This window comes from Pseudonaja textilis, chromosome 1, assembly GCF_049901715.1.
Source record: "Pseudonaja textilis isolate UNSWEBS1 chromosome 1, rPseTex1.2, whole genome shotgun sequence".
NCBI lineage: Eukaryota > Metazoa > Chordata > Lepidosauria > Squamata > Elapidae > Pseudonaja > Pseudonaja textilis.
In genome coordinates, this window is record NC_141990.1 from 81,450,303 (window position 1) to 81,522,391 (window position 72,089).

Sequence of the window (72,089 nt, forward strand, 5' to 3'; positions counted from 1 at the left end):
ATACTTGAACAGACTGACAATTTTTAAACATTTTGATGAGGTCAATGTGATGTAGAAAAGATCAGATTTTTCCACTACTCCAACAGAAATGTGGAAGCAAAGAGATCAAATTGAAGTTCTAGAAGGATATTATTTGGCAGGTTCATGATCGCCATTCTGGCCAGGAAGAAATTACTCATTGCTGATATGGCCTCTTCTTCCCTTTGGCACCACTTAATAGTTTCTGATGAGGAGACAGGGCTTATTATCCCTTGTGTCTTTCCTCACTGATGCATTTAAAACAGAAAAAGATGCAAAAGATTTCCTTACACCAAAATAACTGATTGATCTTTGGATGCCTGGATTCCACTGGGTTCTATATAAATGAAGAACCACTGAAACAGAATGGTTGAATTAAATATCTGGTAAAAGAAACAACTATTTATAAATTGTTGGCTAAATTTTATGTTGCATTTACAGTTGGCTGAATTTCATGATTTTTCGCTATATGGAAATTCTAAACAACATCTCAGTTGTCTCAAGACATTTCAGTTGTTTCTTCAGCATAAGACATTTTGGTTATCTTTTCAATGACTGAAGTTCCTTTCTGAGTTGTAATTGCTTCTGAGGTTAACTCCAGGTCCCCGATTATAGTATCACTAGTAATATCCTTTCTAATTTGTTGCACAAGTTTAGTAACCATTACTGTTTTGTCAATAATTCTAAGTCCAGAATTCTGCTCAGACTATTCCTCATTATCATTCACATGTTTAGTGGGCACAGCAGTTAGTATCCAAGATATAAATATTTCTTCAATACTTATAACATCGTTTTTCTCTTCCATCCTTGTTTTAGATTTTCTTCTTCGAGTTACTAATCTTTTAAAAGATTCCCATCTCAAAATTTCCTCTGTTTCAGATGGATTTCCTGTTTGCTCTGGTGAAGATACCATTGTCCTTTTCAACCACTTTTGTTTCTTTTTTTCTCTCTTTCTCACTTTTCATTTTTTCATCTCTGGCTCAGAAAGAAACTTCTGACCCATCTTTTTCTGGTGTCTGTTTTTCTTTTTCTAATTCTTTTTCAAAAATTATTCCTTCTGTTGTCACTCCTTTCTCATTTATTATTCCTGTTTTTATTTCTCACATTGCACTTCCTTAGGTTTTCTGAAGCTTGTCCTTTTTCTAAACTCAGCCCAACTTTGAGTTAAAAACTTTCTTAGAAGTGATGCAGCTTCAGCGGTTGATGGGCTTACTGGAGAGTTTGGAGAGTAACATGGAGAATCCCATTGTTTTTAGTTTCTGCCTCTTTGTTTTCTGGTTCAACTGGATTTTCTGTTACTTTCTCGGAAGAGGTTTTTCCTTTCATCTCCTCAGCCTGGGTTTTCTCTACAGAGGCAGCAATTTCACTTTGTGTGGCTTTTCCCATTGTCTCTGTCTTGAATTGTTTATAGTCTCCAGTTACATCACTTGACACTTCTATGACCTCTGGCTTTATAGCCAATAGCTGAATAGGTTCAGCTTTATCTGTTTATCCATTTTAACTGTAAATTGGAATCCAACTAATTTAAAAACCTTTTTAAATCCAACATCATTTGATGGAGATACACTAGGTTGATCTTCTTTTTCTTCTGATTCCAGCTATTTATTAGCATCTTCTGGGTCTTTCTGTATCTCATCTTCATTTGACTTTAATTCTTAGTCATTAATTCTTTAATTTCGTTTAATTCTTTAGTCATTTAATTCTGATAGGCTGGTCTTGATATTTTCAGGAGATTCCTCTTCCAGAATTAAATTTGCTGCTTTTGCTTCACCAACTGTAAAAAATATTCAATTATGATAAAAATTTAGCAGTGCCATTATAGTTAGTTAGTTAATTAATTAATTAACTGCACTTAATTACATTGGGGAAATTCAACCATCCCTTATTTTGTTAACCTATAAATTTCCTGGACGTAGGTTCCAATCATGTTGCAACTGTCTGTTGCAAATGTACTAAAGTTAATGAGTATAAATTGATTTCAGTCTCACTTCATTTTTTAAATTATAAATTTTGTATTTATTATAGGAAAAACAGCAATAAGAAAATTTCAATCCATATTTGTTTTATTTGCTTATTGTTTTCTTGAATGCTTATTACCTCATAATTTCCTTAGCTAAGTTTCATCCTTTCTAAAGAAATAAAGTTCATATTACATTTTAAGACACATAGTGCTCAGAACTAAGCTAGAAAGAGTTTTATAGTACAAAATTGTCTTTGTTTTAAAAAGATTTTGAGAAGAATCAGCTTCTTAACTGATTATATGTTTTAGGAGAAAAGGCAGAGTGTCAGTAACAGAACCTAAAACAAAAACACAGATAGTTAGAAATATATATACCGATATGTGTAAAATACAGATAGTTAGAATAGATAGATAGATAGATAGATAGATAGATAGAGTGTGTGTGGTGTGTGTGTGTGTGTGTGTGTGAAGTGTAAATAAAAATGATTTGAAAAGTATATTGGAAATATAATTAAACTATATCTTATTTCTCAAGTTTTGACATAGCAATTTTTCATCATTCCAAATTTGAAGAAGAATATGCCTACTGGTTGTAACTGGTTGCATGGGGGGTAGATATAGGAACTAACAGTATTTTGACTTTTAAAGAATGGGCTTTCTTATGTTCCAAACCCCACTCTGTCAATGATGACATCAACTGACCTTCTAATGATGCAGTAGTATTCCACAGCAGTTGAAAAACAGTTAAAAGACTCAGACAAAGCAAGTCACCTGCAGTCTAGCAATGGCGTAGGATGCAAGACCCCGTTGAAAAGTCTCAGAAAAACAGTAAAGAAATGCTATCAAAAGATGGTAGAAGACCTGGGATCTGTTGTCTCTGCTGTTCTTGTAAATATTGGTAAATATTGTAATAGAAGATTAAGATGTTTTATGTTCATTCCTGAATATTTCTATATGGGTTGAGCTTCAGTGGAAAAGTTTGATAGCAAACTGCTTCCTATTCAGACTGCACTTTGGGGACATTTTTCAATTCAGAAACAAAATGAAATAATTCGTAAAAATGGATCAGGAGACCTGGTACGATGATTATGTTTATATCCCACCTTTAATTTGTCCAAATTATGACAGTATACATAAAGTTCCTGCCTTCTATTTTCCCCAGAACAACTGTCCTGTGATTGAACTAAAAGACTGAGTAGTCCAAAGTCTTCCAACCAACTTTCATGATCTTCAAACTGACTATTTATTAATACATTTTTTTTTAATCACTACCAGTAATGAGGAAAATATTTATTTTGTCAAATGCATCACTCTTATCATTGGGAAAAAATAATGATGCATTTTCCTTTTTTACTAATTCTAATGGAATAAATAACATCACTTCCACAATTATCATGGTGTGGGGCCAACATTGTGGATATGCTGGGGAAAAAAGGAAACTTTGCATCTTACAAATGCTCTGTTATATTTGTTTTTGCCCCACTTAGCATCACTAGTAGAACATCAAATCTGAAAAATAATCCATAGATATTACCCAGTAATGGGCCTTCTTGTCTGCCAAAGGAATGGTACTTATGGTCAGTTTCTGGCAAGGATATAGTTCTTTAATATTTATAAAAATATACTTCCTTTTTAAAATCACAAAAATATCACTTTTAAACATGTTTATCAAAGTCATATTTTATATTTAAAGTGGTTTCATTTTACAGGTAGTTAAGATAAAATTTGCTTTATATATTTGCTTTTATATTTATTGTTAAGTAGACTGTCATGAGAAAAAAGATTAAATTAATTCACTATTGGAACACACAATCCCATGATTCTTACTTGGTTGTGTAAACAATTGTAAGTTAACCTGATCTTTGAAGTAAGATAAAGAACCCATTTTTTATGTTATTTGGAAAATTAAGAAAAAACGTATTTATCTTGATATAAGTGAAGTTTGAGAGCTTTCTTTGTTAATTTCTTTTCTCTTTCTGTTGATTTTTATAACAAAGAATCTTACAAATTACACCATAGAATTTAGAATGGTGTATAAATTTGTCCTTTGGTTTAAAGTTAAGAGATTGTTCTGTCTTTAAAAATTAATTTATTAAATTTTATCTTAGGGGAATCACTCGACATATATCCACATATTCACTGCAGATCAGTAAATCAGGTCCTATTGATATCATTAGATGCAATTTAGAACTACAGCTTTATCTTCCAAAAATATACTCTAAACTTTACACATCAAATAATGACAAGGACATATATAATTATTTCCCAAAACATGTATCCGATTTATTAATTAATTAAAACGTTGGAAATGTTTACAGTCCATCTCAAACTGCCCAAGGAGCTGCTGATACAGTTCTACAGAGGAATTATTGAGTCTGTCATTGGTACCGCTATAACTGTCTGGTTTGATTGTGTAACCCAACAGGACAGACACAGATTTCAGAGGATAATTAGGACTGCAGAAAAAACAATTACTACCACCCTGCCTTCAATTGAGGCACAAGTCAAAAAGAGGGCTGTGAAAATATTTACAGACCCCTCACATGCTAGACAAAACTATTTCAAATCCTTCCCTCAAAACGATGCTATAGAGCACTGCATACCAGAACAACTAGACATAAGGACAGTTTTTCCCCAAACACCATTCAACTCTGCTAAACAAATGATTTCCTCAACACTGTCCAAATTTTTACATAGTCTGCACTACTATTACTATTAATCTTCTCATCACTCCTTATCATCCATCCCCTCCCACTTGTAACTGTATGACTGTAACTTTGTCTCTTGTATCCTTATGATTTATATGGACTGTTTCCTAGTATGATTTGATTGCTTATTGTACCTTATGATTCTTTACTCTTGACGAATGTATCTTTTCTTTAATGTACACTGAGAGCATATTCATCTTCCAGATTCATCATAAGTAACATTTAATATACTTTAGCAACCAAGTAATCATCATAAATTTTTATCCAGTTCAAATTTAATTCTTGTGAAAACAAAATTATTTTAGCAAATTTAAATCTTTCAAAAATTCTATAATAATTAAACCAGTCACCAAATCCTTCACTTACTAATGGTTCTCTTGTCTTTATCTTGGATTCCTTTTTCAAGTGCCAATAAGTTCTAGCATATTATCCATTTACATCCCAATCACTTTTCTGTTCTATATAGTGCTTCATGAGGTTATAACCAAGGTGGTACTCACTCTTTCAGGTAATCTTCTTTTATATTTCTGCCATACATGCCCATCAATTGCTTAATATGATTTTTAAAATCAGGGTTAACTTTTACTTTGTACTACCACAAACAGGCATGCCACTCAAATCACAAATCGGAGCCTTCAATGTCTAACAATCTTGAGTTTTTTAAAGTTATCCAATCTTTCAACTATATCAAACAAGCATCATAACATAATTAAAATCCAGCAAACCTAGACCACATCTCTCTTTAGAATCCTGTAAGATTCTGTATTTGATTCTTGTTTTTTTATTTTGCGAAATGAATTTAGATATATATTTCTGCCACTGTTTAAAAGAAGAATTTTTAATCAGTATCAGTGTAGTCTGGAATAGAAATAACACTAGGCAATACATTTAATTACTGAAATTCTTCCATTAATGACAATTCTAGTTGTGTCTGTTTAAATCCGACTTGATCTCCTTCCATATTTTTAGTTTTTAATATAACTTAGAATTTTCATTTGTAAGAATCACCCCCAAATATTTTACCTATTTTAAACCTAAAGTCCCAGTTCAAATTATCAAACATTTTTTCTGCATTTGGAAAAAATAGTGCAACCTGTTTGTCGCTGGTTGTTGTAAATGTTCAGTTACATTCAAGATTACTCTTACATTGTCTTTTAGTTGTCTTTTACGTAAAAAAATGCTGGTCTTTATGTATGCAATCCTGTAAAACTTAAAAGTCTTTCGGCTAAGATAGATGTGAAACATTTGTAAATGTTATTAAGAAGAGAAATTGTTAACTCTGTAATTCTTCAGAGGTTAGGTCCAGTTCTTCTTTAGGTATTAAAGAGATTAACAACCTGGTTTAAAATTGCACCTGCTGCATTGCCTTAGCAATTGTTCACTGTTATGACTGACAAGGACACTGCAGAGCTTCCTCTACTATCTTCTCCACTCATCTCACCGGGTCCCCACAGGCCATTGACCTATTCCCAATCTGGCAACTCAGCCACGCAAGGGATCCTAAAGCCAGGCAGAAGTTACTAGTGCACAGAGGGCTGTTATAGCCAGGCCAGTGCTATGGGATAAAAGGCGATGCGAGGCTCACTTTCTTACAGAAGCCACCTCATGGCAACCATGTCCTATTCTGTAAGCAGGCACTATTCTCGCAAGCCTGTAGGAGGCTGTTTTTTTTAAAAAAAGAGGTTTTGTTTGTGGAGTTTAAAAGTGGCCCTCACCCACCAGAGGCTCACAAGAATAGTAACCTATTTGCAGAATAACGCAAGGTGGCCGTGAGGCAGCCTCTGTAAAAATAGCTGAGCCTCGCATCATTTAGGCCAGGTGCCTCTGTAAAAACACGAAGATAAATTGTGTGCTGCTTAGTCCTGGAGCTGGCTGAGGAATAGGCCAAATCTGTCAAGTCCCTTAGGTGGCTGGATGGAAAGCAGGCCGAGGCCTGCCAACTGCAACAGCTCCCCTCATACCAGCAGTTTCTGCTGCCTGGCTTTAGGCTTCCTTTAGTGGCTGGATGGGAAGCAGGCCAAGGCCTACCAACCAACAGCACACTGGTATTTTCTGCTGCCTTGGGAGCAGGCTAAGGCCTGCAGGGACCCTGAGAGGCAAGGAGAAAAACACAGGGCACTTCAAGAGGTGGCAGAGGTCTTGGGAAGCTTTAAATGGTTCTCTAAACCTCTTTGCTGGTGTATGTTGACATGAATAATGATGTGATTCTATGAGTACCTCCTTTAAAAAAAATATAAAATAAAAACTATTTCCCCAACTAAAGTTCTAAGGGCATCCAAAACCCTTCTGCTTAAGCATAGGTGGCAGTACTACAATTACATAGGAATTACTCACCCAAGAAATCACAACACAAGAGTGAATTATTTGAACTTTATTTAATCCGTGAAAATCTACCTTAAAAACAACATAGAAAATCAAAATATAATCCAATACAATCAATTAGAAGAAACTGCAAAAGCTTGGAGTTGAGGCACAAGCTAAAATTTGCAGCCTTGTCTGAAGTATTTTTGAGGCCAAAGCAACACGCTGTATCAAAGCACTATCTGTGAATGGAGACATGCTCCCTGCACCACAACAAATATTCTTTGGGTGCCTTATTTTTTGTTTTGAGACCATCAGTTGCAAGAAGAATGACTGGTTATATGATTTATGCTCTTGACATTGCTTAGAGAAAGGCCATAGTATCTTTTTATAAAAAAAAGTTCCCAAATTAAGCACTTGTTCCTCAGCTTGTACTCAGTAACTATTTACATTGTTATTACCATATTTTATTTAAATGTTTAACTTTACACAACTATTAACAATCTTAGAGCTATAAAGGGAGATATAAAGTCCAGGATTACATAGGTCATGCCACTGCTGTATTTTGTATTATTATTTCACTTGCTGCAGCTTTCACAATAATGGCTTTCCATAAACAGATTATAGTTTGTTTAAATAATTGGTTTCCCATTAGCTGTTAAAATGGTGCTATAAAATTAAAGTGACACCAAAACAAATCTTATTTTGAAGTGGGCTATACATAATAAACATTTCCTAATCAAGTGGGTCACATAAAGAAACTTGATCAGGCAAAAGGGAATTCCAGAAATAGAGGGGAAGGAGAGATCAGTCTTAAACTGGAATTTCAGCAGATCTATTGAAAAAGATACCACAACACAGGAATAAGAGCAGGTGAGTCACATTGCCGGTGCCTCTTCTTTTAGATGACTTAGAGGACCCTTGCTCCCTAAGAAAAATCCACACGTTTGTCTGAAGAAAAATGCTAAATAGTAAGTGACTTGTATATAGGGATTGTAGTTTTATATTTTATTTTTTATTGAAATTAAATAGAGCTATATTTCTTAATAATAAATACATTTGTGCAATTTATACTATCAACTTTCAAAAAAGAAATGTTCTAAGGAACTATAGGTTAACTTGTTCATTGGCTTTTCAAAGATAAAATTAACTTTATGAAATGCCACAAGGTTTTATTATTTAATAAAAGATCTAATGAAAGTGAGAAAGCTAGTGTCTTGCACACAGAACAAAACTTGTAGCTAGGGGAAATGATGTTATAATAAAGTACTGTATAGGCCAATTAATTTTGGGACACTTATTATTGAACATTTTAAATATAAGCAGCTAAATAGACTATCTAATTGAGAGAGCTACAAGCTCTCCTTGTTTCCATCTTCAAGTAAATTAACTTTTCTTAGCTATTCTATCACACTAAGGAATTATGGGACAACAATCCAGAGGTCTAGAAGTAAATACATTTGTGCAATCTATACTATCAACTTTCAGAAAAAATATTCTAAGGAGCCTATAGGTTAACTTATTCATTGGTTTTGAAAGATAAAATTAACTTTATGAAATACCACTCAACTGGAGTGAACACATTATTTCATTATGCTCTTCTATCATGCCTAAGAAAAAGCACATAACAGCATATACACGTTTTTATTGTTTAGTGTTCAAAAGAAAAGTATACACATTTTGGAATGAAGAAGCTACTTTTTGTTGGCATATACTTGAACAGACTGACAATTTTTAAACATTTTGATGAGGTCAATGTGATGTAGAAAAGATCAGACTTTTCCATTGCTCCAACAGAAATGTAGAAGCAAAGAGATCAAACTGAATTTCTGGAGGGATGTTGGCCAGGAAGAAACTACTCATTGCTTGTATGGCCTCTTCTTCCCTTTGGCACCACTTAATAGTTTCTGATGAGGAGACAGGGTTTATTATATCTTGTGTCTTCCCTCACTGATGCATTTAAAACTGAAAAAAGTGCAAAATATTTCCTTATACCAAAATGACTGACTGATCTTTGGGTACCTGGATTCTACTGGGTTTCGTATCAATGAAGATAATCACTGAAACAGAATGATTGAATTAAACATATGCTAAAATAAACAGCCATTTATAATTTAAAAAGAAATTGCTTATATCTTGATATCGACAAATCCAGTATACGACTTTTCTTTTAAAAAAATCAAAGATACCTTCTCACCATAGTCTAAGTGGATTTTTTTTTATACAAAAGGAGTAACATCTTTCACTATTAACTTGCACAAAACAGCCCAATGCAATGTCCATAATGCATGTACAGGATTGCATATTATTGTCATATTTGCCTTTTATAGCCAAGCTATTCTAGATATAATGTAGAATTAACTGTACGAAACACTTGCCGTTCAATATTTTAGCTGAAAAGTAGTATTATTAGCCAAAAGTTATCCTAAGTTATAAAATGTGTATAGTGACCACTAGATGGTGCAGTCATATCAATGATCTTTCTGTTTTATTCCACACTGTGCAGCTCTTAACCGTATGTATTTATAGGTTCCTGGATACATTTCAAATGAAATATAATACAGGTAGGACAATAAACCTGATGGGCCTTGGAAAAAGCTCATTTAGATAGATATGAAGACTATAAAATACAATTTAATTTGACTAGCTATACAGCTTGGTGACTAGAAGATCAAATTCTGAAAGAATATTTTAATGATTATTCAGTTACTGAGCATTTGAAGCCTGCCCATTTTGTGCGTACAACTTATTATGACCTCATATTATAAACTGAACAAAATTGAATTTATTTATTCCAGGCATCCTAAATCTTCTTATAATGCATTTATTTTGAATATGAATGCAAATACAAATGTAAGCCAAATCCTTAAATTATTTTAAAGAAATCACAGTGTATCTCACTGTTCATGAAGTATGAATTAGATTTACAATTTACTAACAGATCAAGAGAAGTTGTATTGTTTGGCAATAACCTGAAATCTATAGCAAATACATCATAAAACATTTATTCTCACATTCCTCCAAGCAAATGGGAAACCAATGTTAAGTTGGTTGGAGCCATCTACGGTTAGTGATAGGTCGTTCATACTACCTCTTGGTCCAAACAAGTGAAATAATTGTCTTTCAATCTTTTACATAGAAAGAAGAAGAAACATAAATAAACAAAAATTAAAATCCAGTTTGAGAAACATTGGTAGAAAGGGAATCTCAAAAGATGCCAACTTCCTTTCCAGATTAAGAGACTGACATCATTTCAACAGAAATACTTCTTGCCCCCATTCAACATCCCACCACAATCTCCTTATCAACAACAAAAATAAAGATAAAAGAATATTGTGAAAGTATTCACAATCAAAACTAAAGGAGGTGGCTCAAGCTCCTGATGGTAACTCAGGATTGTCAGATGACTTCCTCAGAAAAACATCTGAAAGCACGGACATGTTCTCACAGCTAAATCATTGGTCTTCAGCCAGTTTAAGCAGAATCCATCCTTTTCTGCTACCTTCTTTGGCTACTGGTCCCTCCAAATGTAAGAAGCAGTCTTCAACAGAACTGTTGGAACAATAACAAAAAAGAAATCAAGAATGCCTTACAATCAGAGCATCTTAACTAATAATTTACATCAATAGCAAATCACAATATATTAAAGATAAGGACATGAATAATTGTACTTTTGCCAATTACTGTCTAGCAGTACTGTTCAAAGCTACCAGATGCACATAAATTGGAGATGGACATCTTGGCCAAAGACAGACAACTTATGTATGACTATATGAAACTAGTTATTCCCCATTTTGCCCAGGTAACACCACTACTCAGAGAGTAGTGGTCTTCTGGATGCAGCTAAGAGTATTGGCTGTCAACATTAAAACCTTATATGGCTTGGAGAGGAAAGACGTTTGGAGACTTGAAAGTTTTATATTATGAGAAAATGTTTGTGATTGAATCAACATAGCATTTACTCAACGCAACAAGGTGAATGATTATAAACAATGTGTTATCGATTATTCTAATCTTTAATACGTACTTGGGAGTGTAAAACTTTTAGAGTTCATTGGGACTGAAGTGGCTAATTACCCTAAGTAACAATAACAACAAAGGAGCCTAAAAGCTTACAATTCTAAAAGATGAATACATATTTTTAAAACTCTCACAGCATATTCTACAATAAAGAAACAAGCTATTGTTTGTAAATAAAAGGCGCATCTGTTTCTCAATCATTCTTTTCCTCCTGTTCCTCTTCTACTGTTAGATGGGAGCAATTCATATATAATCCACTTCCATGTTTCTGCTTCAAGCATTCTTGTTACATATATGTCACGTTTGAAGAGAATGCTGTAATTGGGACTCTTGCCAGTAAGTCTGATAACCTAGTCCACGCATTCTGTAACTCTAAGAAAACTGTAATGTGAAAATCTCCAATGGCCAAAGCTTTGATAGGTGATGGTTGTCAATATCTAGACTGCAACCTGGAATGAAATGTATGTAACAGATATAAGAATATATATCACCAAGATTGTTGAATGTACAAAAGTAGTTCACAGATTGGCAATAATTGTATTATAATGAAAGAAAAAGGATTGAATTTGTGTAAATATAGTACAAAATTATGAATGTTAGGTGACACTAATGGATGAATGGAAATAAGGCAGGGAACTAAAGAAAATGCAATGGAGGCACCTGGAGATAAATACGATATTATTTGATGGGGAAAAGAGTCACAATTGCAGGTGCAGATGGTATTAAAATGGCATGGCTGCTGTAAAGAAAACACACTAGAAAAATAAAGCAGAGTTGTGGAAATCAGATAACTACAGCAAGTGAAAAACATCTAACACAATTTCTTAGTATGGAAGGCCTTGGAAGCAGTGGGGAAGCAGTGTTTTAATGGCCATGCAACACATTTGGGGAACAAGTTGGGGAAAACTATGCTGAAGTCCCCCCCCCCCCAACTAACTCTGTGGCAAATCTTATTTACTGAAATTAGAACAAGTCCCTCAAGCAGAAATCCAAAATACCATCTTAGGCATTTATTTCTTCCTCATTTCAAATAAATATTTTTAGCATAAATTATTTAGCTATTATGTATTGTTTTCAGAACCAGAAGTATATAAATATATTGCATATATTTTATCTTGTTGATAAAATCTGAAAAGATCTATTTATTTAAGCTACTACAGATGAATTATTTTAGTTAAATACTTACATAAAACCTCAGAATTTTCTGAGTTTTGTCTGAAGTTGAGGACTGTCATCAGATATGGGGTCTTCCTCTTTAGGCATCTCAGGAAATTCTGTTGATTGACTGTAATCTTCTTTTCTCTTCCTCTGAGACTGATGTTCTATTAACTTTTCTTGGTTTTCATCTATAAGCCCAACTTCTAAATCTTTTATTGTTGATTGTTCTGTTTCAAGAGATCCTACTGGATGATCTGCTGAGACAATATTTCCTAGCATGATGTTTTGAGTCTCTGTTGAAACAACTACATCCGCTTTTAATTGAGGCTTTGAATCGTATTTCTTACTTTCTGTTTCATTTAAAATCTCTTTCACAGTTTCAAGATCAGCGTCTGTCTTTCTGGAATTCCAGTTTTCTCTATCTTCAGAAACTATAGAATATGAAGGCATTTCTTTTGCTACTTCAATGGCGTCTTCTGTCTCTGCATTTACAGTTGCTGGCTGAATTTCATGATTTTTCTCTTCTGCCAGAGAAACTTGGTGATCAACTTGTAAAACTTCCTGAATTCCACATTCATTTAAATCCATTAGACACAGTTCACTCTTCTGCTTTAAAGGAGAAATAGCCTCTTCTGATTGTTGAAATTGAGCAACTGCACTAATTTTCTGCACAATTTTGTAACTCTGAGACTCTATTGTTTCAGTTTGAACATATTTTGGAAATTCAGTAGAGGTCAGGACTCCTTCTGAAGTCATCACCTTTTGCTCAGCTTCTTCCTGAGATGAAGATGTTAGAAGCTCCATTTCTGGAGGTGATTGAGATGTACTTGTTTGTGAATGTTCTCTGGTGCATCTTTCTGCTAATTCTTCTGCAAATTCACAAGAGGGTATTTCTTCTGAAGTCATCATCACCTTTTCCTCAGTTTCTACTTCTGATGAAGATTTTGGCATCTCCATTTCTGGAGGGGATCCAGATGTACTCATCTGGAATGCACCTTCTCTGGTGCATTTTTCTGCCGATTCTTCTGAAAATTCAGTACAGGGTATTCCTTCTGAAGTCATCACCACCTTTTCCTCAGTTTCCACTTCTGATGAAGATGTTGGCAGCTCCATTTCTGGAGGAGATCCAGATGTACCCATCTGGAATGCACATTCTCTGGTGCATCTTCCTTCTGATTCTTCTGGAAATTCAGTAGAGGAGATGCATTCTGAAATCATCACTTTTCCCTCAGTTTCTTCTTCGGAGGAATATTTTGGCAGCTCCATTTCTGGAGGAGATCCAGATGCACATGTCTGGAATGCATCTTCTCTGGTACATCTTCCTGCTGATTCTTCTGAAAATTCAGTAGAGGAGATGCATTCTGAAATCATCGACTTTTCCTCAGTTTCTTCTTCAGATAAAGATTTTGGCAGCTCCATTTCTGGAGGGGATCCAGATGCACCTATCTCTGTTGTGCATCTTCCTTCTGTTTCTGCTGGAAATTCAGTAGAGGGGATGCTTTCTGAAAGCATCACCTTTTCCTCAGTTTCTTCTGATGAAAATTTTGGCAGCTCCATTTCTGGAGCAGATCCAGATGCATCTGTCTGGAGTGGACCTTCTCTGGTACATTTCCCTGCTGATTCTTCTAGAACTAAATCTATTTTCTCTGGAAATGCCATTTTATCTGCATCAGGATACAGAACTGCAGCTTCACTTTTCTGCTTTGAAAGAGTCCTGGACTCTTGTTTAAACTGAGCAATTGCATTCTGGATTATTATCTGCACAAGTTTATAAGCCCGAGATTCTATTGTTTCAGGCAGAACATCTTTCTGAAATTCAGTAAAGGGAATTCTTTTTGAAGTCATCACCTCTTCCTCAGTTTCTTTATCAGCTGAAGATGTTAGCACCTCCATTTCTGAAGGGGATCCAGAGTTACTTGTTTGGAGCACACTTTCTCTGGTGCATCTTCCTGATGCTTCTTTTAGCATTGACTCTATTTTTTCTGAAAATGCCACTGGATCAGGATCAGGGTATATAACTACACTCTTCTGCTTTGAGATAGCCATGGACTCTTGTTGAAATTGAGCAACTGCCTTCTGGATTATTATCTGCACAATTTTGTAAGCCTGGGATTCTATTGCTTCAGACTGAACACTTTTTGGAAATTCGGTATAGGGGATTCTTTCTGAAGCCATCATCACTTTTTCCTCAGTTTCTTCATCAGCTGAAGATATTGGCAATTCCATTTCTGGAGGGGATCCGGGTACATTTGTCTGGAGTGCATCTTCCCTGGTGCATTTCCCTGATGATTCTTCTAGCGCTGAATCTATTTTCTCTGAAAACGTCCCTGCATCATGATCAGGATATAGAACTGCAATTTCACTCTTCTGCTTTGAAAGAGCCATGGACTCTTGTTGAACTTGAGCAACTGCATTCTGGATTATTTTCTGTGCAATTTTATAAGCCTGAGACTCTGTGGTTTCAGGTTGAACCTCTTCTGGAAATTCAGTAGAGGGGATTCCTTCTGAAATCATCACATTTTCCTCAGTTTCTTTATCAGCTGAAGATATTGGCAACTCCATTTTTGTTTGTAAACTAGATGAACCTATCTGGAGTACATCTTCCCTGGTGTGTCTTCCTGCTGATTCTTCTAGCCCTGAACCTATTTTCTCTGAAAATGCCACTTTATCAGGATCAGGATACAGAATGGCAGTTTCTCTTTTCTGTTTTGAAAGAGCCATGGAGTCATGTTGAAATTGGGCAACTGCATACTGGATTATTATCTGCACAATTTTGTAAGCCTGAGACTCTGTGGTTTCAGGCAGAACAACTTTTGGAAAGTCAGTAGATGTTGAGACTCCTTCTGAAGTCATCACCCTTTGCTCAGCTTCTTCCTGAGCTGAAGATGTTGGCAGATCCATTTCTGGAGGGGATCCATATGTACCCGTCTCGAATGCACCTTCTGTGGTGCATCTTCCTGCTGATTCTTCTGGAAATTCAGCAGAGGGTATTCCTTCTGAAGTCATCACCACCTTTTCCTCAATTTCTTCTTTTGATGAAGATTTTGGCAGCTCAATTTCTGGAGGCGATCCAGATGTACTCATCTGGAGAGCAGTATCTCTGGTGCATTTCTCTGGTGATTCTTCTAGCACTGAATCTATTTTTTCTGAAAATGCCACTCCATCAGGATACAGAACCGCAGTTTCACTCTTCTCCTTTGAAAGAGCCATTGGCTCTTGTTGAAATTGAACAACTGTACTCTCTTCCTGTGCACTTTTTAAACTCTGAGATTCAATTATTTCAGGCTGAGCATCTTTTGGAAATTCAGTAGAGGAGATTCCTTCTGAAGTTATCACTTTTTGCTCAGTTTCTTCAACAGGTGAAGATGTTGGCAACTCCATTTCTGGAGGGGATTGTGTCTGGATTATACCTTCCCTGGTCCATTTCCCTGGTGATTCTTCTAGCATTGAGTCTATTTTCTCTGAAAATGCCACTTCATCAGGATCAGGATACAGATCTGCAGTTTCACTCTTCTGCTTTGAAAGAACCATGGACTCTTGTTGAAATTGAGCAACTGCATTCTGGATTATTATCTGTGCAATTTTGAAAGCCTGAAGCTCTATTGTTTCAGGCTGAACATCTCTTGGAAAGTCAGTAGAGGAGATTCTTTCTGAAGTTATTACCTTTTCCTCAGTTTCTTCTTCCAATGAAGATGGTGGCAGCTCCATTTCTGAAGGGGATCCAGATGTACCCATCTGGGGTACACCTTCACTAGTGCATCTTCCTACTGATTCTTCTAGTATTGAATCTGTTTTCTCAGAAAATGCCACCTTATCATGATCAAGATACAAAACTGCAGTTTCACTCTTTAAAAGAGCCATGGATTCTTGTTGAAACTGAGTGGCTGCATTCTCAATTATTATTTGTGCAATTTTGTAAGCCTGAAACTCTATTGTTTCAGGCTGAACATTTCTTGGAAAGTCAGTAGAGGGAATTACTTCTGAAGTAATTACCTTGTGCTCAATTTCTTCATCAGATGAAGATTTTGGCAGCTCCATTTCTGGAGAAGATCCAGATGCACCCATTTGGAGTGCATCTCTGGTGCCTATTCCTGCTGATTCTTCTAGCATTGTATCTATTTTCTCTGAAAATGCCATTGTGTCCAGATCAGGACACAGAACTGCAATTTCACTCCTCTGCTTTAACTGAGCAACTGCCTTCTGGATTATTATCTGCACAATTTTGTAAGCCTGAGACATTGTTTCAGGCTGAAGCTCTTTTGGAAATTCAGTAGAGGGGATTCTTTCTGAAGCCATCATCACCTTTTCCTCAGTTTCTTCTTCAGATATTGGCAGCTCCATTTCTGGAGGGGATTCAGGTGCGCCTTCTCTGGTACATCTTCTTGCTGATTCTTCTAGCACTGAATTTATTTTCTCAGAAAATGCCTGTTTATCAGGATCAGGATACAGAATTGCAGTTTCACTGTTCTGCTTTGAAAGAACCATGGACCTTTGCGGAAATTGGGCAAGTGCATTTTGGATTATTATCTGCACAATTTTGTAAACCCGAGACTCAATTGTTTCATGTTGAACATCTTTTGGAAATTCAGTAGAGGGGATTCCTTCTGAAGTCATCAGCTTTTGCTCAGGTTCTTCTTTAGCTGACAATGGCTGAACGGTTACTTCTGTAAGACTCGCACTAATCCCCTTTTCATCAGGCAATTTAATTCTTTCAGCAACACTTTGCAACATATCCTGTGTTTGTTTATTTAATTCTTCCAGATCTTGCTCATTTTCCTCGATCTCTTGCACTGGTGTAGCTATTTCTGTAGTATCAGGAGACTCAGTTAGCCTTGAAACTGCCGAAATCATTTCAGTTGTCTCTTCAGCACAAGACATTTCAGTTGTTTCTTTAGCACAAGATATTTCAGTTGTCTCTTCAATGACTGAAGCTTCTTCCCTAGCTGTAACTGCTTCTGAGGTTAACTCCAGGTCCCCGATTATACTATCACCACTAATATCCTTTCTCATTTGTGGCTCAAGTTTAGTAACCACTACTGTTTCTTCAACAATTCCAGTTCCAGAAAGCTGCTCAGACTGTTCCTCATCATCATTCACATGTTCAGTGGACACAGTCACAGCAGCTGGTATCCAAGATGGTGATCTTTCTTCAATACTTATAATTGCTCTCTCACCTTCTAGCACTGAGACAGCAACGGCATGAACTAATCCTTCAATGACCTGCTGAGTTACTGATGTACTTTCTGACTTTTCTATATTTTGACTTGGAATTTCCTTATCCATATCATCTTGCTCTGATTTTTGAGCTTCAAATTTCTCTTGCTCAGCAGCATCGTACTCTGATAAAGGAACCACAGCTGGGACATCAAAGTCCTCCTCATTTGTTCCTGTCATTTCTTCTCCAGCTTCTAGAACAGGAGCATGCTCTGGTATTCCATCAGACTTTTTCTTCCTACGACCAGGCATTAATTTTTTAAATGAAACCCAGGATTCTTCTTTTCCGGTATCCCCATCTAAGGTGGCATGTTCTAAACTTGGAACTGTGGTGGGTTCATCATTTTTCTCTTCCATCCTTGTTTTCGATTTTCTTCTTGGAGTTACTAGTCTTTTAAAAGATTCCCATGTTGAAATTCCCTCTGTTTCAGATGGGCTTCCTGCTTGCTCTGGTGAAGAACTTCCTTGTCCTTGATCACTTTCATGTGAGTTAGTAAAGATGGTATCATGTACTGCTTCTTTATTTGGTGCACTCTCGTCTAATTTTTGTTCATCTTGAGCAAGTCTTTGTCCAGCTTCTTCATCAGAAGATGAAGATTTTCGGCTTCTTCTCTTTGATGAGCCTACACAGATTAAAGCTTCCCATGATACAGAAGTATCAACTTTTTTCTTGGGCTCATCTGCACTTTTTTCTATTTTTTGTTCCTCACCATTTTCTTTAGTATCTTCCTGTTCGTCATTAGGTCCACTTTCGGTTGTCTTATCAAGTTCTTCTTCTCTGTCACCTTCAGAAAGTCTCCTAACCCGTTTCTTTGGAGTCACCATTTTTTTAAAAGATGCCCAAGGTGTAACACTTTCTCTTTTCTTCTCTGCATCTAAAGGAAACCCTTCTTCAGCTTCAGGCATCTGTGCAGCATCCGGGGCCTTTTCTATAGATTCTGTTATTTCTTCAGGAGAAGAAGCAGAACTCTCTCCCCTTGGGTCATCTGGACTTTCTGCAGTATCAGACAACTGCTGTGCTTCTTCTGCTGCTTCCTCTGGTTTAGCTTCTTTCTTTCCTTTGCGTTTCTTTCTTGACATTTTCTTTAAGCCAGGACCCGTAAAAAGTTTCTTTAAAGGGCTGCCTTGCATCTTGGCTTTTTCTTGAGATGACAGCAATTCTGCCTCACTTGTTATTATGCCTTCTGGGAGTTTGCCTGCTGCAGCATCAAGACTGCTTGGATCGGTTTGGATGAAGTGTTCCTTCGCTATTTCAAGAACTGTTTCTGTGACTTTTAACTGTTCAACGGTGGGCTGTTCTTTCTGAAAGTCATCATTTGTTTCCACTAATTGTTCAAGAATTGGTTGTTCTTTTTTAGTTATTTGGGTTTTTTCTTCTGTCACAACAGCACTAACACCAATATCTATCTCTCTAGGTTTTTCATCAAAAACCTCTGTGGCCAGAGGAGCCCTTGGTTCTATTATTTCAAAAGGTTCCTCAGGCTTTTCTATTGCTACTGGAGACAGTGAATCCAATTGGTTTATTTCTTCTTCAAATACTTTATTTAAAAGTTCTGTTTTTGATTCATGCAATGAAACAACACTTTGCTCTATGCCCATTCGACTTTTTTGTACTCGTTCCAATTTTTCCTTGGACTCCAAGTCAGTCTCCCCTTCCAAGATTATATCCATTTCTTTTATATTTTCAGCCAGTTCTTCTGCTGGTGGTTGCTCCCTGGGAGTAGCAGCTTCTTTCAGGTCGGTTTCTGTTGGAACTTTGACCATTTTTATTTCTTCTGCCCTTTCTTTCTCGCCTTCCATTTTTTCATCACTGGCTTCAAAAGAAATGTCTTTATTTATATTTTCAGCCAGTTCTTCTGCTGATGGCTGCTCACTGGGAGTGCCACTTTCTTTCAGATCAGTTTCTGTTGGAACTTTGACCATTTTTATTTCTCCTTCCCTTTCTTTCTCACCTTCCATTTTTTCATCACTGGCTTCAAAAGAAATGTCTTTATTTATATTTTCAGCCAGTTCTTCTGCTGATGGCTGCTCCGTGGGAGTGCCAGTTTCTTTCAGATCAGTTTCTGCTGGAACTTTGACCATTTTTGTTTCTTCTTTTCTCTCTTTCTCACTTTCCATTTTTTTATCACTGGTTTGGAAAGAAACTTCTGACTCATCTTTTCCTGGTGTCTGTTTTTCTTTTTCTAATTCTTCTTCAACAATTATTACCTCTGTCACTTCTTTCTCCATTTCCTGTTCTTGTTTTTCTTTCTCAGATTGCACTTCTTCTTTAGATCTTCTGAAGCTCGTCCTTTTTCTAAACCCAGCCCAACTCTGAGTAAAAAACTTTCTTAGAGGTGATGCAGTTTCAGCAGTTGATGGGCTTACCGGAGACTCTGCAGATTTAATCCCATTGTTTTTAATTTCTGCCTCTTTGCTTTCTGCTTCAACAGGGCTTTCTGTTACTTTCTCAGATGAGGTTTCTCGTTCCATCTCCTCAACTTGAGTTTCTTCCTCAGTCTTGTCTACAGAGGCAGTGATTTCACTTTGTGTGGCTTCTGCCACTGTCTCTGTCTTGAATTGTTTATAGTCTTCAGCTACATCACGAGACCCTTCTGCGACCTCTGGCTTTACATCCAATAGCTGAACAGGTTCAGCTTTCTCTGTTTTATCCTTTTTAACTGTAAATTTGAATCCAACTAATTTAAAAACCTTTTTAAATCCAACATCATTTGATGGAGATACACTAGGCTGATCTTCTTTTTCTTCTGATTCCAGCTGTTTATTAGAATCTTCTGGGTCTTTCTGGGTCTCATCTTCATTTGACTTGTCATTTAATTCTGGTGGGCTGGTCTTGATATTTTCAGGAGATTCCTCTTCCAGAATTAAATTTGCCGCTTTTGCTTCACCAACTGTAAAAAAAATATACAAAGATGATAAAAATTTAGAAGTGGCATAACAGTTAATTAATTCATTACATAACATTAGAGAAGTGTAATCATACCTTATTTTGTTAACCTATAATTTTTCTGCATGTACATTTCCAATCAAATGTACTAAATTTCATGTATAAATTGATTTAAGTCTCACTTCGTTTTTGAAGTGATACATTTTGTATTTATAATAGAAAAAGACAGCAATAGACATTAATCTTAAGAAAAATTCAATCCAGATTTGTTTTGTTTGCTTATCATTTTTTTTCTTGAATGTTTATTACCTCATAATTTCTTTAGCAAAGTCTCATATTTTCTACAGAAATGAAGTTCAGTTTATGTTTTTAAGACACATAGTACTCGGAACTAAGCTAGAAAGAGTTTTGTAGTATAAAATTGTCTTTGTTTAAAAAAGATTTTGAGAAGAATCAGCTTCTTAACTGATTATATGTTTTAGGAGAAAAAGCAGTGTGTCAGTAATGGAATCCATAACATAAATATGGATATTTAGAAAAATGTAATATATATGTATGTATATGGGAAGTACAAATAAAAGAGATTTTGAAGAGTATATATTGGATATATGGATAAACTATCTTATTTCTCAAGTTTTGACATATTACTCTTATTCCAAATTTTAAGAATATAGTTTAATGATAACTTCCATGAATTTTAATGCAAGCTACGTGTTATGCTTATGCACTCTTCAAAAATGATTCAAAATAAGAGCTTCAGAACTTGTGCAAGTAAAGTCAACTCCTGATATAATTCCTAAAGGAATTAAAATGCTTCTTTTCAGGCTTATATGGAAAAAAGATGGTGTGCTTTAACAAACAGAGAGGTGACTGCAAGGGCTGAAGTACCGTACTTTTTCCAAATCATTTTCAAAGAATGCCCTGTCCTAGTGTATAGGAATGGGCTCTATTTTGTGTTTATAATGAAATTGTGAAGTTGTGCAGTGTCAGAAGCAAGCCAGTGGCATGGCTTATTTTTAACTCATTGTGTAATTGTCTGTAAGTGATCAAATTGTGATTTGGTATACAATTTTTGAACGCCTACTTATTGAACAGATTATTAGTATCCTGAAATGGTATGAATTTTTTGTGTACCATTCCAGTTATATTCCAAGTTTAGGGTTGCAGGGGCACAAATCCCATAATCCCTAACCATGGGCCAAACTCAGTAACAACTAAAATGCTATAAATGACTCTATTTTATTTTAATTTAGAAAATTAAACCTCTACAGGCCTTAACATTTGAATGAACAAACCTATGCAGCATTTTCTGGACTATTGTCAAAAAAACACATTCCTCTAAAATCAGTCACGCTGGATACCATGTGGAATTTTCGGACAAGTATATATCTGAAACATTTTCAAAATATTTCTGTAATTATACTTTTCAACTTGCATGATTAAAATATTGTTTATTGTGAAATCACCATAGTCTAATTTGCAGTATCATTCAGATTAAGCAGGAACATTTTAAATATATTAATTATAAGAAATTCAGTTTATTTTGATACACACACACACACACTAAAAGCATTCTAATGATTAAATTATAACTGAATTGTTTTGCTTCATATATTTCCTCAACATGAACAAACCATAATAAAATTATAATATATGGCATTTTGCCCATCCGGCTTCCAAGTCCAGCCATTCTTGTACGAACTGGGGAGGCGGGGTGTACCTTCAAATCAGTCTTGACTCCTGGCAAACGTTTGGAGAAGTTCCTGCAGTTTTCCCTGGCAAGATTTTGGAAGTGGTTTGCATTTATATCCTTTCTAGAGCTGAGAGTATATGTCTCAGTCTTGCAGCCAACTTTGGACCTAAGGCAGGACTATATTCAAGATTCCCAGTGTCTTAAACACTACATGCACCAAACTGTCTCTCTATCACTGTATGGTATCTTTGAAATATTGTATGTATCTAGACTTTCAGAAAGCATTAAAATTATGCAGTCACTATTTGAAAGCATTACCTTCCCATGCCAAGAAGTAAAACAATAACTTGATTTGAATAACTTCCTATAAATTAACCTTTAGGAGAAATGAAAGCAGAATTAACAATTCAAAAGAGCTTTTAACAGTTGGTCATTATTTTTATTATTAAGCCACTGGTCCCCAAGCTTTTTAGTGAAAACAAAAGTGCCTGGCATCTTGTTTTTACTGAAGATCAACATTTATTTTCTTACCTGAACCAAATCCCTTTTAAAAGCTTTTGTGCTGCTTCATTTCTAATTCCCTGCACTGCAGGTTTTGCAAATTATCTTCAAAGATCTTTCAATAAATAGGCTCTATTTTTTAAATACAATGTAATGAAACATGTTAAGCATTTCCACTTGAATGCAGCTCTGGCCATGGTGATATATCAGTAATGAAAACAGGCGCTAGGTGAACATACTACATGTAAAAGTGATTTGGAGACATTAGAAATTGTTGATAGTGAAATTATGCATGTTTACATTAGTAAACACTCTACATTTCAAATGTCTTGTGGAAAAAGAAAGCTCTCATTCCAGCTCAGCTTTTACAGATGTTTTCAAGATACAAAAAACTAGATTAGTTAATCTAATAACTACTATAGGCTTAATAGCCAAGGCAGATCCAAACTTTACTCATATTGTGCATGGATGTCTATATAAAGGGAAATTAGCTTAAGAAACCTCAACTTCCTTTCTCTGGTTCATATGGTGTTTATGTTCAAGGAATAATCAGGAAATTATATATATGTAAGAATTTAAATATGCAAGCATAGTTTGAAGTTGAAAATACTTTTTAGTGAGCTGCTTTTTATTTAGAAATAACAGATTACAACATTAATGAAAACAGGATCTAAATACTGAAATACATTTCATATTTTAATCTGGTTCAGTCATCATGGCTGAAAAAAGTGAAGCTATGCTTAGTCTGTTTTCCTTTTATACACTGATTTTCCTATTTTGTGTTGGACACATCATTCCCATCCGGCAAATTGTTACTTCATGGTGCAGAATGGAAAAGGGATTATCTGATGTCCTACTTCTCATCTCTTTTCAGCAACTCTTCTGTATATAAAAGGATTAAATCTGATGCAGTCAAAGGCCACTTCCTTTGGACTGTTCATGCTAATTAACCACAGCATTCTCCCAATGGCTTTTAAAGTGTGGTTCCTTTCAATATAGATATATTGATATATATGAAATGCAAATTACTGATATTATGCGCTCTTCCCTTTTTATTTTGTCTGTTGTTCCTGTCTCTTTCTCTGCTTTAACCATTTTTTGCCCCTTTTGCCAGTTAACTGTTGATAAACTGCTGATACCTAATAAACAGCAAGCTAAATTTTTGAATTAAGTGTTAAATTTCTGAATTAAGTGTGTGCTCAGTCTGGTCCGAATAAATGGAAATGATCAGGGATGAGCCGGAGATTACCAGTTTAAGTGGAGATTACCAGTTTATTTATTGCTTTTATATCCTGCCTCTTTAGAAAAACTCAAGGCTTCGAATAATAAAACTAATAGGGAAAACAGAGTTATAATTAAACATAATTGAATTGGAACTACATTAATAAAGAGACAACCAACTATTATAATCATTTCGGCAGATACACGTTTAAATATTAATTGCTCACCTAAATAAAAATGCAAGTAGGAAAATAAAGAAAAAGGAAGCTTGATGGTCCTTGACAAAAGTTTCTAACTATGAATACAGCCACTGAAAACTCATGGTGGTAGCATTAAGTAAAAGCCAAGAGGTCTGGCACGCTAAAAAGAAGCCCAGGAAGACTTGTAACAGAAAAAGAAAAGAAATAAAAAGAAATAAAACCAAATAGTACCTAGCGATGTTGCTCGAGCAAGAGATCACATGCTTCATATAATAAATCCTAATCCCCGAGTTGGTCTATTTGGCCAAGGAAACAAACAAACCAGAAGAATGATGTCAATTTCTCCCACTCCAATGATATATTTCATGGCTAACAGACTCTTCAAACAACTAAACCAACAACTCTATAAACGTACATCACCCAAACGAGTCCACAGAAATTAGTATTGATAAAAGGAGATGGAATAACTCAGTTATAACAGCAAAGGTGTGGCCAAAGGCTGAATGTGGGATGTGTTCACAAACTGCCCGTGTTCAAATTCCAAGTCAAGCTAAAGTGGGAGAAAGCCAGTTTCCATGGTATGACTTTGATCATATATCCCGACCATTTTCAAGGAGAACATCAAAAAATTGTTTTGAAGTCCTGAACCTCCTTGATAGGGAATCAGAGGAACTATGGAATGAACTTAAGAATTTCTTAAGATTAATATGAAAAGAGGCTGCCAAAGGCGTAGGAATAGAAAAACTAAACTGGACATAAGAACAAAGAGTGGAAATTGACATGATGGGAAACCAAAGCCCCAAACACTCAAAGATCACAAGAAGGAACTTAAAAAAAAGAATTTCATACTTGTTAGAACAAGCAAGAAATAGTACTGCCATGATATCTCAACAGTTATCAAAGATGAAAAAGAATGGGGTGGGGGTGGGGAATGAGGAAAGTTTTCCAAAAGATCTCTGAAGTAAAAAGGTAATCCAACTTTGAATATGTATGCAAAACAACATCAATGATAGCTATTAAATCGTTCAGACATGATTTCACAACTAGAGGAATAAACCTGTAGTGTGCTGCTGTCAAGAGGACGCGGCTAAGACACTGAACTTATCAATCAGAAAGGTCGGCAGGTCAAACCCCTAGTGCTGTGTAACGGAGTGAGTTCCTGTTACTTGTCCCAGCTTCTGCAACCTAGCAGTTCGAAAGCATGTAAAAATGAAAGTAGAAAAATAGGAACCACTTTGGTGGGAAGATGATAGTGTTCCATGCGCCTTCATTTAATCATGCCGGCCACATGACCGCAGAGACATCTTCGGACAGTGCTGGCTCTTCAGCTTTGTAACGGAGATGAGCACCACCCCCTAGAGTTGGAAACAACTAGCACATATGTGGGAGGGGAACCTTTATCTTTATGCTGCTGACACTGCTCTGGCAGCTGAAAATGCACATGATCTACAAATTCTAGGAATGAAAATCAAGGAACACCACCTTAGAATTGATCATATTCAAGTGGTAGACAGCTTCTGCCTATTAGGAATCAATCAACAACAAGAGGAACCAGAAGTCAAGTCATATACCACAGACTAAACCAGTCTATATTTTAATATTTTACATTTGAATGTGTACTTCTACAAAACTACATAAAACGTCTAATGTACTTTATTAACAAAATAAACAACAGAGGGCAGCATTTCACTGTTAAATCTTATTTTCATCTCCAAGAATTTACATTATTATACTTTCTTCTTTTTTTGTTTTTCTCAAGGCATTTTATGCATTTCTTTCCTTTGAGAACGTATGTGTTTGCACTGTAATCTTGTTTTTCCCTTTTCTGTTATTTCTTTATTTATTAAAAAAAAAAAAAACACCCCCAGTGCTTGAGCCTGTTGTGAAATTGTTGGTATAGGCCTGTGAGATATTACAATTTGGTTCCAAATCATTGCAATAAAGCCAAGTATTGCAATAAAGCAAGTTGCAGGCACATTTTTGGGGGGAGGGGAAATTGACATGGATAGTCTTGCTCGATGCAGGGTTGGCACAAACCTTCCATTTTCAGAATAAAACAAGATCCAAGATCCAAGATCTACACAATCCAAGTTCTAATTAATAACCAGTTATCTGGATAAATTAAAAAATACTTAAACATTAAAAACAATTTAAAAGCAGAATATGAACATAAATCTAAATCCTAAACAAATAAAAAAGACACTAATCCAGTACAACTTAAAATCAAAACTAAAAGAAATTAGTTATTGACCTGGAGCCAAGCCCAAAATATGCCAGACATATGTAAGTCTTCCACAACTGAATGTAAGTCTTCCACAACTGAAAAGATCCTCTTCATATTGAGATCCAACTTTAAACTAAAAAGGGTTTTAGTCAAACCCTTCATTCCAAGTCCCAGTGATACAGAAAAGATAATCTTGAGGGGAGATGGGCAGCAAACAAATTTAATAAAACAATAAAAAATTAAAGGCAGTGGCTGTGAAGTGGGGGACAGATCTGAATCCAAACTGACGAATTTTGTTCCACAAACACAAAAAGGAAGTTGACCACAGGATCTACAGAAACAAACACTTACCAAGCAAAACAACGCCCTACAGTTAAACCAAAACAGAAAGAAGCCTGATGAAACACACACCATGCAAAAGTAAATAAAAACAGCTACCATGCCTACTTCAACCATCCCCAGATAAAACATAACATGCACAGAAAAGAAACTCCAAATACAAGCTCACCAGTTTATTATTTTCTTGTTTTCTAGACATCTGGGGGTATGGAGCATCTATCGAGACCAGAGGCATTTTTAGGCATTTTAGGAAATTTTAAAAAAGGAGCTGCAGCAACAGTATGATTAGAACATTAAGAATTTAAAATCTGCATATATCAGATGCTCATCACTCTGCCAACTCCATCATATAATAAAGTAACCATTAATATCCTCCTTGTATCTATTTTATAACTGCCTTTCAAGTTCCCAAGCTTTATCAAGAAAAATACTAATTTTAAAATACAAGAAAGTCAATTTTTGGCATTCTACCACAGAGATTTAAAATCATATTAAATATGAAATAAAATCTAAGTAGTCATCTAGTTGATGCTAGTTGGTTCTCTGCAGTTTCTCTCATTCAGTATATACTTTTAGGGCCCAACAAGTTTTGTGTTCTTATTTCCCTGGGTGAATATTTTACTAGAAAAGGTCTGCAGCCTATACCATAATTTAATCAAGTTATAAATGTTATAATCATATTTCCTCTTCATTATTGAGATAAAACTTTTTTCCAGTGTAAAATAAGTATCACATTATTTACCAACATAGTATTTAAAGGTGTTAACTCATATATTTTGCTTATGGCAATCAGAAGAAGCGGAGGGGTCTTTTTCTGTAATCTTCCTCTTTGTGCTTCTCTTAATACAAGAAGGCATTCTATTTCCTGTGACTGGAAGAAAGAACTAAATTCCCAGGCTGAAACAGCGAAATTGAAATCCCCCTCTTGCGTTTGCAGTCAACCATATCAACATCTGGAGTTGGTTGACTTTTCCCTCCAAGGATTTGTTGCATTGCCCTGGATTTTCTCCATGAATTCTCTGCATTCTGTATCCATCAGATACATGTCATACACACACCCAGTGTTCCATATTCCAAAACCTTCTATCCACTCAAACCCTCCAAGCATTTTTTAAATAAAACTGAAGCTTATTTAATATTTAAACATCTAAGGCCAAAATGTGCTTTTTGTTTCATATTTAATCCCCTGATGATCAGTATTTGCTTAACTGTAAGTGAGAGCTGGCCACTGCTTTAAATATTTGCTTTACACTTGACAGTGGTTTAAGAAACCAGGAACAATTCACAAAGTGATTCTATCTAATATTGCATCACATTTTATGTGGAAAGAAAATTATCCACTCTTTCTAGATTCCATGCAGCTGCATTCAACTGGGCAGATTAAAAAAGAATTTGGCTTGATCTATTTCTTAACTCCTTTAAATGTAAGCTGATTTTCTTTTATAGAGAGGACTATGAGACACAATTATTTTACCAATCAATACAAATATATAAAAGACAAAAGATGTACTTTGAAACCTTTAAGTAAAAGATTTGATTTCTACTAATGTCAGTTCTTTATATATATGAAATGTAAGTTCTTGAAGATTGCCAATTCTATTCCAATTAGATCAGCACTGAGAATTAGATACAGTGAAATTAATATTAAAAGAGGTCTCCCTTCAGTTATCCCTACAGAACAGCCACATACTTAAGATGACCTTTTCTTTCCTTCTGTCTGTTACCCATGTCTGTGTTAAAAGTTAGGGCAGGGTCTTATTTAATCTTAGTATTTGCTATACAGTGCCTATTTCCAGGGTATATGCAAGGATTTCACTTGCATATGGATTTATTGAAACACCTGAAGTGTATCTCAAAAGCTGTAACAATTGGAAAAAGAAGAGAATACCAAAAAGAACATTCCCTAAGTTCATGTGCACATATTTCACGTTTTATACTCTTCTGCAAAGTCAGCTCAGATTCCTGGTTTACACAAACATACAAGCATATAAAATGATCCCCAAGCCATTTAAATTACATTTGCTCAGAGCTGAAATTATTCTGGTAAATTACAGAAAGAACCTGCACTACCATTTACAAACTATAATCTGCTGTATTAAATTCTAGCAAGCAACTAAATACTAAATAACCTAGTCTGGGATTGGTCCTGATAGTCCCATAACCATAACTAGGGGAAGTAGATACTTATTGCAGACTTTTATATTATTCTTCCTTATGTGTAAATTCCCTCCTTGGTTCTTACATTGCTGCAATCATAGTTTGCTTTAATATTAGTAAAATAATCTAGAATGAATTAAAGATAATAGTCTATGTAAATTTTGGGGTAAATTAAATGCTAGGATGAACAAATAAATTACAAGAAAATTCAATAGTAAACCTTTTTATAAACTGAAAAAAATATGTAACGCTCAAAAATTTGGAAGATTATTAGCACTGTATTTCTTTTCTGACATTTCCCAATGAACGTAGACATAAAATACATAGGCCAGTGTAAATCAACACACTCTGTAATCTAAGATGCTCTTGGCTTCCTCTGAAAGCAGCACTATATAAAATCCATGATTTCAAAGCAGGGAAAAATTCACTATATGTACACAAACATATGTATTCACTAAGCATTCATTTTAATGGAATTTATTTCTACATATACATGAAAGCATAAGTATTAACACTTTGATGTTTTGATCAAAGGATAATTTCTGATTCACATAAAATTTAAAATGCAGTAAAGTTTAAAGTGATCCTTGAAGGTATTTTGTATTCATTCATTGAAGGTATTTTGTATTCTCTTACTTGGCATGCAAGCTCATTCAATTCAACTGAATTGAAATCAGTCTTTGTCTCTTACATACAGCGCATATCTCTATACATGTAAGCACACACATGCACACACACACTCTAAGGACATCACACCAACAGATTATTTCTTTTAGCAACTGTATTCTTGAAATTATACTGAAGTCAATTACTTTCAAATTTGGTATCCTCCATGTTGGGCTGAAGATAATGAGAGCTATAGTAAAACATATTTACTATTTACTAGACAAAAAGTGTGATTTAAAGTACACTGTTATTTTAAATCATTTTACTAAAGTAATTTGTAATTTGAAGAAGTAAAGTATTATTTTACAGTATTCTTATTTGACTATTCATATACTATATCTACATTTTAAAACAGATTTTATATTAGCTTGATCCACAAAGTACTCTAAAATATACTTTGTGGCACTTTCTGTAATAAACTAATCTTCCTCATTTAAATTACAATAGTTGACAGGCAGTTATATTTGGGGTAGGCAATCTTTGGAATTCATGAGCATGTTTGCAATACCAAGGAAATGTCCAAATACAATTATTTTACTTATCTCACTACTGAGATAATTTTAAATTAATTTGTCACCCTTCGTATATATCTGGAGGCAAATTTCATGCCTCACTTAGTCTAATTTACACTGACCCTGTATTAGAAAACTCTTTATGTCTTTCAGACAAGATCGTGAGAGGGCTCGTTTCATTCAGCCACCACTGGCATGCAAGTTATGAATTAGGAGAGTTGGGTTAGTACAGTAAATTGGAAGGATTAGAATGAATGTTTCATTGAGGGAAGGGTGGGGGGGGGATTGCTTACACTCCTATTCCTGTGAGCCATGGTGGCACAGTGATTAGAATGCAGTATTGCAGGCTAACTCTGCATTCCACTGCCAGGAGTTCGATCCTGATCAGCTCAAGGTTGATTCAGTCTTCCATCCTTCTAAGGTTGGTAAAATGAGGACACAGATTGCTGGTGCAATATGCTAACTCTGTAAACTGCTTAGAGAGTGCTGTTAAGCACTACAGAGCAAGTACTATTGCTACTGCTATTCCATCTCCCCACTGTACTCCTTTTGGTGAGTTGCTTCTTGGTGCAAATAAACCAGAGTTTGAATAGGCAAATAACGGTATTACTGACATCCTTAGAACGAGGGTTAAAAACTACTGACATAGCTCCCCTGAAGTCAAATGCATACAGAGAAGACATACATTCTTCTTGTGTCCTGAGACTCTCCAGAAAAAATACCTTTAATCTTTTCTTCCAAGTAGCAAATCAAAGATGTGATGGAAAACATATTACGACAAACACCAGTGGTAAAACAGATGACTTCCTTATTTCAAAATAAATTAGATGGCACTTTTTAACCACTACACAACAATGCTAGAGAAGAGGCTTCTTGTATTGCTATGATTCAGCTACCTAGCTATGCCTGTTTTTTATAAGAAAGTTGCCAACCACTAGAGGTGTATACTGCAAACATTTTCCTTAACTGAACTGCAAATATACCAACGCATCCCCAAAATGAATGGCTTAAAGGGCCTACTTTAAAAAAAGATTTGCATGGTATGTGAAACTATTAAACATGTGATTTGATATTTAAAAACAAATGTTAGGTAATCTATCACATAAGTTTCAATTCTGGTTTTCTACACTGAGTACTTAAGGTATGTAATGATAATCAAACATGGCATTGTAATATAAAAATACTCCCATTATTGTTTTGACCTTAATAATTCAAGTTAAGGCATATTATTAATAACTTGCAGGAAGAAACAGAGGTGGTTCAACTCATACCCACTTGGTATGTAGTTTACATGATTTGCTCCTCATCTCAAATGTATATCTCAAATTTGGCTCAATTTGCAAATTTAATCTTATAAACTATGGTCTGTCCTGCAGGGAACAATTTTCTTCTACATTACTGTGAAATTGGTACCCTTATAGAGTATACTAGAAGGAAACTAGCAGGCATATCTAGCTTGGGAAAGGTCCTCAGCTAAAGAAAAATAGGAATCTTTCAACAGTCTGTTGGTTGCTGTGGGACTCCTAATTACTACAATCCTAATAGCAGTAGGTGTCATCCCTTAGTGTATATGTGAGAGACTGTAAGTGGTACAGAACGTACTTTTCTCAATTTTTTTCCTAATTCGCTAGTTGTATCAGGAAGCCTCAGTAATTTTGCCTTTCTTGGTTGTGGCATGTGACTCTCTGTTTCTCCTGCCATCTGCTATGGTTGAACATCGCAGAATGAAACATTTCTTGAAATTTTCCCCATCTCCCTTACTGTTCTCTGACTTCCTGCCTCATCTTTCTCGCAATTAATTAGAAGTTATGTTCTCTGAACACTTGGTATTGAATAGTGTAGTAAATTTATTCTCATAAACTATTACTTACTGGATTTGTTTGCTATGTACATTAGTATTCCTCACAAGTTGTTGTCTTATTATTCTATTACCTTTATGCCATTAGTCTCAAAAGTCAGTTAATAAATTATATTGCTTATTAATTATAGGGTTATTTTGGGGCTTGGGGGGCTATAGTTTAAAGTCACAAAGAAAGAGGCAATTTGGGAAATCCTACTTCATAATAACTGGAATATCATCAGTGAGCACAGGGTTGCAATTACTGAATGTCACCTTGAATGTTCTTTTTATCCACTATATTGGATTGGATACTTGAAAATAGTATGTCTATTATGGTAGTATATAACCATCTGACTGTGTTCCCAGAAATTTATTTCAATTTCAGGTGAAGAACTGAAATTAACCTACCACAAAACTTAATTTTCATGGTAATGTCACCCTGCCCAGTATGATCAGGAATTCATTATATCTTTTATAACAATAAAACTGTCAGAGATTACTTCAGAAACATGTTTTTTCTCCCCAAAGACAACAAAACTGAAAAACTCAATAAACTGTTGAAGATAAAGTTGGGAGACAAGCCATAAAACACCATAAAAAACAGCCAAGAGCAATTAAGTCAGAGTCCAAAACAGATTCTGGAAATTGTCCAGGGATCAAACATCAAAGAGCTCAGAGGAGTCTGGCAACAAGATCAGAGGCCAATTCACAGGTATTGTCTCAGCACAGACTGCTTGATATTGATGATTTTTTAAAGCCAAAACGTCCGGTATCTAGACCTTGGTTGCTGCCAATCAAAATTCTCTAGAGATAATTCTACCTTGTAAATGGAATCTAACTTTTAAGTAAGCTTTTATTTGACTTTTTGCCAGGATCATTTCTAGCTCTCAGTGGACAGTTTTGATGTTGATCCTCAACATATACTTACCTCTATATCCTGGGATTGGGGAATAGTTGTTCTTTATTTCTTCATAAAAATTGTTTTTTTTTAACAATCATTTATTATTTAATTTTTGAATATTACTATTTTATCAGTTATGATGAACTGTGGAAAGATGATCAATGTTTTACTACGTAACTACGGAAATGCAATAAGTAAGAAATATAGTTCATGCCTTCCTGTGTTTTCACTAACATGCCAGAATTAGGGATCTTTTGAATTTAGGAATTGTTATCTGATTTGAGTACCTTGCCAGTTTGAAAAAAAAAAAGAGAGAGATGCGACTACCTTGGAACACATCTATGAAGTGAATCTGAATCAGTGGTGGTATTCAGCCGGTTTGCACCACATCGGGTGAATCGGTAGCAAGGATTTGGCATGGGTCGCCAAACCGGTAGTAAGTTCTGGCTGGCCATGCCCCCAATCTGGTCGCTCGGTCGCCGCTGGCTTGCTTGCCCCATCCGATGCTCACTCACCCCGCCTGCCTGACACTCACCCGTTAAAGTATTTTTCTTTTTTTCCCCTTCCAACAATCAGCTGTTCATACGATCAGCTGTGCCAAGATTCCCCTTGCTGAGGCCCAGGAAAGCAAAAAATGGAGGGAGGGACTCAGTGAACCCCCAGAGGAGTCTTCTGGGAGCAAAAGCACCCCCCAGAGGCTCTTCTGAGGCCAGGAAGATCCCAAAATGGAGCATGGAGGGGTGCTGTGTGCCCCTCCCATGCTCTGTTTTTTTTTCTTCCTAAGCCCCAGAGGAGCCTTCTGGGAGCAAAAATGCACCCCCCCCCGAGGCTCTGAGGCCCAGAATGCCCCAAAAAGAGGTGGGGGGCTGCAAAAAGCAAAAAAAAAGACGCCCACCTAGTCATATGGCCACGCCCACCAAGCCACGCCCACAGAACCGGTACTAAAAAATTTGAATCCCACCACTGATCTGAACTCAATAAAGCCACAAATAGCACAGATCCTAGTCTAAAAATATAGTTTTCAACTAGATAGCACAAAATAAGAGTGTGGTCTAAAATCAAGCTTTCAGGCAAATATCAGTTCTCTTTTTTGATTATGTGTCATCAAGGTAGTGTAAACTCTTAATGAGCGTATAGACAGACCTTCTCTACATGATTCTCACCCTTCAAATATTTCAACAGTGGGAACTATCAAAACTAATCTCCATTACTTTGGAATCATTGCTGTTCAATTTGTAATTTAATTTAATGTCAATAGGAAGGTTACAGCAGGGGCTCACTAGCCCAGATTATTCCAAATAGCTGACAGTAGTTTTTTGAGGATTCAACTATATTCTATATGGGCAATAGCAACAATGGCATGCATCACATCTAATGTTCTATAATGCAATATTCCTAAATATTGAAGAAAGCTTTGTTCCTTTCATCCTCATTGCACTAAGCATATATGTAGTCAAGGCTCCTGTAACTTAGAAACCTCTTGATCTATGTGTTATGGAGATTATTCATGTTCCAGCATGTGAGTAACTTACATGGGCTACAGAAAGCCTCAGGTATGCAAATGCTTCTGTTCACTGCAATAGAATTCACTGTACTATTTACATACCCCTGTAAACAACCACTGCACATCAATATTACAACTGTATATCTGAATTATACTGAGATTTCAGAATATCAATTTTAGTGCATAATATTTTGGGAGAACAAAAGGGACTGTATCTGCATATATTCTCCCATTTCTGTTTAAAAAAATCAGAACTTCCAACTTCCTTTGATCTTTTCCAGAATTCCAAGGAATCTTTCCTGTAGCCATAAACATTTCCTTACCTTCTAATGTAAGAACTGCCTGCTGTTCTTTCAGCACTTCTGGTTCGTGGCTGAGCTCCACATGCTCTTTGGTAATTTCACTAATGCTGGATATCTGTCCATTTTTATGTAAAATCTACATAGAGAAATAAAATACAAGAAGGAAAAAGGAGAGGAAAAATAACTGTCAGTATATAAGAATCTTTTAATTACTTTTTTAATAGAAAGAGAATGCATTTTGGAACATGTCTTTTACAGTTTAGAAATCATAAAATGTACCTCTGTGGCAGGTGGCTTGATTGCAATTTGACAATTTGGAAAAACGTTTGTATATGTGGTAACACTTTTTTTTTAAAAATTGATTCATCAACTGAAGTATGAAATCAGATTAGTTCTAAACTGATCTGTACCTCAAAATATTCATACACACTATATAAATACTAATGCACACAATCATTTTTAATAAAAGTTTAAAAGAGAACATAAAAACTAACATAAACTAACTTGCTGATATCAGCCTTATCAAAATGTACCCTTTCTAGCCATGAACATGTTAACAAATACAAATGTAAAGACAACCCAATCATCATCAGAAAGACTCAATAGATAATATCCTTCTCTGAAACAGAGTGCAGTAAATGAAAACAGCCATATGAGGTACTTCTTATTTTATGTATTTGCATCCTGCCTTTACTATTTTTACAAATAACTCAAGGTGGAAACATATCCAACACACCTTCCTCTTCCTATTTTCTTCACAACAAGCACCCTATAAGATGAGTTTTACTAGCCCAAAGTCACCCAGCTAGCTTTCATGCCTAAGGTGAGACTGGAATTCACTTTCTCCTGCTTTCTAGCCTGGTGCCTCTTGGAGACGTTCACTTTAGCTAATGTTACAGAAGTTCTTGCCAGACTGAAAAGGGATGAGCTGGTTTGAAATTCGCCTCATAAACACGCAGGCCTGCTTCCTCCATTTGTTCAGGTGACACCGCAATCCTAACTCTAATAGTCTCTTCTAAGCAATGCCCTTTTCCTGATGTTGACAGTAATTCCAACTGTTTTTTGTTTTTTTGTCTCAGACAGTTCTCCCTCTCCTTGAGGGCATTCTCAGTTCTTCCCATTGCACTAAAGTATGTTAATTTTTAATGGTCTGAATTTGTGTAAAACATTTTGGCTACTTTAACTAGTTCAGAGTACATTTCTCCTTCAAATGCCAGACATTCCAGAAAAACACTGTACCCAACTTGTTCAGCTAAAATGGCTTTTTACCAGACTTTAAAAAAAAGAAACCTCACTATAAATAAACCAATAACTCTTAAATGCCACTCGGACTTAAATACGCACAATCATACTTTTTAATTTCAAAAGTATTTCTTCATTAAATTTCTGCATTAGTTAACTTTTTTTCTAAAGAGAACAACAGACATTCTTTAAAAACAAAGACAATAATAGCAATGGCAAAAAGAAATAAAAAGCACAAATGGACTCATGAAAAATGAGAGATCAAGTCTCAAGGGTCAACAGATAACATCTGGTAAGATCTGCATAAAAAACAGAAACCAGAAAAGCCTTAAAGCTTGCTTTTCCTGCAGGCACATACACTTTCATGTTATGAACACAAGGAGAGGGGAAAAAACCCACAATCCAATTTACAGAGCAAAAACTTCAGCTTTGATTATTTAACTGAAAATCAATCTAGTTCCAAAATTAATGGACAAGATCCATACTTTGCTTAAATTTAGGTACATTCCTAAATTCCTAAACGGTAATCATCTGTATATGTAAACAATTTTGTGAAATTAATTATTTAATTAAATTCCTCTGGAAAAAAGGAAAACAAGTCCCTGCTCTAATTGATAAACACAGTTGAATTGAGTGCCACATTTGCTCATTCAGTATACAATGTCTGCATCCTCTCATGAACAGAAGATCCTTTTGAATGAGAAATTATTCAGTTCTTCATTTCATTTTCCCATCCCCCAATAACCATCTCATTAATAGCAGTTACACGCTTCATAAATAGAATCCAGAATTGGCCAGTTTTCCTGGAGCCAGACCAAGCCTGCTGATGAATATGGATATACCTCCTTCCATTTCTAATCACCATCATTCCCAACATTCTTCAGGACAGACTAAAGTCCATTCCAAAAATTCCACATGCCAGGCCCAAAGATATTAATGCTGATTTTGCCTATAGTATTAAAACCTTCCATACTGGTCTTATTAGGCATTCCTAAAATAAGATAGTTCCAGTTGTCTCAGCTGGATTAAACTAAGCAGCATACTAAAATATTTTTCTATGTTTTTAGATGACCCAGCAGCACAATGCATTATAACAATTAAAATTCTTTCAGCAGAACTCCCTTAATCATTTCAAAGTAGATCATATCTACACATTTTATTCTAATAGTATTTCCCCATGAATGGCAGAAATAAAAATAACTAATATCAAACAACTATCCTCATCTGAAACAATAAATCCCACAAGAATATCATTTTGGTCTTTTCAGCGCAATGCCTTTGAAAAACTAAGTATTTTGTAGAAGCCTCCAAAGATGCAAGCAATCTACCAATATGACCATTAAGCAATAACAACAAAAATACTTGTGTCAAGATCAAACAAACCCTATGGTAAACAGAAACACCCCTCTTCCTCCTTGACCTACTGAGCAGAATGCTTCGTTTGCTACAGAAGACTTAAATTAGATAGTTAGGTAGTTAGGTAGAGAATGAAGAAATGGGACAGGAAGCAGAGGTGCATTTTATACTCTCAAATCTCTCTGATGGTAAATTAGATATTCTGTTTAAATATCCCCACAAAATACTTAAGCTAGGTTAATCCTGTGAAACAGAGGCTTCAACTCCCCAGCTTTAGGTAAGTCATTCTACTGAGGAAACTGGCAGTAGCACTAAGCAGCTGTTAAGAATGGATGGGCTTGATGTGCGGTGTCTAGACCTTATCCACACTTTTTAATATATGTATAGACATGACTTGAAGAAAAATCCTTTACAATTCTTATTTCATCATTAAGACTGCTGTCTGATACAAATATATAGTAGGGAGTCTATTGAATACAGCAGCTCTACTTGGTTATTTTTTAAAATGGAAAATAAGCCTTTAAACAGGAATGTTTGAATTTTTATGTAATATGTGTGGAGCTTCTTTATTTTTTTCAAGGCTTTTCATTTAGGAAGCACTAGTTGTATACTACTATAATAGCAATGGTAGAGGCAGAGTCCTCAAATTTGAATTATTACATTACAGAATTCAGAACTTCCCGAGCAAAGGTTTCAGGCTATCAAATTTAGATCTTGTTCCCTTCTCCACTTCTTTGCTGTGATGTGGTGTTTACTATTAGGCCAGTCTCCTTTATTGTTTTACAAAAAAAGTTTGCCAGTACATTAAATAGTTCAGAAATATACTCACTTATTTCCTATATACAAATATACATACAGTATACACACACACACACACATCCATATATGTAACCTTTTCAAAAGAGCTCCTGGTTCGCCTGTTCTAGGTACCCGATTCTGTTTATGCCCAGGCACTTAGATCTTCCCATTAAAAGAAATTATTCAATGTCCAGTGTTGGAAAGGGAGATGAAAATTTTCTCCGGATCTCTCAAGTGCACGAATACAGGAAACTCCATACAGGAAATAAAGTAAGATGCATTAATTATGTATTTTCTACTATCACATTTATGACTTGCCTGAAGCTTAGCATATCTTCTTTTTATACGTGGCATTTGTACTATGCTTGCTACATCAGCCTAGCAGAGAAACAGTGCAGCCAAATGAAGGGTAAACACAATCTCAGTGCTTCTGTCAACGGCTGCTGGGGATACAGCATAGAGCTTTCCTCATTAAGCAGCAAAATATTTATTTTTCATCCAAATCCTTACAAAAGAGGCCCCTTTGTTGAAGAAAAACTAGAGGGTGGAAGCACTCTATTCCTCTTCTCTCCCTCAATAAATCCTTCCTTGGCTTTCTTGTAGAAAATTTGACCTCCAAGATATTTGTGTAGCTTCCAGTTCTGAACAATCAGTACACCCTCTCCTCTGTGAATTTCCTCTCAGCACAGGACAGGAGAAGAGGACAAGAAAGAGTACAGAATTAAACATAAGACAGCATCATTTTCAGAGGCTTCAGTTCCTCTTCTGGGACTGTATAATGAATGACATCACCGAGGCAATTTCTGTTATAAGGAAATTGTTGTTTTCAAGCACTTATAATAAGACTACTGGCTGGTTCCTGCCAATGTCCAATACGGCTTCCGATCAGGATGACTGATTCAAGAGTGATATGGCCACCGATTAAATGATGCTGCTGATAAATCTTTGGGCACTTTGTAAAATAAAATCTAATCACAAGCAACAAAATATGAAACTGTCCAACAGTATGATTTAAAAAAACGTATCAGGCAAAATCCAAACTTTTTATATTTTATATTTTAAAATTAAAACATTTAAAGGCCCAGTTTAATAAAATTGAATCCGATATTGCATCAAGGAGCTATAAAGTAGTATCAAGCATGTTTCTCTAGAAAAATTATTCAATAGCCAGAGAAATTGAAAATGTTTCCAATTACCATTATATTTATTCCTACATTTTAAATATTCTGTTACATTCATTAATTCCCACATAAATATTTGACTTTGTTCAGTAATCAATCATCCACTATGTCAAGGGTCCCCAACCCCGTCTGTAGACCGCCATTGGTCCATGATGATTGAGGAAATAACATTATGCTATCAAAGTTCATTAAGTAAATGAAATGAAGAGATAAAGTTTCCCCCCGAAAGTACTGTCCAAAATTTTTAAAATGTACACAATAGCTCCAGAGAGTTCATTTGTTTGGAAAACAAAAATAATTAAGCACAATACAGAATGATGTATGTAGGTGCTGCTCCAACCCAAATAATTCCCCCCACAGCAATATCCTTCCAAGAGATTAGGAATAGTCCCTTCACAAACCTCTGCCAACACATTACAATATTCTTCTCCATTTCAGTATTTTATTGACATTTCTCCTTGTGGTTCCTACACAACTTCTCAACTCTACTTCCCTGAACTGTAAATTAATAGGGCTCTGCACCTAACCCAATCTCCCTTTTATCAGTCTCAATCAAACCACAACATCTGTTTTCAAAAAGACCTCTTTTCCTCTTGTGACCTCCTCCCTTCAGTTTTGAATTCAGCATTGCACTTTAAGGAGGATATAAAAACACAAGAACAGGTTCATAGGAGAGTAACAAAGGTGGTCAATGATCTAGAAAACAGGTCTCAGGAGTAGAAGCTGAACAAACTGGGTATATTTGACTGGGAGAAGAAATACACGACAACATTTTCCACATACCTGAGAGACAGAAGGCAAAAAAGATGTTCAAACTCTGCACTTGGTGGCACTATACAAAGTAACAAAGATAAATGAATTTTCCCCATCTTTTGGGGGAGGGGGGGTTCACCTGAGACCACAAAAACACTGAGCATATATTTAACACACTTTCTCTAAAACTCCTACTCTAACATGGGTTGGGACGGAAAATAGGATCACCGTTTCCAATCAAACCAATTGCCCATCCTGCCTTTGAAACCACTAAAATCCATGCATGGACACAATGCTTGAAGAAAGCCTGCACAAGAATCAACCAAACTACTTAATTGTGGGTCAGGTGGTTAGTTTTTAGATTCTCTTTCAGGCTATTCAGCATGAAAGCATTTATTTTTGTGGGCTTTAAATTGATACACCCACATATTTGTGGACCTAAGACAATGGATAGGTGCACCAGGTAGGAGGGGAGCAACGATCTAGACCTTGGGTCTATTATATTTAATCTGAACCAGCCCACATATAACTAAGCATCCGAGCAGCTGTATGTACAAAATGTTAAAAAACCGTATATCAACAGCTATGCCTGAATAGGTCATTTCCTCCCCCTCCAGATTTCCACAACAGTTAGCTTATAACATCACCTGTTCTAACAATCCACTGGGAAACTGAGTATATAATAGATTTAAATTACCCCAGGGAGCAATAAAGTATTTTTAAAGAGCTCTGAATATTTTTCTTCACTGCTGCATTAACTAAATTGATTTCTACAGAAAAAGCTTCCAAAACTCAGATATATTTGATTTTAAAAAACCCTTTTGGAGATGGGGAAGCATTTTTGTATGCTTTTTCTTTTTCTTTTTAAACCAGGTTTCCTCGCTTTGAAAGTTCACATACACATGGAAGCCTGTTTTCCATTCCCCAGCCCAGCTTCTTTATTTATAGACTAGTAAGTAGGGTGGGTTCCCTTCCTTTTTCTGCCCAAGGAAAAAGAAGGCTGAAAGAGATGAATTTAAGCTGTAAATTTGCCATAGGAAAAGGATTAAACATTCCTTTAATAAATTGCCTCTCCTCCACTCAGACTAACCATTTCCAAAGGTTATTTGACTTTAAAATGTGTGTGTGTGGGGGGGAAGGAAGATGACTGATATGCACATAAGACCCTTTAGGTGCCCTTTTTAGATCTAAGAACAGCCCTTCCCACTAAGGGACTATACCCTACCCAAATCCTAGGCACTGTAATTAAAGGCCAGGATGCCTAGATAGGTTGTGATTTCCCAACAGTTCTTAAGGGGAGATAAGGAAGTTTGAGGCAAAGGCAGCTTGTCAATTGCATTTGCAATTAATATCACTGCAGATAACAGTGTAAATGCCTTAATTTGGGTTTACAGCATGTCAGAATCACTATACACATTTTCCTGTGCTGCACATTTTCTGTAGCATTCAAGTCCCTTTCTTCTCCCATTATGTACTAGATAACCAAACTTCAAGGAACAATTTTGAATCCCCCCTTCTGTCTCCAACCCCTTTATAAACCAGCTCCTTTAATATGTTGCCAAGATCACACAACAATATACAAAATCGACTAGGCACAGAGTAAAAATGAGTTTGAAAATTAGAGCATAGATTATTCCTATGAAAATATGATAACTGAGATTTAAAAAGTAATATTCTGCCATGTCTTTTTAACTAGGAAAAAATACATATTACCCTTCTGTTGATTATATAACTTACTATTTATAGCTGCTGATTTCACTCTAAATAAAATTCATAGCTTTTGACTTGGCTATCAATTTCAGACATTCTAGTATGCCAAAAATCATCAATCAACTTTACACTGAAGTCTGTAAGTTTTCAAATTGTTTGCAGAGTATCAAGGACTGGAATTTACTACAAAACAGTTAGGCTTAGAAACTACAGTACTCCCTAAAAATATTCTTGGTATTCTGTTATCCTGCAATCTTTTCAATCTTTCCCATGACTTTTGATCTTCAAATGCTCTTGCTTGATCCCTCTCTACTATCAACAATGTTCTTGGCTGACAAAGATGACAGAGTCCTTTTTGTACTCTCAGTTTCTTGACCAACAATTTAGGCGTCTATTATCACCTTTATGACACCAGGAAGATGTTGGGTCCCAAATTAAATGAGATAAACTATGTCATGCTCACTCTGTAATAGGTAACTAAAGTGAAAGTCTTTCTCAAACTTTCTAAGTCTCTCGGTCATAGAAATATATGTTGTGAAAAACTGAGAATTGCAGGGTCAGCCCAAGATCTTTCACTGCCTGATGAAAAGTAAGCAACCATATTCCCATGGTCAAGGTGCATAGTATTCTTAAAATATACAGTGTTGGTCTAAATAAAATATCAACTTCAGAACACCAGAAAAGGAACAACAGCTGCACTGACTGGCTCATCTTCATAGAGGACTATAAGTCACATACCCTGCCCACTGAGGTAGAACCAAACAAACATTTGCTATAAACCGCAGTATATCCCAGCCTTCCTAATCTAATGCGTTCTATTTATCAAAACCTCTCTGATGAATATTACATCGAAGAAAAGTGAGCTAACCTCTGGGTTTAGGCATATTTTGATTCTTTCCCATTTTATTTTATCACTTGATACATTTATACCTGCAAAATCACTTGTGAAAATGAATATAATCCATTTTGCCTTAAAATGTCCTCCTAATTTTAATTAGTGTATTTTCAATATGTACAGTGGAAGCTCGGGTCATGACTGTAATCCATTCCAGGATTACAGTCACAGCCATGCATGGATGGACTGCACATGCGTGGAAGTGGAAATAGCTGTGGCAGGGAATCTGCCGCGGCCGGGTTTGTTCGCTACCTGATTTTTGAATTGTGACCCGATTCACAAATCAGGTGGATTTTTTGGTTGGAACCTGATTTAGTCGTGAACAGGAGCATTCGCGACCCGAGGTTCCACTGTATATACAGGATTTAAAGGATATTAACATAGCAATAGCACTTAAGACGTATAAACCACTTCACATTGCTTTACAGCCCGCTCTAAGCAGTTTGCAGAGTCAGTATATTGCCTCCAACAATCTGAATCCTTACTTTACTGACTTTGGAAGGATGGAAGGCTGAGTGAACCTTGAGCCAGTGAACTGCTGAATTGCTGGCAGCCAGCAGCCAGCAAAAGTAGCCTGCAGTACTGCATCCTAACCACTGCGCCACCATAGGTAATATATTCTAGACCAGGGTTCCCAGATTATAGGGCATAACCCCATGGAAGGGCATGAAGAAATTCAATGGGGAAAAAAGATGGGAATACTTTTAATCAAATATCTTCAAAGTCTGAATTTGATTCACATCCTGGCCACCTGTACACTCCCTAAATACCAGAGATAAACTTAGCGTCTTTGTGTCCTTTAGTAAAAATACTAAAAAGTCTCTGCCTTCCACAAGTTGAAAGATAAGCTGGGTTCTGAAGAGAAAACCATATAATTGCTGAGTTTTCTGTAACCTTATTCCATTCCTTTTCAATTAATCCTGTTAAAGGAAACTCTAGGAAAATTGTATTTTCAATTGACATTAGCTGCCAAGGCTTGAACAGTAACTTTTAAATGAAGTACTTAAGAGACAGAGAAGTTTGGTGGAACCTCAAGGGCGAATAGCTCATAGGGAGCGTGCTAGAAAGACAGGAGGGTAGTCACAACGCATGGTTTTACACATGCACTAACCGTAGATGGATTTAAAGTGGTGGGATTCTACCAGTTTAGCTGAACCAGTAGGAAAAAATTCTACTGTTCAGCCGAGCCGGTAGTAAAAAAACAGCTACCGGTTTGACCGATCCATTATTTCTTTTTTCTTTTTCCTCCTGACGATCAGCTGTTCCAATTATCAGCTGTACTGGGATCCCCCTCGCTGTCTTACTGCTTCACCCAGGCAGCTTCCCTGAGGCCCAATAGGCAAAAAGGGGCACGGGGGGGGTGCTGTGCAGTCCACCTGGGCTCCCTTTTTTGCCTTCCTGGGCAATCTCCTCTGGGAGCAGAAATGGCTTCCCAGGAGGCTTCCCTGAGGCCCAGGAGGCAAAAAAAAAAGAAAAGAAAAGAAAGGAGCGTGGGGGAGGGGGTGCTGCACAAAGAAGCCACACCCACCCAGTCACATGGCCATTACCACCTAGCCACTCCCACCTAGCCATGCCCACAGAACCCGGTAGTTAAAAATAGTTGCATCCCACCTCTGTTTAAAACATATCCGGGTGGGGAAATGGGAGTCTCTTGAGATCATCAACTAAAAAGTAGTACTTAAATCAATTTCTATTCTCCCTTCATGAAGACCCTATCAAGAGTTTCAGGTAAATATATGTTGGGGGCCACTGGCATATTAATCCTGATTCACAAACATCTGCATACATAGGTACATAAGACAGGTTTATTAATATATAAGTATATAGGAAGTGTAAGTTGACATCAGTATGAATTATATCACTTTTCTAACAGAGGTAATGAAAGAAAAACAAAGGAGAGCTAGTAGTCAAAGACAAAAGTATCCCACTTCAAAAATGTTTTCCCCATTTAGGATGTCCTAGAGCCATTAAGGGAAAACAAAGAGAGAGAAACTGTTCATTATGCAAAAAGATTACTAATGTAGAGCCTGGCTGCAGACTTGAGTGTGTGGGTTGGTCTAGAAGAGACACAATATTCAATCAATTCCAAGACGAACACTGTGATCCTATGCTAACTTTAATTTTAAGTAATCCCCTTTACAACATTCTTTTGTATACTTTTTAATAAACCCTCAGAGAAGAGAGCGAAGAAAGCAATACTAAGAGAGACAAGCAGCATGGTTGAGGCAAGTAGGGAGCGGGGGAGGAAAAAAAGAGACGTGTTTTGCTTTCCTTTTTTGGAAGGCGAGTGGAATGAAAAGATTGGTTGAAGCAGGGAAAGGAGAGGACAAGAGTCAACCAAGCAAGCCTGAAGCTCTTTCCTCCAGTTATAAGGTATTTATTTAGTAAATAGGAGAGGAGAGAAAAGCAAAAGTAGAGGGGAGAAGGAATCCAAGAAATAGTTCAGGATACCTTCTGCCTTCTCTAAGGAAATGGACAACAGAGGACTTCAAAATATATTTTGTTCATGGTTTGCTGAACAATTCTGAAACTGCGGCTGAAGGGCAAGCAAAGGGGCAAAACTGCTGCCACCACATGACCCACCCAAGGTCAGCTAGCCTTTCCCAGAAGCTGACAGCTTGAAGCCACATTTCTTTGTGGTGTCCTTCTAGTACCTGCAACAGAACCAGTGTCCTCTTTTTGCTATTCTTTTTCTTCCCAATGGAGTGCGTTGCCTTTCCCTAAACAGGGGCAATCAGGAACTTCTTACAGCTTATAAAGAGGAATTAAAGGAGGAATACAAGCCTTGGGCAAATCTGTTTCATTTTCAAAACATGCTGTGGAAGGTTGTCTATTGTCAAACTACTTCTGAATATAGTCAATACCCAAACAGAAAGAGTTATTATGCAATTATGATGTAGACCTTGGAAAGGAACTGTTTAATTTTAGTTGTTCACTGTGATGTGAGGTCTGAGAGCATTAAATGAATGTTTACCACTACTAGAATGAAATATAGTCTTTCAATCCTTTCCATAAACTGTTCTTTTTAGGTACCTTGGTTAAAAAAACACTAAACAAATGAATTTAATGAACTTCTCTATATATAATGATATATGCTATATGAGCTTTAACTTCCAACTAGGCACATGCACAAAATCGGAAATGTGTTTTGTTTTGAGATCAAGATTAAAAAAGCTGCACCACTCAAAACATTATGTTAGAACTAAATTAGCCCTGTTCTAATGAAGAAAAACACAAAATTGGGCACAAGGGAAAAACAATCTTTTTTTTTTTAATTAAAGGGAAAAAAAATGAAGCCATAAAAAAAAACTAACAAAAAGCAACAATGCTTTTTCATATCTTATCTGGACTTATATGTTTGCGTCCTTTCTCCTGGCACAGCTGAAAAAGCAAACTGTAGGTGATGCTTAACATTTGGATAAAAAGAATCAACAACACAACAGTTAAAACAAAAAACCAACAATTGCATTTGAACTACCAAGCTCTATTAACCAGCAAATGTCCATTTAAATGCATTCTGATAACTGAGCAAGTTCAAAGGCCATGTGCAGACTGGATATGACACACCTAACTAGCCAATATAACATTTTTTTCATTTTTAAATGCATTTTGAAATTCAATATCAGAAGCACATTTGATCAGGGATTGAAAAAAGTATAACAAAACTGATAAAATGGCAGCAAAGAATTAGTTTCCTGGAGCTTTTTGCTGCCATCTAGATCAGGGGTCCCCAAACTTGGCAATTTTAAGACTTATGGACTTCAACTGGTCTTAAAGTTGCCAAGTTAGGAGACCTCTGATCTAGATCAGGGCTCCCCAACCACCGGGCCCCGGACCGGGACCGGTCCGTGGAACATTTTCTACCGGGCCGCCGGTTTGCTGGCCACCGCCATCTTGTTTCTATGAGAAAGTGCTTCCGGGTGAGCTTTTCCAGCTGGAAAGCGGCATTTGGGTCCTGAAGGAATCCTCACGCCTTAGTTTCATCAAAGGGGGGGGGGACAGCTTCGAACGAAACTAAGGCGTGAGGATGCTTTCAGCACCCAAGGCAAGGCGAGCCGAGCGACCGTCCTGAAGCTGTCCCGAAGCCCATCAACACAGGTACAAAGGAGGAGTTGAAGGTGGCGGGGAGAAGCGGGGGATGGCTGGCTGGCTGGTCACTCGGCTCGCCTTGCCTTGTCATGCGTGCTGATGCTAGTACCAGGCCGTGGATCATTTTGTGATGCTGGTACCGGGCCGTGGCACAAATAAGGTTGGGGGCCACTGATCTAGATGATTGTTTGAATTTCTGTAGCACAAATCAAGAGCAAGAGCATGACAGAAAGCCCATACATGTACAAGCCCAGAAAACTTTTTTTAAAAAACCCTTCCTTCTATTTACAATTTAAAATTCAAATAGCAGTTCTCAAACTGTTAACGAGATGTTGCCCACATGCACCTTTGCCTCTTCCCATCTTCTTTTACCTCCATGTACCAGTTTCCTTTTGCTGACAGCTTGTGTGTAAAAGAAACACAGCACAGAATACACAATCATGGCCAGGTACACAGGGACAGTTTATTTAATGATGGTTCCAAGTTATGCCGGCCTCAGATAAAGTGATGGACAATTTGTTTCTTCCACTGATGACTCTTGCATCAACCCATGGACATGTGATTGCAATTTGAATACTTGGCAACTGGCTCACTTTTACAACCCATTGCAGCATCCTGCAGTCACATGATCGTAATTTACACCCTTTCCAGCAGATTTTTTGGCAAATAATGCCAATTGGAAAAGCTTAACAATCACACAATTCACTTAACATATAATTTGATTCATGAACACAGTAAAAATAGTGGTAAATTTGTGTCCGATCATGTGACGACTCACTTTATGACCACATTGGTGGTGGTGGGAATTCTACTCCCAATTGTGGTGGATGATGTGATTACAAACCAATTACAATTCAGAATGGATGCATTAAGCTGAAATTTTCTGAAATATATTGACCCAGAATATTCAGCTTACATGCAACTCACAATTCAGAAGGATTCCAAGACTCTAAAACTTGTTTTTACATTTAAAATGGCTTAAATACTAAGAGTGTTTATTTTTTTCTGAATCTGCCATGAGCTGGACTCTAGTGGATTTGGACAGCAAGATTATAATCAGTGGAGCTAGCAGAAAGATAGTTTATGCTTTGTTTTTATGAACTGAGATGGAAACCCTGTAATTTGTTCTGATGTGTGTGCTCATCTCAGATTCTAGGACTGCAGGAAGACCAAACACCCCCAAAATAGTTATTCTTTCCTTTCCCATTTTTTTTTATTCTTCTTCTCCTCTGGAACTTTCATCTAGATCTCTAACCTTGTTACATATAACAATAATTGAAAATTTGCAGTGAATCAGTGGTGTCTACTCTGGGAAAGCAATCTAGTTTTTCCCGCCAGGCCAGGCTAATGATGGAAAAGGGGTTATCACTTACCTCCTGTCCCAGTAAACAAGGACGGAAAGGATTTTTCTGGAAAAAATGTTTCCTTAAGGTTATTCTATTTTTTATATATGTATTAATATGGTATGACAGCCTTTTGCATGCACTCTCCTTGATTTTGGAAAAAATATGTGGAGTCATGTTTGTCTGAATCAAGTTTGGTTGAAGTCTGGAGAGTGATGAAATGTCCCCAGGCGATTTTGCAATGCAATGAGCCCTGCTGCTAAATAATCCTATCTGAGGGGTCATGTCTTAATCCCATCATCCTGGAGCTGAAGGTCTTTTGTCTTGTAGATAGGCTGGCCCAGTCCTGCTGGGGCTATTATTCCAAGAGCATGTTTCTCTTTTAGGAAAATATAATACTCTGCCTTTTTAATATTTCCTAAAACATTTCATTCTTCTAGGAGGGGTAGGTGCTAACTTTCTACACTGATTTTCCTTCAACTCTGTCCACCTGTGGTTTTATTCTAGCATAGTACCAGAGCACTTCTAAATCATATCCTCATAAATTCTGTGCACTTATGTATTGTAAGCAAAACAACAAGGCTATATGGAACATGACAACTGATAAAATTTTCAAATACAATTCCAACATATTTAATGCCCCATGCCTGTTAAGCGTGAATTATTCAATATCTGAAAAAGAGACTTTAAGACAGCTACTTCTTCTATTTGATCATTTCTGCCTTAAGATCAATTATACTTCATTTAATGTGAAAAAAAGATACTTCCCATATTGTAAGTTTGATTTACATTATAACAATAGAGAATAGTTTTCTTTTTTTAAAATGTCAAAAAGTTCATATATTAAGCATTTGTTAAATGTTTCACTAAACTTAAAGTTTGGAGTAATTGAGCATTAAGTTTTTAAGGTCCAGTATCTAACCTTAAAACTGGATGCTTAATTTTTTTTATATAAATGCCAGTATTTTTCCAAGTATTCTTTTGGCATTTACAACTAGAACATAACCAGGATTCATCTTTTCCAGAACTGAAATCCATATGAAAAAGATTATAATTATTTTACATCATCATTTGCACGGCATGAAATTACTGCTGAGTTTCAAGCCAACATTAATAGTTTTTCCCCTGAGAATTTTAGTACATAGTGTGATTATTCAAAGCTGGGTGAAGACATAATATTCCCTTGTGTATCCATTTCCAATTAAGGAAAACTGGAAAGAAAGGCAAGTACTACTGTGGCCATAATATAACACGAAGCATCAGAACAAATCACAATCAAGTGATTCACTCACTGAAGACAATATAATACATTCTTTAGCATTAAAATACTCTAATTAAGCACCAAAGTGATACTGGATTATGGAAATTAACTTTATTGTACATTGAATTCCAAAAGCATAAGTGGGGTGGACTAAACAGAGTAAGAGAATGACTGAAAGAATATGGGAAATACTACTCTGAAAATCTGCAGTCTTTACTCAAGGTGAATGAGCAATTGTTTCAAAAATATTAATAAAAACGTCAGACTTTCCTGTCAAAAGCATTTTTCCTCTCTACTTATGGCCACAAATAAGTTAGCATTGTAAATTTGGGGGAAAAGAAGTTTGTAGCATATTGTTAAAGCAAAAAAACAATCAACTTTTGCGTCTCAACTGTACCACAGCTACATATAGAGTAACTGGTAGATTTACATCTGATTTAAATTGATAGCTATTTTGTAAATTTATTTCCTTGTTATCCCTTGTTTCTTGGCCAACCAGCAAAGTTATTATAACTTAATTGTTTTTCTATCCTTTGTCATCTTTCCCTGTCAGTCACCAGATTCTTAGGTGACAATTAAATTTTCAAACTTACCTTTTTAAAAAGTTCTTCCTATACATTTCATTGGTTTATGCAGGGAATATATAGCCCTACAGAGAGGCCCACTAAGTAATGAAATAATGTAACAGGAGCTGACAAACTGTTCAGGTTCTATATATTACGACACATTGGCACAAATAATAAAAAGTTAATCTATATATATTTTTAAAAATACATTTTTAGGTAATTCTAACAATCACATTGCCAGATTTTGCAAAAATCTCTGAAATGTTAATAGTTAAAAATTTAGAGACAAATGATTATACATGTTGACTGTTTTTGTTCAGATAATTTTAGGCATGCTTCTTTCCTTGTTCTAATGCAGGGGTCTCCAACCTTGGGCACTTTATGACTTCTGGACCTCAACTCCCAGAATTCCTTAGCCAGATTGGAGACCCCTGTTCTAATGCACCTTTTCAGCCCACAGCAGTCATACTTCAGTGAGCAAACCCCATTTTTTTCTGATCTAATATATTCTGATCATGAAGCTAAAGCTGAACAATTATGCCCATGGACAAGGAAACAAAACCTATTGAATTCAGGAGGACTTTGCTCTTGATAAAAATGAATTGGATTAGGTCGCTAGGATAGAATTTTAAGCAGATTAATGTACATATAACTTTCAATTTTATCCCTGAGTGAATGAAAGCATCACCTGGGATGAAACTGCAATCATTGTGTGAGGGGAAAGGTTGGTCCTTTCTCATATTTCCCATGGATCTCTCCCAAATTATTATTTGTCCCTGAGTAAGAAACAGCTGCAAGGAATAATTTCTATTACTAGAGAGAAAGTGAGGAAAAGCTTCCACAAAGTGCACCAACAAATCTTTGGATTCTCCCTTAAGTAGCTTTTTTTTTTTTACTTAAAAGCAAAATGATCAAATTGATGGCATTTCAATTACTAGGGTCTGACTAGGAAAATACAAGGATTTTGCCCATTTTGCTAGGAAATTTATTTTCTCACAAAACTTTTAGTCATTTGTGGACCTTTTTTAACCCATGACCTATTTTCGAAAGCACTTAAACATTCCCAGCATTCTTCCTCATCCCTGAAAGACTATTTATCAGTTACAGTTCCACAAATGTCCAAAAATAGCTGACAACAGATAATTCTTTGCAAATTTAGAGAAGGATATCAAGAGTCTTGGATTGGCCTAATACTGTACTTATATCAATTTATACAGAATTATTACCTTCTGAAATTCATTAAAAGATACTAAAACATTCATGTTTAAATTAAAATCCACTGATATTGCTGGCTTTCGATAAAAGGCACATTGTTTTTATTATTGCATTCTAATGCATCTATGAAAAGGAGTCTCCAGAGTCTTAGGCAGGTTATTTCTTGGAAGAGATACTGATAGAAAGGCCAAGAATGTCCACAATATTACCTCTTGAATGCTTTTCAGTGGGAGATAACATGATAGTAATATGTTTTGGAGTTGGACTGGGCTCCTTACTGTTCCATGGATAGTCTTGATCACAAATGTCCACATTTCTTCCACAGACATTTTTTAGAGATTGCTGATCTCATCCATCATCTGTTCTCCTTCCCTTCTTTGATCCGCTTGAACCTCACCAAGCATAATTCTTCATCTAGGACAGACTGACTGGTTCTTTTTACAATCTGTGGTATTGTCTCTCAATCTTTACTTTGAAGGTATGCTTTCTTTTACTTGTTCTCAATGTCCAATTTTTACACCTATCTCTACCAATGGAGAACCTACTACTTCAACTATTCTGATATTTGTCATATAAATATGCTTATGATCCAATCTAAATCCATCATGGTCTTATTCTTTAGCTAGGATTAATCCTATAGCACACTGTTCAGCTGCATCTGTTCTTGAGGTTAAAAACAAACCTACCAACTTCATTTCTTGATTGTTAAGCAAGATTTCATTAAACATGCTGTTGCCTCTATCTTTTGTCATCTTCGTATTAAAATTTAAACCATTTTTTTTCACTTTCTATTTTTATTTTCCTTATTGGCTTCTCTAACACTTCTATACTTTTACCAAACAAAAAGATTCCCTCTATATATTGTATATCACAATGTTCTGATATCCAGTTTTAATTCTAGTTCTGATAACTTCCAATCCATTCATTCTGAATACATTTGGTGAACAAATTAAAAAATGATTTGAAGATGATATGCATCTTTTTCTCTTTCCAACCCTGAACCACTCTGTTTCTTCAAATTAAATTATAATAGCTTCTTATTTGTTGTAATAGCATTAGTATGTTTCGCATTCTGGACATGATATAAACAATCAAAGACCTTTCTGTAATTAAGGACTAAAAGGTCATCCTCCTTAGACAATCTTATTCTATCATATGCTTTTAAAATCTGTTTAATATTCTCTATTATTCCGTTGCTGTTTCTGAAGCCCACATTTATTTAATATGTCTATTTCCATACATGAAACTAATCTTCTTTCTCCCCTATTCCCGGCACCCCCAATTCATAGACCACACTATCTTATCCCATATTTACATGGCATAAACCAGCATTGTTTTATTTTAAATGAAGTTTGCAAACATATAAGGTTGCCAGATTAAACAAAAATTCAGATCATCGCAATAATGTTAAGTAATACTAGTTTAAATTAGTTTAGACAGCATATATGAATAGCTACCGAATAATGAAACAAACAAAGCTAAAAAAAACTTGTCCCCATTTGAAGGAATATACACATACATAATTATTTCTCAGTACCCACGTGGGATTTCTGGTCGTTTCTCAAAGATCAGCTCCTCAAACCTTATAGTTTCCAGTCATGAAACCTGAAAGGAAGTGTAACCACAGATACAGGTAGTCCTCAACTTACAGCCACAACCAAGTCTATTGCTAAGCAAGAAATATGCTAAGTGAATTTGCTCTATTTTATGACTTTTCCTGCCGTAGTTGTTAAGTGAATAATTGCAGTTATTAAGTTAGTAACACAGTTGTTAATTGAACACAACAAGCATTATCTTTGCTTGTCAGAAGGTCCCAAAAGATGATTCAATAACCCTGGGAGACATTGCAACTATTACAAATACATTCCAGTTGCCAAGCATCCTAATTTTGATCATGTGACCACAGGGCTGCTGCAGTAGTCCTAAGTGTGGAAAACAATTATAAGTTCCTTTTTTTCAGGGCTGTTGTAACTTCAGTCACTAAACGAATGGTTGTACATCAAAGACTACATAATCTGAGGAAAGTAATAAGCAGAGAATTGTTTCCAGGATAGTGAGTAAAATACTATTGCTGCACACCATTTCCCACAGCTAATTTATGATTTAAACATTATCTTCATTATAATTGCTATTTGTCATTATAGGGTTACTATTGTGGAGTATTATATAGGCAACATCCACCAATCTTTATGTTATGAACTTTTCATGTATTACAGATTATACTGTACATTATCTTTATCATATTTGTGAAAAATGCAGTCTAGAATTTACCAGTCAATTTGCTCCATTAAGCTAGTGACAAGACCCTTATACTATTTAACACCTTTTTATATAACCTGACTCCTAATTTGTCTTCTTCGTTCTGCAAGTAAAAGAAGCCATGCCTATTAGACTAGGTAAGTACAACCAAGGAGCACTTTAATGCATTTCTGAGATGCATACAAATCTAGATGGAGTTTTATGATGCTACAATGGGAATAGTGTTCCAGCATAATTTCAGCTATAGTCAATATTTTTCAAAAATATCTATTGGGATAACTACGAGATAAATCTAATAAACCAATTAGGCTTAATTTAAAATGGAAAAACAAGCTTCTGATCTTCTGGTGGTTACTTCAAAAAGCAGAACAAAGTCAAAGCACTCCTGTTTATCATTTACATCAGGGGTTTCCAACCCGTGGGCTGCAGCCTACTAGCGGGCCATACCGGGCGATGGAAACTGCCGGCGAGCACAGCACGTGTGCAAGCCATTCACACAAATAGAGCTGTATGCGCACGCGGAACCATCTCCTCTCCCCTCCCCACTGGCCCACAAAACCAGAAACATTGGGGAACTCTGGTTTATATGACATCATCTTATGGCATAGTATGATGCCTGTCAGCCTAAATTCTCATTTCTTCCTTTGTTCTAGAGTTACTTCTCTTAATAATTCATTCAACTGATACATTTCTACTTTAACAAAGAAGATTTCTCATTTGTAACATACGAAGAGTGGTTTTATTCTTTAAACAAGCTTAACTAGGGCGAATCTCTGGAATGTAAAACTATACATATAATCCAATCCAATCCAATCATACCAAGCACACTGCAGAGGAACTAGGGATGCACCAAAACTGCATCTACTTCCAGGGGCTGAATTTCTGATTCTCCAAACAGTTTGCTCCAACCAGATCACCACGGGGGGAGATCATTCAGTCTCATTCCTTGGATGAAAAGCAAGCTAAAACAAAAAAAAAATGAAGCTCTCTTCATTATCTACATGGAATTTAAATTCCTCAAACTTTATCTTTTATTAAGCTAGTCCAACATTTACAGAAAAGTTGGATCACTATGGAGATGCAACGGTATATGGATACTGGAAAGCAAAAGAAGGGGAGAGGAAAAATGCATTCAGTCTTGTAAGATTCTGTTAATGTAATCTTAAACATAGAGCCAGTATTCATAGTTGTACTTCTTGTCTGGACTACCTTGAAGGGCTAAGAGGTAGCTATTAAGGAAGGATGAGTTGGTTGGTTGATAAGAAGTGATAAAGATACTTATAGGTAACAAAAGTGTATGTGACTAAAAAAAGGGGAAAAATTTGAGTTAAATAGAAGTTTATTTAAAAGCTTTTAGAAGATACCTTATTTCAATGATGAAAAATAAGAGTGGAGAGATGGGCTGAAATGTAAAATTAATGATCTGTTTTCAAATATCTCCCCATTCTAGATTGAGTGGACTGCAAAAATTACCCTGATCTGAGGAAAACCTATTGATCACTGAATCTAATTCTTCTCTTCTTCCCGCTCATTTAATGGAAGTATCCACTTGTCTTGTCACAATCACCGTTAGTGTCACAATCACCATTAGCAGCACATGATTTTCCAGAATAGAAGTTTAGAAACAGACCTGATCTCTTTTGATTCTGATTTAGAGCAGTGCTGGTTGTACCTATCTTTATTTTTAAGGTATGTCACATACTCTTTCAAATCCTAAATTCCTTGGAATCTGCTCGTCAAATGCTCTGCCCTTAATAGGAACTATTTCTGTTTAAAGATGATATATGCAGACTAAAGGTAAGTGCTACATTACTTTATTCCATTGCAACTAATTGAGCAAAAATATGATATTGAAAGGCTGAGTAGTTACACCAGCATTAATTATTAATTTGCTTTTATGATTCTAATGTGGAAAGCAATATACTTTTTATATTATGGTCAGATATGGGGATTAATATATGAGACTGCAATTCTGCATATGCTTACCCAGGAATAAATTATTTTTAATTCAATACTTGTTTTATGTAAAATTGTATAACTTTTGATTCTGACCTTAACTGAATTAAACACTGAACATTAAGTAGCAATCAGTATGTGCCCCATTCCTCAAAAGCTAAATTTTTTGTTGTGCTAAACAGGTTAAATCACAATGAATTATGGGAAATCTTGATTCCAGATGGAATGTTAAATTGAATCGTGCAGGATTGTATTATCATGGACTGGTTTTGAAAGCATCTTTGCCATTTCTAATTTTCTGGAGCAGCAATTCAGGAAGAGATATGGGCAAACAAATTTCCCTGGAATTCCTGCCTAGTTAAGTTTAACTGGTACAATAAACTGTAGTCTTTCACAGGGGTGTCAAACACGTGGCCCACGAGCCAGACATCTGGCCTGTGGATGCCACACCCACCCTTCCCCACAAAGGCAAAACCAATCACCATACGATCTGTGATGTGAACAAGTTTGACACCTCTGGTTTATTTGCTTTGTGAGGAGTGGAATAAATGAATTTAACTTAAGAACTTCAATAGAATCAATTATCCTTAATATGGTATTACCATTTCTTTTTAAGAGAAAGAAACAAATATAATAGAAAGGTAATTGTATATTGTAATTGTCTTGTTCTGTAAACAGATACAACATATCTGGAAAATGATTAATTATTAAATAAAGACAATACAAATAACTTTTTCAAACACAATATGGAATTTTGTTGAAAAGACTGGGGAAAAAATGGATATAGCCAGTTCTGGTGCAACAGAAATACACAAACAGAAATCTAAACACTCGCAGAACTGAACCTAACTGAATTAAAACACAGAAGACATAAAAGAAGTTAAAAAATATCTGTGGAAAGTGGTATGGCCATTCCACATCTTGCATATTTAAGATCACTTGATACAAATTGCCTATTAACAAATATTATTCCAATAAGAAGGTGGAATATGATTTATAAAATATGAGATATACTCACATATTTTAATGATTCTATATGCAGAACTAAAGTGATAAATTATTCTACAATAGAATGTTTTGTAATGATTAGCACATCAGGTAATTATGTGATCTGAGCACCTAGAGCTGAGCTACTGTAAATAGGTGTACTGAACATTTCTAATAACAGTTTCTTATGTAGCCTTATTTACACTTCCATACTACATCCAAGCAGAAAGTACTACGAAACATTATGTTTAGTATGATGATCAGAACCATTTCTTTCAGGACTACTGATAAAATCTTATTTCAAGAAAGTTCAAAAAATACTTACCAAACCTTTTAGCAAGTTTTTAGAGGATTGTATTATGGATAAACTTGCTGATGATATGGCACTCTGCTTGCCAGCAAGTTTATATAATTAATCATTATTAGATATTAATTCATCTTTCTTAACTTTCTATCACACCCTAGGCAGGGTAGTCTATATAAGTGACTCTCACAGAGTTAACTGGACCAAGTAAGCAGGATGCAACCTGTTTTTCATTGGGGATCATACAAACCGGAGATAAAGTAAATAGTGTCCCTGAAAGTTTGCCTTTACTTTCTCCCACATAAGTGAAATGACAGGTATACTTGGCCGCAATTTTCTCATTCAGGCAAAGGTTGACCACTTCCAATTCTATCAAAAGTAACTACAGGTAGTCCTCAACTTACAACAGTTCATTTAGTGACTGTTCAAAGTTACAATGGCACTGAAAAAAATGACTGTTTTTCACACTTATGATACAGGTATGATGCAGCATCCCCATATTCACATGATCAAAAATTGGATGCTTGGCAACTGACTCATTTATGATAGTTGCAGTGTCCTGGGGTCATGTGACTGCCTTTTGTGACAAAGAAAGTCAATGGGAAAACCAGATTCACTTAACAACTGTGGCAAGAAAGATTGTAAAATGGGATAAAACTCACTTAACAAATGTCTCACTTAACAGAAATTTTGGGCTCGGTTGTGGTTGTAAGTCAAGGACTATCTGTATGTTGTACTTCCAAAACAAATTGGCTGAAGATGGATTTCTACTCTTATTTTTCAGGATTTGAAGTCAGAGAAGTGGGTGGTAGGGTATAAAATTAAGCAGATGACTAAGAATTTCCTCTTTGAAAACCCAAAGACAATTTTCAGGTTTGATATAGAGAAAGTCCCTGATATACATGCTCTATTTGGAAGAATAGGTACCTAATAGATTTGGCATGAACATGTTTGCTTTGTTTGAGGGAATGTTTTCCAAGGATAATGGGAGACCAGGATGGAATGGCTCCTTAACTTTTCAAACTTGAAAGTTAGCCATTTTTCTGATATTGCTGAGGTATAAGATTTAGACTTTCACCCAACTACCTGAAACATTTGAATGCACACATAAACACATGCACATACATGTATGTTTGTATAGATGACTTGTTGCCTAAAATAATTTAATTTTCAACTTAAAATGACCAATTCTTTTTCTCATAGGGGATGAAGTAACTGCATAGCTTTCTTTTTAACCTTGTCATCATGAATCCACATCGATACAAACTTCAGATACTTCCTGGAATTAAAATTCAAGGGAAATTGAAACACAGTAAACAGTTTTATAATTTCACACAATATGTGAAGGGGCTGGTTTGATCTCAGCAGTTTTTTTTCCCTTTCCCAAGCTTCAAGCCAATGTTATTTTATCATTTGAGGCATATACTTCTGATACATTTAATCATTTCAGTTGTCACATTTTTGCAACTAAATCATCTCTTTCACCACCAGCCAGAGAAAGCGTTTACTTTCTGTTCTTTTTCTTTCCCTGCTGGCTTGCTTTGTAAATTGACATTAGAAAACTTAGTTTCAACTTATTAAATACTTTGTTCCATTTCATTCAGGAAAAAAACACATATTCCCACAGAGAAACACTTTTTAAACTTCTGTCAAGACCAGGCATGGAAGGACTTAACTATGGAAAAATAGTTGGGAGTTAAAACCCAAGCACAAGGTCAGAAAACACAAAGTTCTTAAGCTTTTAAAACACCCACACATTAGATTAGGGAAAGAGCAAGTTTGGAAATTTTCATCTATAGTTCAACACAAGTGTTTTTTTTTTAAATTATTTCAAAGAACCTAAAACGTTGGACACAAACATATTACTCTGTTTAAAAAATCTCTATGCTGGGAAAGTACCACAATGCAAGAAATACTTTCTCTTTAAGAAAAATGCAGTAAGGTTTTTTGTTGTTTTGGGTGTGTGTGTGCGTGTGTATACACACACATACACACACACACACATCCTTTCCCAATTCTAAACTGTCCAAACCATTAGACTGTGCCACAAAAACTCCCCGAGGAAAGCGTTCGTCCCTTCCAGTTATTATATTGCTTCCGGAAAAGCTCGGATCTTCTGGGAATGTTCATATAGTAAAAGAAACTGCAGGCATTTTATTTGCTAATAATGCAAACAAAAGGTACGCAGCACAGCCCTAGATAGCCCAAGTGCGCTATTCCGCGCACGTGCTGCAAGGCGACACTGGGGCGAGAAAAGGGTGGCGGGGGGGAGACACTTCGCAGATAACAGCGTGAGGGGGTAAATCAACGCGGTGTTCAAAAGGCACAAGTTTGCTTTGTTTCGCCCCTCTCGGTTTTGGCACCACTCCCACCAAGCATCTTCCAAAGAGGCTGCAACTGCAGAAGCCCGAGGCGAAGGCACCACAAGGCTGACTGCAGGACTGCAGTCAGGAGAATCTTGGCACGCAGCAACCTCCCCCACACCCTTCCCCGCCGCCGCCACCGTCCGGCCATAGGGTGGGGTCTTTCCACACACGCCACCCCGTCTGTACCATACCCACAAAAAGGAAAGCGACAGAAGCGGTGCGGGGGGGGGGCGGTGCGGGAAGAGATGCCCTTCTCCCGGGGGTGCAAGTGGGGGAAAGCGGGAGATGAAGGTGCGAAAGAACCCAAACAGTGCAGGACTGGGACGCCCTTCCTCACGCTTAGGGAACGAGGCATGAGGTGAGACCGGGAGGGGCCGGAAGGCCGCGCCTCGTGAGGGGCCCGACTAAAGCACCCCGGCTCCTACTCCTGAGCTTTAACGGCGGCTGGGAGAGAAAGGACTACTTCTGACAGACAAAAGGTAGGAAAGAGTTTATTACTGCGGAGGCGCCGGCTACGCAGTGCCCTGCCTCAGAGGAGAGCCGAGTAGCCGCCGCCGCCGCAGTAGCCGCCGCCGCCGCCACCGCCACGCCCCACCCCGCCAAACTTCGCCCCCTCCCTTCCCCCCAACGAGAGGGCAGGATGGCAATGGGGAAGGCAGGTGCCCGCGCGCGTTCCCCGGCAGGTGCTCGGGGCTCCCCCGGAAAGTTTGCGCGCGAAGATGCGAAGCGGAACGTCCTCCAGAAAGAGCTGCTACGCCCTCGCCAAACGGGCAACCTCTTCCAGACACGCGCCGCGGGACGGAGATTGTCGTACCTTGGAGGAGTCCTCAGGCTCCTCGGCTTCGGCCACGGCTTCCGTTGGCGTCCGTCCTCCAGGACTCCCGGGCTGGGAATCTCCCGCTGCGGTGGTCTCATCCTGCGGGCTCCGCGCTTCCGTAGAGCTCCCGGTTCCCATGTCTGTCTCTCTCTCTCTCTCTCTCCCCGGCGTCCGCTTCTCCAACCCCTCGGGCTCAGGGGGCGCGCGACGCTTTTCAACCAAGAAAGAGAAACTAGGCGCTAGCAGCAATAATAGAGCTGTCCAGGCAGCTGCGCTCTACGGCTCCTTAACTTCAGCTGCTCGGGAAAGCGGTCAGGCTGCGACTGAACCAACCCTGGAGGTTTCTGCAAACTCCTTTAAAAAAAGAGAGAGAGCCAGCAAAACTACCTCCTCCCTGGTCCCCCGCCCGCCTCTCCCTCCTGCTCCATCACATGAGCAGAGCCCCGGACACGCCTTGCAGCATCAAACCTGGGAATCAAGGAAGAGCCGGGCGAGGAGGCAGGCCAAGGATTGGCTAATATCCCCAGTACCTTTGGCCGGGCAAGCCCCGTCTGGGTCTCCCTATTTCCCACCCTCGAGGTCGTCCTTCGACTTGTGCCCAGGTTCAAGAAGATGAGAAGTCACTCCAAATCCCATCACTCCCATGAATGGACTTCATCTCTGAATTCCATCATAAAAGGAGTGGGGGCGGGGGGAAAGGGGGAGGAGGCTTTATGGAGCACCTGACCTTCAGCTTTGAGCTAAACAACCTCTGGGCCCCTCCCTTCCCGGCCTTGAGGGATGCATCTGATTGCTCTAAGGTGCTTAACTCTTCTATGGGTAGGGGATGGGGGAGGGGGGATGTGTAGGAATCATGGATTGGATTTAGTGCAAGAGTTCTTTTTATATTTAATCTGCGTCTCCATCACTGTCTGAGGCTTCTCACACTTAAGCACCACATAGGTAGACCCAAATCTGGAGTGTAGTCTGGTATATTAATCTGGTAATTTTTCAAAGGAGGTAATTGGACGAAAAAGTCAGATCATGTCAAAAGCGTCAACATCTGTCAGCACTCAAGCCACGGATCCTCACGTACAACAACCATGGGTATTGTGGGATCAAGCAACAGTCAATAAAAATGACAGGTCAGCAGCATATGATATAGAATTGGGTGGAACATGAAATAAGTCACATTGTTAATTTCTTTTAAAACAAAACAAAACAAAACAAAACCAGCCATTCTCTCATTATTACTAAACTGTATTGAAAGAACAGTAGTTGAATTCAGACATAGTCTAAAATAGTCTATAAAATAGACCTATTGTATTCTGTGAGGTTTAAATACTATTGATTTCATTGATCTCTTACTTTTAAAGGTTTAGCTGTGCTTAAATAAAACCTGGGATTGCTTTCCATTGTGGTTGTAAGAAAGGTTATAAAAGCTTAAAAAGGACTGAAAATAAAAAAGAAAAGATTTGTAGTCAAACCCTGAAAATTAGTTGTTCCTTACAATGCTAGTTATCTATAGTATTATTAACAAATATCCTTATGACCTTAGAATAAATTGTTATATAAACGTTCAGTTGTATTTTGCTAATGTTTTACATATTGAGATACGTACATTCAAGTTAAAACCTCTTCTACACAAAGACTCTCCCATAATCATTGGAGAGGTAAAAAAAAAGTCAAGATGGCAGCCACAGTATTATTACTGAAACCCCACAGTAATTTCTGCAGGGAGTGTGGATTCATGTGGGGCAGAGGGAGGTGTATTTTATGCAGCTTTCCTATAATAAAAAGTAAAGTATAGATGTACTGTAAACATTTCCATCATTATAATAAAGAATGAATAAATTGATTACATGCTTTGGGAAGCAGTTATATATGTCATTGTCTTCATTTGATGTGTACAGATCAGACCCATGATGGCAAACCTATGGCATGCTTGCCATAGGTGGCACATAGAGCTGTTTGTGCAGGCACACGAACCCCAGCCAAATCTACCTACACTGCTCATGCACGCACCTCCCAACTGGTTTTCGGCCCGTTTGAGGCCTTTTTCGGCCTCCCAGAGGTTTGAGGGAAGCCTCTGCAGCCTTTGGAGGCTGAAAAACAGGACCGTTTCATCACTTCTGCTATTTCCCGAAATATCGGAAGTGACAAAATGGACTCATCAGTATTGCTAATGACAGGAATTAAAATATGTATTAATAGTTTGAGCTGGTGATTAAGGCAATGGACTACAAACTAGGAGATCATCAGTTGTAGTCCTTTGGCATGAAAGTTGGTTGCGGGAATTTGGGCTACTTAGTCTTTTAGTTCCATCTCACAGGACAGTTCTAGGGGAAATAAGAGGCAGGAGCATTATGTATGCTTAAATTTGATAGATTAAAGGTGGGATCTAAATCTAATAATATCAGGTCTATAATTATATCAGGCCTCTTAATCCATTTTTACTAATTATTTTATTTGACTCCTGATCGAAAACTGCCCCCACAGTACAGTCTGAATAATATTTGGAAGCAGTTGCTATCAAACTTTCCCGCAGAAGCTCAAGCCACAGACAAATATTCAGTAATAAAAATAAAACCTCTTAAGATTTAATTGTTACAATACTTACCAAGCCCCTAATACAAGGACAGCACAAGACAGCAGATCCTACCTGCATCTTCCCGCCATCTCTAGATCCCGTTTCTCTACTGTATTTTCTGAGTCTTTTCAATTAGCTCTTGCATCCTTCACTATAGCAAGACCCTGTATAACTGATGCTTTTTCTAAGTTTCTTAACTGTTTTTTAATGCCATAATTCTCCATTGGAATAATAGTGCATCCTTAGAAGGTCAGTTAATGTCACAGAGTGGGATTTTGAACATAACAAAGCCTGTCTTTAAAAGTCAAAATACTATTAGTTCCTACATCCACACACCCCATGCAACCAATAAGTATTTTGGATTCCCACACCTTAGGAACTCATATTTATGGGAGAACGCTTTTTGCTTGTCATTTTAATAGGGATATTTCCTTTTGGAAGATGCAGTTCGTACAATAATAATAGTAGTACAATTTAACTGAGTTACTGTGGTTGCTAAACCCAGTTTCTGCCGTGGACTTTTTTTTTTTTGGCCAGAAATCGAAAGTAAATAGCAATAGCACTTAGACTTATATACTACTTTACAGTGCTTTACAGCCCTCTCAAAGCGGTTTACAGAGTCAGCATATTGCGCCCAACAATCTGAGTCCTCATTTTACCCACCTCTGAAGGATGGAAGGCTGAGTCAACGTTGAGCCTGGTGGGATTCGATCTACCAAATTGCAGCAGGAATAGTTTGCAGTACTTCTCTCTAACCACTGCGCCACCAAGGCTCATGCTGGTTTCTGGTGAAAAAACGTTGCAAATTGTGGTGCTATGACATGGGACACTGCAAACAGACATAAATGTGGGCTGGTTGCTAACTCAATACAGGTAGTTCTCAACTGATCACCATAATTGAGCCCCAAATTCCTGATGCTAAGTGAGACAGTTGTTAAGTGAATTGTGCCCCATTATACAACCTCCTGTCACAGTTGTTAAATGAATCACTGCAGTTGTTAGGTTAGTAACATGATTGTTAAGTGAATCTAGCTCTCCCGTTGACTTTGACAAAGTCACAAAAGGTGATCAGATGAGCACAGGACACTGAATATGAGTCAGTTGCCAAGCATCTGAATTTTGATTACATGACCATGGGGATGCTGCAACAGTTGTGTGAAAAACTTGGTCATAAGTCACTTTTTCAGTGCCATTGTAACTTCAGTCACCAAACGAACTCTTATAAGTCAAGGATTATCTATATATGATTATGTGAGGGGAGAGGCAGCTGTTGGAAATTTGAATCTACATCCTAAGTACCCTTTTGGGGGTCAGTTGTGACTTTGGTTACTAAGTGACTCATCATAAGTCAAGGAAGTCAGCCAGTAATCAAAATGAAGCAGCCATCTTGAGTAACAGGAGGACCACAAAAGCAGCCATGAAGCAGCCATCTTGAGTAACAGGAGGAGCACAAAAGTAGCCATGAAGCAGCCATCTTGAGTAACAGGAGGAGCACAAAAGTAGTCATGAAGCAGCCATCTTGAGTAACAGGAGGAGCACAAAAGCAGCCATGAAGCAGCCATCTTGAGTAACAGGAGGAGCACAAAAGCAGCCATGAAGCAGCCATCTTGAGTAACAGGAGGAGCACAAAAGGGGAGCAAGAGATTTCAAAGTTGGAAGTCCATCTGGCTTTATTCTTTGAGGATAACTGAAGGGAGTGACTTAAATTTAATGATCTGATGGTAGTTAGTTGAATTTTCATCCGTTTGATGTATTAATTGAAAGAAAACTAGTGTAATTTTCTGCCTATAAAGTGGGTTTGAAAATGGGGCTTTTTTTCTTCATATATAATGCTTGAGTAATTCCTAAAGCTTTTAAAATATTATTGAAAGTGAACTTTAAAGTATGTATCTTAAGAGGAAGTTTAAAAAAAGATGTTGATTTTAGAATTATTTTTAAAGAAATGTTTAGAGTTTTAAAATGGATGTTGTATCCCTGCAGTCACATGATCATGACCCAGGTGTTTGGCAACTGGCTTGCTTTTACAACATCACGGTGTTCCACACTTACGTGTGATGCCATTTGCTACCTTCTTTGTTGGATTTCTACAAGGAAAGGAAAGGAAAGGAGGAAGGTGGCAGGAGATTGCAAATGGCGACAATGTGACATTGTGCTAACATTGTTGGATTTGCAGAAGGATGAAAGCTCCAACATTTTTGTCACTAATTGGTGCAGTGACATGACGTTGAGCTTTAACATGCCAATGAAGATTTTGAGCTCAAATGTAGTCCTAAGTCGAGGACTACCTGTATATATAGATACACACTAACATATGCTAATACACACCTAATGGGAATACAGTGCATTGTAGAAAATAGAGAAAAAAATAGGAAGATAAAGGGAGAAGTTGGAGAAGAATCAAAATAAACAGGAGACTGGCTCTGACCATGTTTCAAGGAAGCCTGTTCCCTCAATATATTTAATTAGATAATTAGCATACTCATCTCCAGTTTGTAGTAAACCTAGTTAGACTTTGTTTCAATTCTCTGCATTGCTTTGCTGTCGTCCACTGGCCATTTGTGGTTTTTTTGTTTGTTTGTTTGTTTGCAGCCAGATCAGGTAAACCTAGACAGGAATGCATAGCCATGCACAGCCATTGGGAGACTGAAACCCAGTCAGTTGAGCTATTTTTTAAAAACATGTTTTGATCTCAACCCCTGCCTTCCTAAAAAGATTATTTTCATTTTTCTTTGTATTTTATAATTTGATAAACTAATAAAAATAGTAGGGCTACTATATCTGAGCTCCAAAATTCAGGAAGACCACTAGATGGTAGAAAACAATTCTTGTGTACCTCCTTGGTTCCATCTGGTGGTCATTTGGAGGTTTGCAGCCCAGATTATTAAGATACAGGGCCAGTTAGTGGATAATATTTAACGTCAGCCTGACGCCATATTTGCATATAACCCTCAAAAGCAGATGCAGCTCCAGAAATCTCTAAAAGTTGCTATGAAGGTGAAACCATGTTTTTAAGGCAATGTAAGGGAGAAAGGATTAAAGAGCTAACTGTGGAGTAATCATATATACCGTATTTTATTTTACTTAAGTCATGTACAATAATTATGTTTATGTCCTCATCGCACTCAGTATTTTTTTCTCATGTATTTCTTGACTTGATGTATAAAAGCCAAGTGTGGCTCTCAGGTTGGAACAAAATGTACAGCTCTTCTTGAAACTATTCGTTAATTAGAGAATATATTCGTAACCTTAGTTTACATTGCCTTAAAGCAATAATTATAGGCAGTCTTCAACATGTTAATTTAACATGTTTCAAGTTATGATGGCCTTTGAAAAAGTGACTTATGACCCATCATCAAAATGATGACCATCATACCAACCCCACAGTCATGTGATCACAATCCGGGCATTTGACAGCCAGCTTATATTTACAATGGTTGCTGAGTTTTACAGTCACATGATAATGATTTGCCACTCTCTGGCACATATGACTACTATGTTTTTTTAGTGGCTTCTCCCTTCCATCATTACTACAGATAGAACATGTATCCAGGACTTAAGGAATTAAATATCACAATTATTATAAAGTTTTGGGGAATCACATGGTCTGGAGACCTGCAAGATATATTAAAAATAGAATCAACAAGAGTAGATAAAAGTACACAATATGTTGTAGAATGTGAGGAGAGGAGGATCATTGTAAAGATCTGGTATATAGAAGACATCATTTATATTTAGCTAATATTGCTTGCATAATAATGTACTCTGCAATTCAACAGGCTTTCATGAACAACAGACCCAACTTCTCAATTACTCTATTAAAATGAAGTTTCACTGTAGGACCACAGGAGTTTGACAGCCACAGATGCATCACGCGCTGGCCACGCCCATGCCTGGTTTAGCAAAGGGGAAAAAAATCCCGATACATCACATGATGCTGCCGTAACATGAGTTTGACATCCCTGCTACAGGCCTTTGTCCAGCTGAGGTTGGAATCAAATCTTTGACTACTTTTCATTTAGGAAATTTCAGGAAGGCACAGGAATAGATTTACAATCCAGAACACACTAAATTTTGTCCAGCTCCCATTACGTCCCCTAATCAGGGTTTGCAGTTGAGTGAAAATTTTGTTTTTAAAACAAATGTTGAGTGACAGGAGATGGCAAAGAAACAGTGATCTCTATCTTTATTTCTGCTCTGTTGACTGAAGCTGGCAAGATACTTGAACACCCATAATTAGAATATTTGTACAGAACGGATTGATCTGTTACAGAAAAAAACCTAATGCAATTGAGCATATTTAGGGTACAGCATATAAGGATAAAACATTAGCCACAGCATAATATATGTTGACTCAGATCATATCGGAGTTTATCAGTGCAGCTTACTTATCTTTTAATTCAATTGCCAGTCTCATCTGGGCTTTAATTATTATTTGACTTAGCTACCTTGAGTCAAATTAGGCATTCCCCAGTTTTCAGTAGGGCTGTTCAGCTTTGCAAGCAAAAGTCTTTGGAGACATTTGTGCCTAGACAGCAGCATCACATAAACAACAAAATTGGAAACAGATAATAGCAGTATGATTTTAATCCTTTAAATAAGCAGATGATATCCTACCTTCTTTCATTAAACATTTTAAATAGTAAAAGCATTTCTGATTAGTCTGTAACAGGATATATATCTTTTGTTAAGCTGATAGCTGCATTAAAGTTTGCTTTATATAGTAAAAGCCACAGTGCAAAAATGGTGGGGGAAGGGAAGAACAAAAGATTTTTAAAGGTGGGTAAGAGCCAACATTAGTTTATATTTCAATGTTTGAGACTGAATACATTTAGACTGAATATATTTCTCAATAACTTCCCATTTAAAATTAAAATAAATGAATTAGTTCTTCCATATTTTCCTCTGTGTAAGGTACATTTAAGCCTATGCATGAATTACCAAGTGTTTTACAGCCTTAAAGAGTGCCCTGGACTTATGATTCATGTTACTTTTACAATCTGCTGAATGCTTATAGAATGCCAGCAAGCAATCTAAATAAAACAGGGAAGTAAAAATATTTCTTTAAAAAAAATAATTTATTAAATTTCAGTGCCAAACACTGAAATACAATGTAACTAAAAAGGGAAATGGAATAACAAAAGAAAAATACATCAAAGAAATTTATAATAAAAATTACCTCCAACTTTCTTTGGATGATGATGCTACCCATTAAGTCGTACCCACTCTTGGTGATTCTATGGACCAGTTCCCTCTTGCACTATTTCTTTGAGTTTTTCTATGCTCTGGTTGGTGTCAGTTTTTATGGTGTCCAGTCATAGTGCCTTGGTGGCCTGGTTTTACAACTTTCTTTTAGTATAGAGAAAACAATTTGACCACCTATCTCTAAATTTAAACAAATAGCACCAATCCATGAAACATCTTAAAATACTAATAACCCATATACTAAAAAACAATTATTCATAAAATATTATTCTTCATCTTATCTAACACACAGTAAATTATCAAATGCAAATTATCCTTATGTTGAAAAGGCTACAATATATCCATTGCTAAATCCAGTGTAATCTTTAAATCCCAAAGTCAAAAGTTAATTTTTCTTTTTGTCTTGTAAGAAATCTAACAATGATTTCCAAGTTGTAAGAAATTTAGTCAAATTATTATCTTTAAGCGAAACAGTTAATCTCACCATCTCAACTTAGCTCCATTAATTTCAAAATCCATTTTTCCATTGTGGGTTTGTATTATTCTTTCCATTTTTGGCCATAAAATAACCTTACCGCCAATGTCATATGCAAAAATAAAAGTCCCACTTTTCTCCATCTGTTTATCTGCCATCCCTAGAAGAATTGCTTCAGGTTTCAGTGTTACATCCATCTTCAAAATTTCCTGAACCAACATAATTAATGGATTCCAACATTTCTTAGCTTACTTATCCACAAAAGATGGTAAAATGTGCCTTTATATTGGTTATATTTCCAGCACTTCTTTGAGATTCTCTTATATAATTGTCACAATTTATCAGAACTTAGATGCCATAGATACATCATTTTATGGAACTATACATCATAAATTACTTTATTTGGATTTGAAAATATTACCAGGTTTAATAGAGGATCTGCTTTTACAGATGAAAAAAATACGGAACTGGGCTTATTTCCTTGATGTTTATGTCAGAGATTTATTTCTAAAGTCATCTGAATAAAACTAAGACCTTTGTCCTAAAGTTGTATAAAACCAGACAATGTTCTTTTTATAATCATTTTATTTTCATGCTGTGATATGTGCTGCAGATTGAAAAGTTTTGACCAAAATAATATTAATTGAAAGCATAACATAGCATGTGATATTTTCCTGATTTCTATCATCATTTTTGTTTTCTGTCTAATTTTATATAACTTGTTCACATCACCAGCTTGGAAAGCAGACCTAAGACTAGTGTTGCAATCAAAGATGTGTCATCTCAGAGTCCAGACCCAATAAGTACACATGACAAATAACTTTGCTATAGTGCATATTTTCATTAGGTACTCAGCAGGTACAAATTACCAATAGAATGAAGAACAATAATGCATCATACCAGCTTTAATATGAAGTTCCCTATGTAAATATTTCTGATGTAACTCAAATACAGAAAAGTTAGCTGATTTGCCAAAGTCTAGAAAGGAAAAATATTCCAGGACTTAAAATATGCTAACAGACTGTCAAAACAAAGTTAGTCTTAAAATACCAGCAGCTTCGGCAAGAAGAATGCAGCATCAGCCATAGAATGGTGGCCATTATGAAAGAACAGAAGGACTTTGGAGAAATTATAATATAAATAAAAGTTATTTATAAAATTTATTGATATGAAGTCAATTATTCTAGATCAGGACTGTCAAACTCCCGGCCCACGGCAGGATGTGTCACTTGCTGCTCACGCCCACGCCCATTTTTGCAACCATGTCTGGTAGTCCTAATGAGTCAAACTTTATTATGCTCTCTGACTCGCACTAGCAGCCCTAATTAATAGAAATTGCAGTTAGATCTGATAGCCTAGTAACCAAGATATGGAAAGTAATTTTGGAGAAGTTAACTATGGACTGGAGAGCTAGTTTGATATAATGGTTAAAGGCATCAAGATAGAAATCAAGAAACCTGTGAGTTTGAGTCTTCCCTTAGACTCAAAGCCAGCTGGATGACTTTGGGCTAGTCATTCTCTCTCAGCCTTAGGAACCAGGCAAGAGCAAACCATTTTTGAAGAAAACTACAGGGATTCTTTCAGGCAGTCACCAAGAGTCAACAATGACTTGAAGGCAAACACACACAAAAGAGAAAACCATCCAATGGATTGCAGTTCTTTTCCATATCATAGACCAGCATGGCTTGGTGACTCTTTTATTCAGTATTATCTCAAAGGAGAGAACAAACCTTTAATAGAATACAGCTGACATCTGCACCCTTATCAGGTTGCAGAGATTCAGAGAACAGCCAGCTCTAGCAGACAATAGCTTCAAGCAAGAAATAGCACTGTGAAAAGAATAGCAAAGGACAGGGATGAGATAAGAAATTAAAACAGCAACAGAGAGAAAAGATATTGAACAAGGGAGGAAAATAAAAGAAATGCAATTAGGAAGCAGATGTAATGTTAATGTTGCAGTAATTTGGTTCAATTAATCTATCAGCAAACCCAAGACCTACTGAAGTATGTAACCTGTTTGATATTTGCTGAAATTTCTATTTTCAAATCAAGCTATATCAAGCACCAAATTAAAGACTTTGGGGTATTCCAAGTGGGAATAGGTGTATTAGAAAGAATTAATGTAAATACTGTATATTCATTAGAAAGCTGAAGGAATTGCATGGAGATAGTCCTAATGCAAGCAAATACATGTGGTTTCAAGCCTATAGACTATGGTGGGAAGGAAAAAGACACTAAAAAGAAAAAGGAAATGCAAGCCACTTGTTGCCATAAATCAACAGAAGTCAAGACTGATTTAAAGAAAACATTGTTCTTTTTACAGCAACTAAATGCATTTATTAAATCTTATTTTTTACATGACTCCCGGGATGGTGTTAAAGCACCAGACTAGGAAACTGGACATTTAAGTCCCTACTTTAGCACAAATCCAGCTGGATGACTTTGCGCCAATCACTCTCTCTCAGACCTGGGAAGGAGACAATGGCAAACCACTTCTGAAATCTTACCAAGCATGCTGTAGAAATTAGTCCAGACTGTTGCCAGGACTGGACAATGAATCAAAGGCACAATATCTATATTTTACTGTCCAAATTTTCTCGACCAACTTATTTTATTAAATGACTAGCACCCTCAATTCTCTGCCTTGCTGGCTGGAAGTACTTGAAAAAAAGTTTATTTTAAATGTTTATTAGAAGTGAGAGCTGCAAGAAAGCTTTATATCTTGTCCTATGTGTAGCCAATTATTTCACAATTTTGAAGCATCTTTTTCCAGTTTAAATATATAAATTTTTGATATGGCAAGTCATTACCCATGAGTTATTCCACTACAGCTGAATAACTTATTTTAATTTGCCTGAAATAATTTAAATGGAAAACATCTTTAAAGTCATATGATGGATGTGAGCCTTGTACCTAATGTGGAAAGTGTTTCTTACTTGGCTCAATTTTTTCTGCTTATTTCTTATTATAGGCAGCATGGGCGTCACTGCCTAATATAGCTGAACAAGGAACAGAATTATCTAAAGATGACCAAAAGCAGTGCCAATCTAGCACTTAATATAAACTATTAATTCTATTTAAAGAAAAATGAATCAAAATCCTTCAATTTGGGAGTTTCTGTGGCTTCAGGGTGACCAAACATAGCTCAATGTCAGGTACTTTTTTAATTCCTTAAGTCAAACTGTATAGCAAGAAAGAAATTCAAGAAAGCTTTTCCATGGGAAGATATCAAATTGCATCTTAATTAAACAATGACATCCCACGTTGAAGGCATTACATCATCTGAACAAACAGGCCTGCTAATCAGACTGTGCAGAGTAATAATACATTGCCCATTAGCTTTTCTTTCCTTTCTTTCAAGGACAACAGCACAGCACTAACCCACGAATCTCTTTGAACGGGACTCTCTGGTAATTGTTGAAATTTATAATTCCCTTTTGAAGTTCTCCCGAACTGCAATTTTCCTGAAACATCTATTTTCTCAGAGCAGAGGCTGCAAATGGAAAAAGATTTTGAGTTATCCCAACTCCAAAATACATTAAGGAATAAATAAAGATAACAAAGTGTGCAGTACTTTGGATTTGATTGGGAAGAGGTGTTGTGAAGCACATGAGAGCACAAATACAGAACCTGATTAATTAAAGAAGACACAGAATACTAAAAAAAAAAGACATGTCTACTTTAATGAGGTATACTGGAGCACTGTACTGTATAGGTAGTCCTTGACTTATGATCGGTCACTTAGGGACCATTTGAAGTTACAACAGAACACACACACATACACGCACACAGCTATTTACAACCTGGTTTCAAAGTTGAAAGTATTATTTTCACAAGACTATAGGGGATTCTTTTAAGGAGGTTCCGTTTGTGGAGCGTTCTTTAAAAATGGACCTTACCCACCAGAGGCTTGCAAGCATAGTAACCTGCTTGCAGAATAGCACAATTCTAAGGGCAGGGCATGGCCTCTAGGACATAATAGGATTAATCTACCACCATTAGAATAGCAAAAGACAAAAGGCTCACTATATTGCACAACCCCTTGGAGCATCTCAATCAGAACCCTATAAAGATCCATCCATTCACCCAGCCATGGGGTCAGCCACTCCAGAAACATTGCTGTTGTCACTAAAGTTTCTGGAAAACAAATAAACCCTTTCTTGCAGCCAGTCAGCCTCCATTTTATTTCCAGTGCCTTTCTCCCAGCTTGAAATCAGACTGGATTTTTCTTCCTACATCTTATGTCTTCATTATGGCCATAGGTCAAGGGCTACATGAATAGATGGTGCAGACACATTCATGTATACTTTTTGGCAATTAAAATATTTTCCCCCAAATGATCTAAGGCATTCTCAGCAATACATAAAAAACACATCTGTCTTTATAATGTGTACATTAATTCAAGCTGTATTTTTAATG

The 72,089-nt window shown here is 36.6% G+C and overlaps 1 protein-coding gene across 2 annotated transcripts; it reads right to left on the bottom strand.

Moving 5' to 3' along the window:
* Nucleotides 1-7,042: 7,042 nt before the first annotated feature.
* Nucleotides 7,043-60,070, bottom strand: AKAP12 (A-kinase anchoring protein 12). 2 transcript variants are annotated; one of them, XM_087939490.1, is made up of 5 exons: nucleotides 59,422-60,070; nucleotides 34,348-34,462; nucleotides 13,761-20,270; nucleotides 12,194-13,607; nucleotides 7,043-10,539 (listed from the first exon to the last, which is right to left on the bottom strand). In XM_087939490.1, the coding sequence occupies exons 1-4, from the start codon at nucleotides 59,560-59,562 to the stop codon at nucleotides 12,202-12,204; spliced, it is 8,172 nt and encodes a 2,723-aa protein (XP_087795616.1). In that variant the 5' UTR covers nucleotides 59,563-60,070; the 3' UTR covers nucleotides 7,043-10,539; nucleotides 12,194-12,201. The 2 variants fall into 2 exon arrangements, with proteins under 2 accessions (XP_087795616.1, XP_087795609.1); XM_087939483.1 differs by having other exon boundaries at nucleotides 12,194-20,270.
* Nucleotides 60,071-72,089: the final 12,019 nt, after the last annotated feature.

Coding starts and splice junctions, on each gene's coding strand:
- AKAP12 (XM_087939483.1), bottom strand. CDS start 59,562: ATGGGAACCGGGAGCTCTACGGAAGCGCGGAGCCCGCAGGATGAGACC. Junction 34,463..59,421: donor AGCCTGAGGACTCCTCCAAG/GTACGACAATCT, acceptor TTCTCTATGTAG/ATTTTACATAAAAATGGACA. Junction 20,271..34,347: donor GGCAGTTCTTACATTAGAAG/GTAAGGAAATGT, acceptor TTTTTTTTACAG/TTGGTGAAGCAAAAGCGGCA.